General features: G+C 38.2%; 2 protein-coding genes across 19 annotated transcripts in view; both read left to right on the top strand.

Annotated features, from left to right (window-relative positions):
* LOC127155005 (basement membrane-specific heparan sulfate proteoglycan core protein) overlaps window positions 1-4,667 on the top strand; it is a 21,580-nt gene extending 16,913 nt beyond the window's left edge. For 4 of the 18 annotated variants that reach the window (XM_051096927.1, XM_051096925.1, XM_051096926.1 and 1 more), the window contains 9 exons: window positions 1,577-1,633; window positions 1,710-1,760; window positions 1,972-2,043; window positions 2,349-2,396; window positions 2,685-2,744; window positions 3,037-3,084; window positions 3,370-3,417; window positions 3,701-3,748; window positions 4,269-4,667. In XM_051096927.1, the coding sequence (XP_050952884.1) occupies window positions 1,577-1,633; window positions 1,710-1,760; window positions 1,972-2,043; window positions 2,349-2,396; window positions 2,685-2,744; window positions 3,037-3,084; window positions 3,370-3,417; window positions 3,701-3,748; window positions 4,269-4,276 (440 nt within the window). In that variant the 3' untranslated portion in view covers window positions 4,277-4,667. The remainder of the gene's footprint in view (window positions 1-1,576; window positions 1,634-1,709; window positions 1,761-1,971; window positions 2,044-2,348; window positions 2,397-2,684; window positions 2,745-3,036; window positions 3,085-3,369; window positions 3,418-3,700; window positions 3,749-4,268) is intronic. The other 14 variants (XM_051096910.1, XM_051096914.1, XM_051096915.1 and 11 more) reach the window with 14 other exon arrangements.
* Window positions 4,668-7,973: 3,306 nt separating this feature from the next.
* mybpha (myosin binding protein Ha) lies at window positions 7,974-36,067 on the top strand. Its single transcript, XM_051097032.1, is given in 15 exon segments — window positions 7,974-8,237; window positions 10,029-10,073; window positions 10,300-10,365; window positions 12,016-12,147; window positions 12,718-12,885; window positions 18,672-18,760; window positions 18,833-18,886; window positions 18,888-19,029; window positions 19,221-19,360; window positions 23,938-24,097; window positions 26,345-26,481; window positions 29,735-29,921; window positions 30,120-30,165; window positions 33,931-33,977; window positions 35,819-36,067. Coding segments are annotated over 13 exon segments (1,569 nt in total). The 5' UTR covers window positions 7,974-8,020; the 3' UTR covers window positions 30,152-30,165; window positions 33,931-33,977; window positions 35,819-36,067.
* Window positions 36,068-63,033: the final 26,966 nt, after the last annotated feature.

Below are 63,033 nucleotides of genomic sequence, written 5' to 3'. Positions count from 1 at the left end.
TTTTTTTTTCCAAACACATTTTAATAATTCCAAACCGCATCGATCTTATTAAAGGAGAAGTCCACTTCCAAAACAACAATTTACAAATAATTTACTCACCCCCTTGTCATCCAAGATGTTCATGTCTTTCTGTCTTCAGTCGTAAAGAAATTATGGTTTTTGAGGAAAACATTTCAGGATTGTTCTTCATATAATGGACTTCAGTTGTGCCCCTGATTTTGAGCCTGTGCTACACAAGCTTTTGTGCTTAAAAAATATACACATTTTTATTTTCTGAAAAAAATGACAGATTGTTTTGCTAGATAAGACCCTTCTTCCTCGGCGGGGATCGTTTAGAGTCCTTTGAAGCTGCATTTAAACTACATTTTGGAAGTTCAAAATCGGGGGCACAGTTAAAGTCCATTATATGAAGAAAAATCCTGAAGTGCTTTCCTCAAAAACCATATTTCTTTACGACTGAAGACAGAAAGACATGAACATCTTGGATGACAAGGGGGTGAGTAAATTATTTGTGAATTATTGTTCTGGAAGTGGACTTCTGCTTTAACTACTATTAATTTTGTATTTAATAAATTTAATAAAGTAATATTTAATTGTCCATGAAGGCTGGAAGTGAAAAACTCCTTATATTTAGGTGTGCATAATTATTAGGCATGGACTTTAGAGATGGACTAAATGAACCGCCAGATTCTAGAAGATAATTTATTCAAACAATGGTACAAGAATCACTCTATACTTTAGGATTTTTTTACCTAAGCAAAGTCTCTAAAAACCTGACACATTGCATTTCTAGAGACTCCAGATAGGTTGAAGTTCTGGAAAATGGTGGCGCTGGAGACTAAATGGTTCCTGATGGCTTTGCACATAATTCATAACCTTAATTCTTAATTCTTTTGCAGTTAACATGTCTTTTCTTCTCCGCCTGTTTTGTCTGACCGTACTGACCCAATGAGCATTTTGCTGTCCAACAGTCATGCATTAACTTTGCTAATTATAGTATTGTATCCTTCTCATGGGCATTTAATGATTTTAGACTTTCAGTCTGAGTTAAATCTCTTTTTGGCTGATTATGTCTGTGCCTAATAATTATGCACACCTGAATATAAGACATTTTCCACTTCCAGCCTTTATGGACAGTTATATCTGACTTGTAAATGATTAAATACAAAATTAATAGTAGTTATTAAGACTGATGTGGTTTGAATTGATAAAATGTGCTTGGAAAAAAATATGAGCAGAATATCAACACACTGTATTTGGGACGGAAATCTTTTGTAACATTGTAAAAATCTTTATTGTCACTATTGATGTATTTTATGCAAATCTTACTGTCCCCAAACTTTGAAACGCTAGTGTAACTTAAACCACAATTACACATAAACAAGACAGTAATATAAAGTTATGGGCAAGGGTCAAGCGTAACCAAAAGAAATCTGTCCACTGTACTGGATATTATGCATTAGGGTTGATTTATTGTTGTGATTGATGAACATGATTACATTTTACACTTAGCTTGTGTGTTACAATGGCTTTTTAAATGTAAATATTTTTTACAAAAACGTTTTCTTATTATTAGGGGTGAAAGATACAGCACCAGAGGACTTGGTTTTATCAGTGACAGACTCCAAAAACCGTAAGTTTTGCGGTGTTGTGTGTGTGCATGAAATTTCTTGCATTTACATTTATATGCATCATTGATTACTCTGTAGAAGCTGTTTCACCCATTAAGGATATAGACAACAGTCCAACAGAGCTGGAGGGTATGTGTCTTTTACTGACATTACAATCAAACCAGTTTGCTATTTTGCAAAACTTATACTTTGTGATAATATTGAGAGAAACTATTAGTGACTCAAATTAGTGAACAATTTGTTTTTCATAAATTAGTTTGTATTACAAGCAAAAAAAATATGATGTTATATTTTTAAACTACTGTAAAAGTAATCGTCACACTCTCTCTGTATCATTCAGAATGTCAGGAAAAAGAAGAACTGATCACTGATTGCGCTTCAGCCGTTCATGAGGATGGTGTGGTAATTAAAGGTTAGATGCCTGATAAATGTATATCTACTTACTAATTGTATCATTAATATTGTAACAGAAAGCAGTCATTTTGATGTACAGAAAGCTGTTAAAAATGTCATAATGTACTGTATTAATAGGAAGGAATTTTAATTTATTGTATTTTGAATTTTGTATTACATTGCGTTGATAGAAATGTATTTTTCTTGTTTTTTTTGTACATCAAATACAGGTTTATGATCATGTTTCTGAGCTATAAGTCTATTACACAATCTAATTTTGAAAAAATAATCACAAGTGACTCTTTAAAAATGTTTCTCTTAAAGGTGAAGAAACACCAGCATCAGAATCCAATGGCCTGACATCATTTAAAAGTATATCTACTGATCATATTATTAATATTGCAACAGAAAGCAGTCATTTTGCTGTACAGTAAGCTGTTAAAAATGTCACAATGTACTGCATTAATAGGAAGGAATTTTAATTTATTGTATTTTGAATTTTGTATTACATTGCCTTAATAGAAATGTATTTTTCCCGTTTTTTTTTTTTTTTTTTTTTTTTTTGTACATCAAATACAGGTTTTTGATCATGTTTCTTAGCTACAAGTCTATTACACAATCTAATTTTAAAAAATAATCAAAAAAGTCTCTTTAAAAAAGTTTCTCTTAAAGGTGAAGAAACACCAGCATCAGAGTCCAATGGCCTGACATCATTTAAAGGTATATCTACTGATCATATTATTAATATTGCAACAGAAAGCAGTCATTGTGCTGTACGGTAAGCTGTTAAAAATGTCACAATGTACTGTATTAATAGGAAGGAATTTTAATTTATTGTATTTTGAATTTTGTATTACATTGCGTTAATAGAAATTTATTTTTCTTTCTTTTTTTTTTTTTTTTTTTTTGTACATCAAATACAGGATTATGATCATGTTTCTGAACTATAAGTCTATTACACAATCTAATTTTAAAAAATAATCACAAATGACTAACAGTTTTTCTCTTAAAGATGAAGAAACACCAGCATCAGAGTCCAATGGCCTGACATCATTTAAAGGTATATCTACTGATCATATTATTAATATTGTAACAGAAAGCAGTCATTTTGCTGTACAGTAAACTGTTAAAAATTACTGTATTAATAGGAAGGAATTTTAATTTTCTGTATTTTGAATTTTGTATTACATTGCCTTAATTGAAATTTATTATTTTTTTTAATTTATTTATTTTTTTTGTACATCAAATACAGGATTATGCTCATGTTTCTGAGCTATAAGTCTATTACACAATCTAATTTTAAAAAATAATTAAAAACGACTCTCTTAAAATGTTTCTCTTAAAGATGAAGAAACACCAACATCAGAATCCAATGGCCTGACATCATTTAAAGGTATATCTACTAATCATATTATTAATACTGTAACAGAAAGAATGCTGTACAGTAAACTGTTAAAAATTGCTGTATTAATAGGAAGGAATTTTAATTTTCTGTATTTTGAATTTTGTATTACATTGCCTTAATAGAATTTTTTTTTAGTATTTAGTAAGTATTTTAGTAAGTATTTTTTTTTACTTTTTTATACATCAAATACAGGATTATGATAATGTTTTTGAGCTATATCACACAATCTAATTTTAAAAAATAATCATACATGACAATTTTTCTCTTAAAGATAAAGAAAAACCAGCATCAGAAGCCAATGGCCTGACATCATTTAAAGGTAAAATTAAATTCAGTGTTGTCATTGAGAAACTTATTTTATTTAATTTTATTTTATTTTCAGTGTAAAGGTTTTTGTTAAGGTTGTAACAAATTGTTATGGTTTTAGTTAACTATAATAACCCTGGTTAAATTACACTATTTTATGTCATGCACAATTTCTGTAGTAGTGATACATGAAAGTCATCTTTGGTCTTAAAAAGTATTTTGAAGCCCTGTGCAATAGCAGGTTGTTTATAAACAGACAGTCAATCTTAATCTCCCTCAATGATTTTATTAAATATTATGGATAATATTTATACCTTTTACACTCATAAAAACATAATCTCATAAACTATCCCTGACAATGCAAATAAAAAATCCAATCCAGGGTTTATAAATGTACAGTGTGAAATCTCAAAACATGACTACTCACTACTTATTACAAAACTATGAGCTTAAAGTATGAAATAAACAATTTTAAGTGTGATAAACCCATGAAACCATATTTTGAGCTTACTGTCATATTTGTGCCCTTCCAGAACTCTGAAGCATTTTGCCAGCGATCAGCCTCACAATGGAATTTCTGTATGTGTACCGAGGCACAGCTAAATGACGTGCTTATTTTAAAACAACTGTATTAGCATGGCACTCTGTCTGCTTGTGTATAATTGAACTGCAGTGTTGTGGAGACAGAGTGCTGTAAATGAAGACAGTGTTTGTAAGGGGAGATTAATTAATGGATAACAGGAAAATTAGTTATCAGAAAAAAAGGAAAAAAAATCTGTACATATCTGTACATACCCATACCGTCTGTTTCATATTGCAAATATTACAGCACCACAGAAAACAAGAAGTATTGATTGTAATACACCATACAATGATGGATGATTTGTTAATGTAATGTGTTTGAATATTGAACAAGCTTTTATTTTTTGCTCTGTGTGAGTAGTATATGCTTACTTTCTATTTATTGAAGATCTTTTTTTTTAAGAATTGTTTTGTTTTCTTCCTATTTAGATTGTTTTAAGTGTTTTGGTTGTAGATTATTTCCATTTAAATAAACAAGTATGTTTAGCTCAATGCTATAAATCCTTGACTTATAATTGTTAATAACAGTGTGTTCTAGTGCTTAAATGAGAAGTCCACTTCCAGAACAACAATTACAATTTACAGATAATGTACTCACCCCCTTGTCATCCAAGATGTTCATGTCTTTCTTCCTTTAGTCATAAAGAAATTGTGTTTTTTGAGGAAAGCATTTCAGGATTTGTCTCCATATAATGGACTGATATGGTGCCCCGATTTTGAACTTCCAAAATGCAGTTTAAATGCGGCTTCAAACGATCCCAATTGCGGTTGTAAACAATCACAGCTGAGAATGAAGGGTCCTTTGTAGCGAAACGACCGGCTATTTTCATTAAAAATAATACAATTTATATACTTTTTAATGTCAATCGCTAGTCTTGTCTTGCTCTTCCCAACCTCTGTTTTTTTTTTCTGGTTCATGACAGTTAGTGTATGTCAAAAAACTCCCATCTCATGTTCTCCCTCAGCTTCAAAATTGTCCTATACCTTTTTTGTTAAGGGTGTTTGATCTCCTTTGCATGTTCACTTTGCAAAAACTGGGTCGGTACTTCTGCAATGATGTAGGATGATTTTGAAATGATTTTTGAAGTTGAGGGAGAAAATACGTTTGGATTTTTTTGACATACCCTAACTGTCTTGAGCCAGAATGATAGAAGCCAAAAGTCTAGAGCTAAAGGTACATTTTAATTAGTCGTTGTGTTTCTATAGACCTGGTCTTTTGTCAGTATATCAGGTTATAGATCAGGCCATCTGATGCCCAGATTCAGACTAGAGAAGTGAAATTGAAACCAGAAAAAGCTGCCATGTTTATGTGGTTTCTGGAAGTCTGAAGACCACAGGAACAAAAAGCTGCCCACATGCACTACTTACAGGAATGAAAAAATGAAACCCAAAAATGAAAGTCTGCAGAAAATGTACTTACCCTCAGGCTGTCCAAGATGTAGATGCAGTTTGTTTCTACATCAGAACAGGTTTGAAGAAACGTAGCATTACAACACTTGTTCATCAGTGGATCCGGGTGCCGACAGAATGAGAGTCCAAACAGCTGATAAAAACATCACAATAATCCACAAGTAAAACACACCACTCCAGGCCATCAATTAACATCTTGTGAAACAATGAGCTGTGTGTTTGTAAGAAATAAATCCATCATTATGTAGTTTTAACTTCTAAACTGTCGCTTCCAACCAGTTTTTATTTTTGAGTGAACTCTTCCTTTAAGCAATTCCCATCACAGTCTTTTAATCTCTTTCACAAGCATTTAATTAATCCATAATCATACAGTCTCTACCGACTGACACACACACAAATGCAGTTACACTTCTGCTCTAGCTTTTGTACTTCTCTGTTTACTCTTGAAATTAATTATAGTGCTTCTGCTAATATTATTACAGCAGTTCCTGAATAATTGCTTGTGCTGTTCCTAAACTGTGTTGCTCTAAATCAAAGCTTTTACAAGTTACAGTAAATGTGTTACATGTGTGTTCTCTCACCCAGTGTTCATCTCCTGTCTTACATATTCTACCTTGTTTCATTTGTGTCCCTCTTTGGGACACTCAACATATATGGTATAGTCGTCATTTTAAATTATGCTGCTTACATAAAATATCCAGTTCTGTATTTACTTTTCTATATGTTTATTTTGCTATTTTACTAAATGCTCAGAAATCTGTTCTTAAGGTATATTACAAGATTTGCATGGGTAATTTGGTATTGGGACAGTACAGGCTGGACCCAGAATTTAGCATTAGAACATAAAGTATATTCCTGTATTTCTATAGCATACTGAAGACAAACACAACAATGATTTGTGTGATTAATATGATGAATAACTATTGTCATAGTTTTATATCTAACTAACCGGCAGTTGTTTTGAACTGCAGAAGTGTTTAAATAATCTAGGTGAGCAGAAGTATGTATGTATGTATATATAGTTATGATACATATAATTATTGTTCTTTAAATTAATATGAACATACAGAACATACATATATATATATATATATTAATATATATATATAATGTCTGTGGTAATATATATGGTAGGTTCTCAAAAGTTTATTTTTTTTATTAAAAGTAATCAATTCACTTTTCCTGAAAGTCACATTAATGTTTTTAAATAATGTTTTACAGGTAAACATTTTTCCACATCTTTTACCACATTTATTTTGTTACTTTTCGAATGTCATTTATGCATACTGTAATTTTTTTCTTCTACTCTTTACTCTTCAAACTTTCAATGAACTATAAAATGTTATAACAATTAAATAAACATAAAATAGGATACAATAAACATTTTCTGTATTTAATATTATAATGTTTTTCCCCTCCAAATTATTAGGTGGCTGGAGCACTACAAATAATGAATAGACTTTAAAACATTAAATATTATTTCCAAGTATTTATCAATAAAACAGCTTATGAATAGTAATGTAATGTGATTTACCTCAGAAAAGACGAGTAAAATGAACCGCAAATCTTACATCTCTATACATTTGTAATTATAATACTCTTAAAATGCTGATAACATTTTCTCTTCCTTGCATTTTTATTTACTTTAAAGCTGAAATGTATGATTGTACTTTTCGATTGTTTTTTTTTTTATATATATATAAATTTTCAACAGTCCCCCAACGATTTGAGAGAATTTCTTACATCAAATATTCACTCACGTTTCCAATAAACTCTTGCCATCCTTAGACTGATTTTGTGCTTTATTTCAATTTTAAAAATTAATGTAACAGAACATGGCAGCTGTTTGTATATTTTATCACTCAAATATTCTTCTAAAATTCTTTTTGAAGTTTGTCTCCCTCTGGTGTCTTAATGTTGTAACTGCAGTATGCACAGCACTTTGCATTTGCAATTTCAGACAAAAGAGGGCGCCAAAGTTCAAAATCTAGAATTTAATGAAAGACAAGAAGTGATGTTAAAAATGAGAGAGGTCAAGTAAAATTAGAGTCAGAAATATTTAAACTCTAGACACGAAATAAGCTACATGATACTGAGTTAAGCAATAATATTAGTTTGAGTAATGAGGTGAGACCTGTTAGAAGGTTATTCCTGAGTTGATATGAACAGTTTTATCAAGGCTATTTAAAGAAGAGGAGGAGTTCCGAAGGTCCACACTCAGAGGCGGTATAAATTGAACGTCCCAAAAGACATTTCAGAGACCGGCCGTCCTGCTGAGTTTTCCCCAAGCATCATGCCAGCCAAACCAGCGCCTATCAAAAAGGCAGCCAAGAAGGCTGCTCCAAAAGAGGAGAAGCCAAAACAGGAGAAGCCAGCAGAGCCGGCGCCCGCGCCCGTGCCCGAGCCCGAGCCCGAGCCTGCCCCCGCTGAGGCGCCTCCTGCGGTAGAAGCACCCGCTGAAGCGGCAGTGGCGGAAACCGCTCCTCCTGCGGAGGCACCTGCTCCTGAAGGTACTCAACTCATCTACACGTTGCGCTTTATTATTTAAACAACACATATATACCTCAAAGTGAGCCTAACCCCAACAACATCTCATGTAAACTGTAAAACTGCTATTCACGTTAATTGTCAAATTATTAATGACAGGTCTCATGAAATATTTTAACGAAAGAAGACACATCATCACTTCTGTCGATGACTCACACACGCCCTCTGTTGAACAACAAGCGCTGCTTCTACTCGCTTCACTAGGAGTCTGACGTTGTTTAGCTTTAATTTACCACGGTAATCTGCCAAAACATCAAAGTTACTTCACTCACTGCGACTAGCAGTTTTATTTTATAGTGTTATTTATTAATATTGTTTATTGAGATACTAATAAAGTTTAAATTAATATTCAACTATTTTATTTATTGTTTCCCCCCCAACATTTTATTCTAGTTTTTGTTTTTCTAGTTGTTGTTTCAGTTAACATTTATTTTATTTCAGGTAAGGATTTTTTATGGTTTTAGTTTCAGCTTTGCTTAACTATTTAGCTGCTGTAAAAAGAAAACGAATAATATAATGAATAAACTATTGACATTTTTAATTTATTTACCCACTGACAGTGACTAATAGTATATCAAAATACTAAAGTTTTATTAAAGTAGCAAATACTGTATTAAAGCTATCATTTTTGGCAGAGACTAAGGTCACAGTGATTAAATTATGTCATTTTGTGCAACTTTTATTTTTTGGGGAAAATTTTTTCTGAACATCCACACAATGCTATAAGATAACTTCTTTTAAAAGATGACTTAGGTGTTGGCATTACAATAATTAATTATACAAAACAGAAACTTAAACTTGAATCTCTCAAGCTACAGGAAGGCTGAACTGTCACTAAACATACAAATTAATATGTACATGTATCAGTGTAGAAGTTTCCCTAATATATGTCTGAGTTTCCTCAGAAGCAAATTAATTAAACAGAAAGCACCTGTTGATGCTTGAGCCTTGTCTTACAGCAGCATTGTAATTTATACCTATCCTGTAACGTGTACCTAACATCTTCTAACATTTATTTAACATGTAACATTAGCCTCTGCCCCTGCTGCTCAGGGTTAAACTGCTGCCACCTATGATGAGACCCCAACATAGGCTAAAGCCATGTGACCCTGTTGAAATTATTTAGGTTTCGCATAACAGTACAAATAGCATTTTATCGTCTCACTTGTACAATATTCATGTTTAAATCATGTTTTATTTTCTGTTTTCATTTTTTAATGTTACATTAACCCACATCTCACGATCAAACCAGCTCTCTTCCCCTTTTGCATTTTGTTTGGCGCCTTTACCAATTTTGACACGTTGTTCAGATTCCATCAGTTTACAAAGACTGAGCCAGCGGTCATCTATCACAGCAAATGTTACTTCTTGGCCTGCTGATTGCAAAACCTACTGATCACCAACAATGTGTGCTGTCAGCCAGTACTAGAACAGGCTGTGGTTCAAGAGTGCATCTTACTGCATGCTGAAATGAAATGGCATGACTTTTCACTTGACTTTTCATTAACACCTTCAGTTGCTACCAGGGAAACCAATGTGACCACTGCATGAGGGGGAGTTTATGTTAGGTTAAGGTAAGTATATATCACTGCTGAAGTTTCTGCTGTGAAAGAAGGTGCTATTCCTGCAGCTGTTGCTCCATGACACTAAACTACTATTACTAAAAAAAAAGACTGCTTATTCTAAACAGTACTAATCAAGCGATCTCTCCAGAGTGGCACTGCGCTAATGGAAGTCTAATGATTTGCTATCAGGCCCTGCTGAGGAAGCTGCTCCCTCTACTGATGCTCCAGCTGAGGGTAAATCATTTTGGTTTGGTCATGATTTTTAATTATTCCATTTCAGTTTGGATCCAGATGCTTTGTGATATGAGATGCACCCTTCAGAAAATGATGATTCATAAGCCTAGAGTTTATTCTTAAATATTTTAATTGTGTTTTTGGTTTTCTACATATTGAAAAATCGTTGATGCATGTGAATGAACTGAACTCTGAATCCTAATATTCCTGCATATTTGATCATCAGCTGCTCCTGCTGAAGCTGCACCTGTAGAAGAGCCACCTAAAGCACCAACACCACCTCCTCCAGCAGGTAAACCAACCATCCATCCAATCAATCAATCCATTCACCAAATCTGTCCATTCACCCAACTATCCATCCAATCCACCCACCTAAGCATGCATCTATCCCTCCATCCTATTCAGCCATACACCCATAAATCCACCGACCCACCATATTCACTAACCTAATCAATCATCCACCCAAAGCATCCATCCATTTAATCCACCCACCCAAGCTTCCATCCATCCCTCCATCCTATTCAGCCATCCATCTATCAATCCATGTACCCAATTAATTAATCATCCACCCAATCCTGCCATCACCCAATCACTTAGTCATCCACCCAATCTACCCATCTATCCATCCATAGCAAATCACCCAATTAATCGTTCATCCACCCAGTCACCCATCCATCCCCATCTATCCACCCAATCTACCCACCCATTCATCCATCCATCTATCCAATCAATCCATCCACTCACAAATCCACCCAATCATCCATCCATGCACCCATTCACCAAATCAAACCATCATCCATCCATCCATCCCCATCAATCCATATATCCACCCAGTCTGCTCACCTACCCATCCATCCATCCACCCACCCAATTCATCCATCCATCCACCCAACCAATTCATCCATCCATGCACCCATCCATCAAAACTGCCCAATCATCCATCCATCCACTGAATCTGTCCAATCATCCATCCATCCATGCACCCATCCACCTAATCAATACATCTACCTAATCCATCCATCTGCATCCATCTATCCAGTCTCAACTACCCATCCATTCACCCAATTAATCCATACATCAAACCAAACAATCAGTCCATCCATCCACCCATCTGTCCCCAAGTAGGCATATATCCACCCAATCTATTCACCTACCCATCCATGTATCCATGCACCGAATCTGATCAATCAATCCATTCATCCATCCATCCAATCAATGAATTAATCAATTCATCCACCCAATAAATGAATCTATCCATCCACCCAATCAATGAATTAATCAATCTGTCCATCCACCAAATCTGCACAATCATCCATGCACACACCCATCCACTGAATCTGTTTATTCGTTCATCCGCCCCCCCAATCCATCCACCTTCCATCCCCAAGTAGGCATGTATCCACCCAATCTATCTAATCTATTCACCTACCCATTCATCCACCCACTCATCCAATCCATTTATTCATTCATCCATCCATCCATCCATCTACTCCCAACTAGTCATATATCCACCAAATCTACTTATCCATCCATGCACCCATCCACTGAATTTGTCCATCCATCCACCGACCCAATCCATCCACCATCCATCCCCAAGTAGGCATAATCCACCCAATCTATTCACCTACCCATCCATCTACCCGCTCACCCAATCCATTAATTCATCCATCCATCCATCCACCCCCAACTAGCCATATATCCACCCAATCTACTTACCTACTCATCTATCAATCCATTCATCTACTCAATCCATCCATCCATCCCCAAATCCACCTAATCGTCCATCTTTCTATCCTTGCATTCACCCAGTCGATCAATCCATCCATCCACCCAATCTTTTCACCTACGCATACATCCATTCACCCAGTCAATCGATACTATAGAAATTAATGTGTTTTTCTGCCATGAATTGATTGTATATATTTCTCTATTAAATGTGCAGTGCCCACAAGTGCCCCTCAGAACCTCAGTGTGGAAGATGTCAACGATACCTCAGTTACTCTTAAGTGGAGATCCCCAGAGAATATTGGCTCTGGACTGGATGGATATACCGTGGAATACTGCAAGGAAGGATGTGCGTATATCCTCTTAGTATTGCTGATAAGCTTTTTAGAAGTAGGGATAGTGTTTCAATCATCATGCCTTGTTCTTGAAATTGAACCATGTTGAACTATCAAATGTCATCAGAAAAGTGGGTTATATGACAGTCTGTTATAGCACCTGTCTTTGAAATGTCACCACAGAGTGATTTATAGCTAGCTCCTGTAGGTCTCCCTATTAGGAAGGGATGCTTTCAACCAACTGTCACCGTATCTGCACACCCCACATTTAGATTTGTGGATGTATACTGACATCACCACTAGCGTTTTTGGAAATTCATATTTGATATCAGTTAACATTGTGACAATTTTTTAAAAGTGCAATCATAAAATAATTATTTTGCTAAAACTATTAAAATCCCTGCTAAAATGTTTTGGAATATAGCATTTTCTAATAATATTTCATGTCAAACTTCATGTTAAACCAGTTATATATATACTTGTTTATAAATATATTTAGAATTATAAGTGTGTTTTTGTTCAAGTCTCTAGGAGGATTTAAAACTCATCGGTTCTCGTCATCTGTCCATTTTTACACTATACAGCTTCTGAATGGGTGGTTGCCAATAAAGAGCTCATCACGTCCAACCGGATTGTCATCAGTGGCCTGACAACCGGAGACCTACTTAACATTCGTGTGGTGGCGGTAAATGCCGGAGGACGCAGCGAGCCCGTCTCCCTGGCTCAGCCCGTCACCGTCCGGGAAGTTGTGGGTGAGTGTCTGTGCACTGTTGGTGCAAGGTTAGACCTGCAAGTGTAGGGGACAGATGAAAGTGACAGGACGTCTCCGGTTACTTCACAGGGCCTGATTACTTCAAACACTGATTTCTTTATAGTGTTATACATTTTGAGTGTATTCTCTGAGCCACGGCTCATGTGGCTTACTGCCGGAGCTCAGATGACAGTATGTGTTTCCCCACAGTGAGGCCTACAGCCTGTAGCTACCTCTCCTGCCCTCAATGGGTTCAACAGCTGTGGGTATATAAATCCCATTGGCTTGTGCTGACAAGAGCTTTCATTAGCATTTAAATTACAAACATAAAGACCTAAGGTTGTCAGTGCAATCTGAGCTCAGGCCTCAGAAGAACCGTAAACACATTCTGTACATTATTTGCCTAAATAGAGCAAAGGTAATTATATAAATGTTTATGTTTATAGAATTTTTTTTTAGTTAAAGGATTGTATGAAGAGCCGCTGGTGTGAGTTTGGTGACAGGTGCAGGGTCAAGAAGTGTTTATATTCAGGGCTTGGTTCTTTGCCCTTGCATTTCAACACTTTCATTGGGGGAACTTGACCTTGACTCATTTATTACTATAGTTATTAGTCCTTGATTAATTTTACTCCTTGAGTAATAACTGTATTATTATTTGGCTGGATCAAGACTGATGTTTTACAATTAGGTTACCCAATATTCTCAAGGGTGATTCTGCGTTAACTATTATAATAAAAAACGTATCATTATTTTGAGGAGACTTGATCTAACACTATTATATCCTTATCCTTTTTTTTTTTAGGATATAATCTTATATAGTGTATATTTTATAATATACAAGGATATACATATATATATGCTGCTAAGTCTGTATTTTCAATATATTTTTTATTTGATGTTATTGGAATTCTTAATATATTTAGGTGAAATTTATATTTTCAAATGATTATGTAAGGAAAGCCATACAATTTTATACATAATATCTAATAATGTAACAATGTAACTAAAATCACCATCACGAACACACTCCTTTTGCACATCTTAATAAATAAGCTTCCCACTGATGTATGGTTTGTTAAGATAGGACAATATTAGGCAGAGATACAACTATTTGAAAAGCTGGAATTTCAGGGTGCAAAAAAATCACCTTTAAAATTGTCCAAATGAAGTTCTTAGCAATGCATATTACTAAAATTAAGTTTTGAAATATTTACAGTAGGAAATTTACAAAATATCTTCATGGAACATGATCTTTACTTAATATCTGAATGATTTTTGGCGTAACAGAAAAATCTATATTTTTGATCTATACATTGTATTTTTGGCTATTGTTACAAATATACCCATGCTACTTAAAACTGGTTTTGTGGTCCAGGGTCAGATTTATTAAATAATAATATTTAAAGGGGTCATATGATGTTGCTAAAAAAAACATTATTTTGTGTATTTGGTGTAATGCAATGTGTTTATGCATTTGAGGTTCAAAAAACGCATTATTTTTCACATACTGTACATTATTGTTGCTCCTCTTTGCCCCGCATTTCTGAAACACATAGATTTTTACAAAGCATATTGTTATGAAAACTGAGGAGTTCTCTGACATAACTACTGATTCTAATGACTCATACTGTCTTTTTACGCGTTGCGTAAACATAACACCATGGGCCCTATTTTAGTGATCTAAGCGCATAGTATAAAGTGTACGGCGCAGGTGCACTTGGGGCGTGTTCACTTTTGCTATTTTAAGGACGGGAAAAACGGTCAGCGCGCCTGGCGCATGGTCTAAAAGGGTTGTCCCTATTCTCTTAATGAGGCGTGGGTGTGTTTTGGGCATAACCTGCATTACACCAATCAGAGTCTCATCTCCCATTCCCTTTAAGTGCCAGTTGTGCTTGTGCCATGGCGGATTCGCTATTTACACGGCGGAATTTGCGAGAACAAAGGCTGAACGCTTCTCCAGAGAGCAGGGCCGGCGCAAAGGGGGCCATTCACGGGCCGAGCCCACTCAAATGAGTTACTGTGCACCCTCCTTGCTGAAAGTGATTGTTTTCTAAAGTGAAAATGAAACCAAAAAACAACTCGCATAAGAAAGCGATCGACTATCCGTTATGGCATGTAGGCTTTTTTTAATGTACACAATAATAATCTTTTACATTGTCATCCTTTCATTTTTAATATTTGGCATGCTTGCGAAACGGTTGATCTTGATTATTTGTGTGTTACAGTTATACATGGTTTTTCAGGTCAACACGCCCCCATAGTGGCTGTTGTGTTGTGCACCTATAGGCCATTTTAATCCTAGGACCATTTTAACCAAGCATCTTTTTTTAATAATAACCCAAATATCCCAGGATCTTGGAGTCAACTCATTCTTGTTATGTAATGTTGTTATGAGGTCAAACAAGCCTGACTGAAAAGGGATATGCTGGCATGTTGGCCTAGAATCAAAGAATATGAACCGTTCATCCATTTGGGTTTAGCAGGTGGATGTTGTGGTGGATGGCAGTGATTCAAGACATCACACAGGATTACATATGAGGACACTGACTGTAAAAAGGATTTGAAGAACAAAGATTAGGTTTTTTCACATGTAAAAGCACAGGCTTTGGGGTAATTAGGTCAGGCATTGTAATGGAAGCTGAAGGTGAGTTGAATGTGAACCTTTAAAGCCAACTGAGCACTTACAGTCCCATTAAGCAGTGTGTCAGCATGTCAACAGTTGCTCTGGATCAGCAATGTGTGTCACTCCACAGGTGTCAATTGTTTCCTGTCATAATTAATGAACTTGTTGATTTGGAGTCCTGGGAAGTAAGGATTAGAGGACGGCTAGATTTGGGAAGCTGTACCCTGATAGTAACAGATGTGCTTTGAGAAGACAGCCAATAGAGATTTGGATCAGAGATCAATGGCACAGTGCTGGCTCTGTCAGTATATGGTGTGATCACCATTTGCCTCACGCAGTGCAACACATCTCCTTCGCATAGAGTTGATCAGGTTGTTGATTGTGGCCTGTGGAATGTTGTTCCACTCCTCTTCAATGGCTGTGCGAAGTTGCTGGATATTGGCAGGAACTGGAACACGCTGTCGTATACGCCGATCCAGAGCATCCCAAACATGCTCAGTGGGTGACATGTCCAGTGAGTATGCTGGCCATGCAAGAACTGGGATGTTTTCAGCTTCCAGGAATTGTGTACAGATCCTTGCAACATGGGGCCAATCCACAACGTTTACATCAGCAAACCGCTCACCCACACAACACCATACACGCTGTCTTCCATCTGCTCAAGTCAGTTACGACGACGAACTGCTGTCAGGTTGAGACCCCGATGAGGATGACGAACATGCAGATGAGTTTCCCTGAGACGGTTTCTGACAGTTTGTGCAGAAATTCTTTTGGTTATGCAAACTGATTGTTGCAGCAGCTGTCCGGGTGGCTGGTCTCAGACGATCTTGGAGGTGAAGATGCTGGATGTAGAGGTCCTTGGCTGGTGTGGTTACACATGGTCTGCGGTTGTGAGGCCAGTTGGATGTACTGCCAAATTCTCTGAAACGCCTTTAGAGATGACTTATGGTAGAGAAATGAACATTCAATTCACGGGCAACAGCTCTGGTGGATATTCCTGCAGTCAGCATGCCAATTCCACGCTCCCTCAAAACTTGTGGCATCTCATCTGTGGCATTGTGCTGTGTGATAAAACTGCACATTTTAGAGTGGCCTTTTATTGTGGCCAGCCTGAGGTACACCAGTCCAATAATCATGCTGTCTAATCAGCATCTTGATATGTAACACCTGAGGTGGATGGATTATCTCGGCAAAGAAGAAGTGCTCACTAACAGATTTAGGCAGATTTGTGAACAGTATTTGAGAGAAATAGGCCTTTTGTGTACATAGAAAAAGTCTTTGATCTTTTGAGTTCAGCTCATGAAAAATGGGGGCAAAAACAAAAGTGTTTGTGTAACTATTATTATATTATGAAGGATTTGATTTATGTCAGTGTTTCTGTTCTTAAACTTTTAAAATACCAATCTTTTAGCAGTATTGGGGTAACACATTGCAAGTAATGTGAGTTACATAATCAGATTACTTATTTTTAAGTAACTAGTAAAGTAACACATTCCTTTTTAATTTACAAGAAAATATTTGACTTTCTTTTTCAAATTTCCGATTTTTGACAGCTCTTCTCTCCCCATGTTGAGAGAAATCAGGAGTAAGTTGTAAGGGAAACAGGTCAATTTAGCTCAAAGGGAATTATTTAAGATTTTGTAGGGAATTTAAAAAAGAATCTCCGTTCTATGGCCGATCACTGAATCGGCCAGCGATTCATGGAATGAGCCATATAACATAAACTCTGCAGTGGATATTACTATCCAAAATATAGTGAAAACACTATTTATTAGCATGGTAACAAGATCGGTAGTTTAAGACATTAACTTGTAAGCACAAAACACAAGATACTTCTCTTTTCAATATAAATCAGGCTTTATTGGATAAATCTAAGACACATAAACTAACTTAACGCATAGACACACGTATTCACACATTCACACAGGTTGCAGAAAGAGAGAAAGTGAGGAAAGATTTGAGTATAGTGAAAATGAGAGAAGAGTGAAAATGTAAAATTGCTTAGACCTGAACAACCATCAATTATCTAATTAACCCTCGCATTGAGTTTCTCAATGAGGCTATTAAACTTTATATTATATATAGGTTGTTCTTGCGTTGCCTTTGTGTTAAGGGATTCCCTTTGATGACGTCATTGCAGAAAGGGGTTCCCTGAGGTTGCTGATTGACTGGAAGCTTGTGGTCATTCCACATAATGTCTTGGGTGTTGACTGGAGATGATGCAGAGTTGTGTATGCTAGTTGAAGTTTTGAGGTGGGCACAGACATCTGAGACATGGATTAGCAGCAAAACTTAACTTAGAACACGAAACTCTCAACAGAAAGAAGAGAAACTAAAGGAATTCCAAGATATGCCTGTCTTTCTTTCTTCAGGTGAAGAGAAATTAAGGTTTTTAAGGAAAACATTCCAGAATTTTTCTCCATATAGTAGACTTCAATGGGGATCAGTGGGTTGAAGGTCCAAACTGCAGTTTCAATCCAGCTTCAAAGGCCTCTACACGATCCCAGACGAAGAATAAGGGTCTTACGTAGTGAAACAATCAGTCATTTTCTAAAATGAAAAAAGAAATGCTCGTCTTCCACAAGCTTGATGCATTACATAATCAAAAATTCTTCATGAAACTATTAAAAAAACTCCCGCCAGTAGTTCTAGGAACTATGAAAAGGTTCCTCTGGTGCAACAGACCCCAAATATGTCAATAAAGAAGCTTTATTTTTAAGAATGTTGATAGCATGCTCAAACAGTTTCACAGTTCTGTCCAGTGTGTTGACTATTTCTATCCGGAGGGCACTAACAATAAAAATGTCTTCGCACTTTAAAAAAGACTTGTGAGTATCTCCGAACCGTCTCACACAAGCACTCTTCAACACAGGCGTATTTTGTGGTTGCATCTCCAACAGTTTGCTGTTGGTGTTTTTCCGTTGCATCTGTTTCTCTTTAGACTGTGAAACCATAAGATCTGCCAAATAATGCAAGACAACTCAAATATAATGCTGATAATTACTTTTACAACACGCAAATGTACACATAAAAATGAAGTAAACTTTGAGCCTAACATTGTGTGCATTTCAAAATGAGATCATTTTAATCTTAAATCTAGATGCCTAATTAAATAAACATGGAATTTGCAAATAAAATTTTTAAAATTTGTCTGTTTTTTCCAGATCGGCCCAAGATCCGCCTGCCCCGTGCCCTGAGATCAAGATACGTCAAGCATGTTGGAGAACAGATCAATGTTGTCATCCCATTTGTTGTAAGTTCAGTTTTTAAATGTATGGCAAACAGAGATGTGCTTCCATATGTTTCATAATTTTCTGTTTTGTAGGGCAAACCCAAACCTGTGATATCATGGACCAAGGATGGCCAGCCTTTGGATACGAAAAAAGGTCAACATCCGCAACAGCGACAAGGACAGCATTCTGTTCATCCGCAAGTCTGAGAGAGAAGACTCAGGCAACTATGAGATGACCGTGAAAGTCGACAGCTTCGAGGACAAGGCTAGCCTCATTATTCAGATTGTCGGTGAGATGCGCTATGATCTAGTGGCCATTTGTTCAGTGCTCTTCTTGAACCATGTCTATTTCTGTCCCACTTGCATTTTCATTCTTAGTTTATTCCTTCACACTTCTGTTTACCGAGTAAGACCCCACAGTGTAAAATGATCCATACTAAGAAAGCTAAATCATTTTTAATGCTCTGCCGTCTGTATGTAGACCTGCCCGGTCCTCCTGCCTCAGTCAAGCTAGTGGACTCTTGGGGATTCAATGCAGCTCTGGAATGGACCCCTCCCAAAGACAACGGCAACACTGAGATCACTGGATACACCATTCAGAAGGCCGACAAGAAAACTGGAGTAAGTAACTCATTGCGGGTACACTAACGCGGTCATTACCACACATCAGCACTTCTTCTACAGTATTAGTTCCTCAATCAGAAAACGAACAGTACTTCCTTTTTTATCTAAAGAACAGTGTTATTTGAGGGTGAGAAAAATTGCAAGTGTGACACACTGGTATCTGAAATGAAATGAACAAAGTGAAATATGACCAGGTTTAAAACATATATGTTCTTTCTGTTAATATTGAACAAAAACGTAATATTTGAAAGTGTCCTACATTTTCTATAAAACTTCTAGCATATTGTTATTAAAAAAGGAGAGTTTTTAAATAAATAAAAAAATAAATAAAATTACATAAAATAAACAAAATATTTGTATTATTTAAAATTATAAATAACATAAAATGTTTGAAATTTTGTTTAAATTTATTTAAATTTTATTTTATTAGTTATTTGACTAACTAATATAATTAACTATCCTAAGGGTTAGTCACATTCATTAAAACTTTTTTGGGCAAAATTCAGTAATTTTAATAGGAATCCACACATTCGGGTATTTCAAGTGAGTATTCCCCACACATATTTCACAAATTTAACAGTGTAACAGTATCCCACACTGAAAAAAGTCTGGTGTAGAAACAATTCAGGGCTCAAAATTGCGACCGTTTTGGTTGCATATGCTCCCGGAATGTAATCTGCGCGACCTCAAAATATATTTGGGAGCATTTGTACGAGTAATTGTTGTAGTATGACTTGTTTTCATTTCTTTGCAAAACTTTCGCTAAGTACTGCACAGTATATGACTGCTGTGAGCTGATACAGTGAGCCGTTCTATCCAACATTAGCTTACATAACCAATTAAACTTTATCTTTACATTTTTAGCTTTAATGCAGATCTCTGTACTGCATTGCAATTAGGGGTGTGCAATAGGAACATGTTTGATTCTTGACAATTAAAATATCCCTTCGATCTGCTGTTACTGAAGAAATAAAGCAGGCCTATCGTGCTACACCACACAGTCTATCAGTTGCAGTTCTGGCGCCTCTGTCTCACGCAACACGTTCACACCAAATGTTTACTCAGCTGCAGAATTCCACTCACTAAACACTGCACTTATTTGCAATCACACAAGTGCATTATTTGCATGTGCTTTAAACCTTGCCGCTTAAACATTTAATTTGCGTGCTGTTCTGACATGCGCTTACATTTGAAGCGTGCACACTCAAAAAATAAAAATAAATAAATAAAAAGCCTGTCAAACACCGTCTGATTACTGGAGAAAGTTATCTTTCATGTGTGGTTTGGCCTAGGTGTGTTATGTAGCATAATTTCACAAAGCTAAAGTCTGTCAGACCATTCCTGTTTTTGCTTTAGATATTCTAATTATAATCTAATTTCATTCAGAAACGGCTCATACACGCAGCATCTTTATGTGGATTAAGTTTAAAAATGCAGTGGTTGCCTCTAATTTAAATGGCTACAGAGAGTTTGACCTGTAATAGAGAAAATAAACATCTTGTTCATGTACTTATATTTTCATTTTTCTTGTCCCTTTCTTAAGGCAGTAAATAATTATTTTACAAAAAAAGGCTTTCAAAATCAGCCCATTTGTTTGTAAAGCATCGGCAATCAGAATCAGCCATGAAGAATAAAGATCAGTGCATTACAAAACACAAAAAAGTGTGTGGTAAAGAATTCAGGATCAGGTTAACCCTGCTTGCATTATAGGCACCTACACCTTTCACCTTTTAAGACTAAACGATGGATTTGAATAAGATAAAGCATGACATACACCACATGCTATATGCTATATTAGCTTATACCGACTAATAAATTCTATAACGTTTAGCAAACACTGAGGAAAAAAAAAAAAAAATTTAAAATAAAGCCTCCATAACGTAACACGAGGTAAATGACAGCTTTTCAAATTGACAACAAAAAAGTTAAACTAATAAGGTGTTTATGTTTGTTTATTTTTCCCAAGAATACCTACATTTTCACCCTTTTTACTTTAGCTTAAAAACCAAATCTATAACCATTTCCTTAAAATTTGCGTCTATTTTGAATGCTGAATGCGCCTCTATTTACATAATCAGTGAATTCTTTGAGTAGACACTTTTTGAGCAGTGCAGACTATGCACTCGCACAAATGCGACCATGTTAAATTTTAGCTACATAAAACATATTTTGCAGAAGGAATGAAGTTTTGGTGGGCATACTAGACAAATAACAGTTTGATCTTGCATTGCTAGTATTGATCAGGCAGGCTTACCGTTGTTCATTGTTGTTTATCCATGATTTCAAATAAGAATCCCCCAATGGCTTTGCAGTGCAAACCATTAGCCAAAATTATGCAAAGTAACTACTTGAGCATTACTTAAAGCCCAAATTACGCAAAATAACTGAGTTGAAATCATTTGCTGACAGCTTGTTCCCCCCCCCAGTTAAAAAATCCCATCTGTGCCCCTGGCTCCGATATATTATAAATAATATAAATATAATATATAATATAAAATATAATGTAATATAATATAATATAATATAATATAAAATGGATATAAATATTGATTGGGTGCTCCTAAATTTTATTTGGTGCTCCTAGCTTTTTGAATTTGGCAGCACCAGTGCTACCAAGTAAAAAAGTTAATTTCAAGCCCTGCAATTTTCACTAGTTCATGATGCAGAAATGGCATGTAAAACCAGGGTTGCCAGGTTTTCACAACAAAACCTGCCCAATTCCTTCTCAAAACTAGCCCAATCACGTTTTGAGGGGGGTTTCCATAAAAAATCACGTTCTGGGATGTAAAATACACATTTCTTATGGGGGTTCCCCTGGAAAATTAGCATTCCAGGGGCTAAATATGACATTTTTGGGGTCACTTCAACACAAGGACATGAAAAACAACCCGCGGCAACAATGTGAAAGTAGCCCAATTTCGCACAAAAACTTGGCAACACTGTGTAAAACAGTGATTTTAATGTGACATTTTAAAGGGGTCATCGGATGCAGAGTTCACTTTTACATGTTGTTTGAACATTAATGTGTGTTGGCAATGTACAAATCTACCCTATAATGATAAAAAGGTTAAGCACTGACACTGGTCATTTCTTAAAAAAAGAAAACAAAAAACTGGCTAAATTTCACCAAATGGCCCTTTAAAGGAGCAGTTCACTTCCAGAACAAAAATTTACAGATAATGTAATCACCCCCTTGTCATCCATCCATGTTCATGTCTTTCTTTCTTCAGTCATAAAGAAATTATGTTTTTTTGAGGAAAACATTTCAGGATTTCTCTCCATATAATGGATATCTATGGTGCCCCCGAGTTTGAACTCCTAAAATGTAGTTTAAATGCAGCTTCAAAGGGCTGTAAACCATACCAGCCGAGGAAGAAGGGTCTTATCTAGCGAAACGATTGGTTATTTTCTAAAAAAAATTAAAATTTATATACATTTTAACTGCAAACGCTCACCTTGTCTAGCTCTCTGTGAACTCTGTGTATTCTGGTTCATGACAGTTAGGGTATGTTGAAAAACTCCCATCTCATTTTCTCCTCCAACTTCAAAATCATCCTACATCGCTGCAGAAGTACCGACCCAGTGTTTACAAAGTGAACATGCAAAGAAGATCAAATGGCCTTCACAAAAAAAGGTAGAACAGCGATGTAGGGCAATTTTGAAGTTTGAGGAGAAAATGAAATGTGAGTTTTTCAACATACCCTAACCGTCTGTGGTTAAAAGTATATAAATTTGTGATGTTTTTCACTAGATAAAGCCCTTTGAAGCTGCATTGAAAACTGCGTTTTGGAAGATCAAACTCGGGGCACCATATCCATTATATGGAGAGAAATCCTGAATTGTTTTACTCAAAAAAAACATAATTTATTGATGACTGAAGAAAGAAAGACATAAACATCTTCGATGACAAGGGGGTGAGTACATTATCTGTAAATTTTTGTTCTGGAAGTGAACTACTCCTTCAAACACATGTGTGCCTGCTCTAAGCCTAAACCACATTCTTATCACTTATCTAAGTGATAAGGCCTTTTTCTTTAAAGTAGCATGTATGATGTCATACTTAAGCGAGGCTTAAATTAGCCACCTGTCAGGCCTGTAAATCTAAATGACGAGTCTTGAAACACTGTATATGGACATGACATGTCTATCTATAAGCTTGTATCTGGGTGTTCGAGGCATGGGTCAAATGACTTCTTGGCGGGAAGTCATTAGGTTGAGAAGGTGTAAAGTGCTGACAGATAGAGAGAGAGTGGCATGATGACATCTCATAACTCACACTGTCATGATGCGAATCGCGATACTAAACAGCTAGCTTGATGTCAATACAAGATGTATAGAGAACATGAAGTACAGAAACACTTCATCTAAAAGCACTTTAGCCAAAACCACAACTGGTTCTTGTTGATATTTAACACTGTAATGAAAAACAGTTTGTTTACGATCTATGTATTGGATGAAATCCACAGGGCAATATTTTCAGTCTTGTTTACAATTTATTAATAGGTGACATTCTTGTCATTCTTTTAAATCCATGCAGTATTACTGCTAAAAGAAAATATTGCTGTTTTTGGCAGGAGTGGTTCACCGTTCTCGAGCACTTCCACAGGCTGAATGCTACAGTCTCGGACCTTGTGATGGGAAATACATACACCTTCAGAGTTTTTGCAGAAAACAAGGTTGGAAGGAGTGAGAGTGCTGCTGTAACAAAAGCTGCTGCTCATATTCAGAAAACAGGTAAGCTCACAACAGCCCATTGTTTTAACTCTGCTGCACTTCAGACTTCTCCTATTAAGTAAAGATAACCTAGTTAGCTGTAGTAAAATTGCTCATGTATGGCCTTGAGTGCTTTATTATTGGCAGCAAATGCAGCCAAATAAAATACACCCATCATTATTCTAATTGTAAGTTGTTTACAGTTGCCAAGTAATGTAACAAACTGGCACATAGGGGAGAATAGGGTAAGATGAGCCATTTTTTACTTACGTGGTCCTCAAGATAAGGGAAAATGAGGCAGAGGTACAATGAAAGCAACTAAAGTAATTTCAGGATGTTTCCTATCATTTTTAATGATCTGAATGTATCTATGAAAAAGTGTTCTAAAAATATGCCTTCTTATAAAATGGCTCAATTTGCCCCAGGTTAGGGGTAAGTTGATCCGAGTCAGTGGGTAAGATGAACCATCTGGGTTTAGACTGACTGAATATGATTCAAACCCATGAGACATTTTAAAAACAAATTTAATAATCAAATTTAATTTTACGAACAGTCATAGTTCTTTTCTTAAAGCGACCTGGATAAATTTGCGAAACGTCATTGCGAAATACCCAGTTTGACATAAATGCTGTTTTTTAGCTTTCTATTCATCAGAGAATCCAGAGTATCACAGGATACAAAGTATCCACAAATATCAAAGAATTACAGTTTCCATAAAAATATTTGGCAGCAAAACTGTTTTCAACATTGATAATAATGAATGTTTCTTGAGCAGCAAATCAGCATATTAGAATGATTTCTGAAGGATCAAGACTGGAGTAATAATGCTGAAAATTCAGCTTTGCATCACACAAATAAATTACATTTGAACTCATAGAAAACAGCTGTCTTAAATTGTAATCAAATTTCAGCCTGAATGAGCATAAGCAACTTCTTTCAAAAACCAAATATCTTAAAAATTTTGGTATGGTAGTGTAGTTCCAACTGCAGACACTGCATATGTGACCTCGCATTCTATATTAATTTAGCAAATTGTTATGTTTCTTGGCAACTCCAAACAACCTAAAAATAAACTAACCCATAATTAATATTAATAAATGATACTAAATGAACTGTTCTTTTAAAACACATGAGGCCATGTTGGCGTTGACAGCACATACTAAGTGTTCTCGCTTTGTGAAGATAAGACTTGGCTCTGCCTTGAGTGCTAATGACAGTTCTCATTTCTCACATCAGAGCTACATGGGATCTGCATAACAACATGGATTACGCTGCAGTGTTGGAAAACTGACAATAATTTAGCAACATGCATCAGTCGGCTCTAGACATGAGTTTATATAAGATCAATTAACTGTTACACCTAGAGACAGCTGACACTGAACTGGTTACATTTCTTAACTTCCAGCCTGTTCCAGCCAACTTCCTATCCCAAGCTGTCTATTGCAAGCACAGGGCCTTTTGCTATACATGGTCTTCGCTGCCTTTATTTTATAGAAATGCTAATTAGGCATGAGTCACAATAGTCACTATTAATCTAGTCACCCAACAAATTACAGTGAGGTTGACTAGTTTACCTAGAATTGTCTTTATTTTAGATTTAATATGTTTAGCTGTAATGCTATGCTTTGGGCCAGGGAAGTTGGCCCTTCAGAAGGAGCATGACTGGACACCCCAGATTTAAGGGAAAAAAAGAGCAGCGAAGGCCTGGGCAACTTTGGCCCTCGAGTTTAACATTAAGCCTAATTAATTACAGCTAATCAAAGGCAGTGTCTAAAATCACTCCTTTACTCCTATATAGGGAAACAGCTATACCCATGTATAAGCCACTATTTGGCCAAGAGGGAGTAGATAGATGAAGAATAGAAGTGGGCCCAGAACAGAACCCTGAGGGACTCCAGTGGTAACTGTAGATGGTCTTTTGGATTTTGGATACAACCAAGGTCTTTAGGATCACTAGAAACTTAAAGGCAACTGTGTTGGAGCTAAACTCTGCAGGATGATTGCCTTCCAGGAGCATGATTAGACACCCATGCCTTAAATTCATAGCTGCTACAGCTATGACCATTCAGACAGACATCTTTTGCTGTTTCATTGCACCCTCTTAATGTTCGATTGGGGTATTTACTGGGCTCCATTTTGCCACCTATGAACCCACCATCTGCTTTTTAAAACCAGTAGTAAAACCTGCACATCCCTAATGTCATGTAACAGCTATACCCTCTGCACAACTGTCAGTCCCGGCTGAGGTTGTTGTTTCCTTCCCTGTAGGTATTGTCTACAAACCACTAGAGTACAAAGAGCACGATTTCAGCGAGGCTCCCAAGTTCACAGCACCTCTCAGCGACAGAGCTGCCACTGTGGGCTACACCACTAAACTACTATGTGCGGTCCGAGGCAGTCCAAAGGTATGGATCATCTCTTTTCTGCTGATTGGTATAGTCCTCCTTGTCCTTCTTTCACAGTGTCTATCATGGACAGTGTACCAACCAGTAGCAACATGTTGGCAGCCAAGAATTAGCTGATGTGTTGCTACAAATATACTTCTGATTTCAACAACAGCTGTTAATAATCCAACGATGGTATCAACATATCCAAACGTCCTTGAGTTCAACCTCAATAAATAGCTTAATTATACCCATAGCTGTAGTCATAAGGTACAAAAAGCCCAGTGCTGTTGGCCGTTCCTGCTGACCAAGGAAGCCAGCTGGTAGACAGTCATGCGGGGACTGTGTTAGCTTGTCATTCCCAAGGAGGGGGATGGAGAATCGAGTTTCGAGAACAGCTGAGATGGTTGCAAAATCTGGGCTGAATGCAAATCCTGATGAAGTAGACACTTTAAAATTCTTGTTCATTAAAGCTTGCTGTGATGGGGCCCGCTGTCTATTTCATGCTAACAAAGTTCCAGAGATGTCCAAGCTGTCTTGGGCATGTTGGATGCAAATGGAAATGTAAAACCTTCAAAGCCACAATAAAACACGATATGTTTCACAGAACAACTCAATGGCTTCCTCAAGAGTAAGGGTACAGTATTTACAACATGCTTTAAGCAGTACAGTACACATGGGCACAGTTTGAGATGGCAGTCAGGGTAAATTGTACAGGAGGACTGTGACACTCAAAAGTCCTTGCTCTGGATTGTCATGCTGCGGCCTAATTTCCATTTGGCACCAACAGAGTTCCATGGTGTCTTGAGCTTTTTGGATGAAGCTGGAAACCTAAAACCTTCAAAGTCATAAGAGAACCCCATGATGTACTTCATAGAAAGATGTCGTAGATAATTTTTCACCTTCATTCCATTCCATGTTTATCTCGGTCAGTTAACACCGTTATGCTTTCTACGTTGGTGCTGCAAAATCAGGATAAGTCTGGGATAGGGTGACCAGACGTGCCACTTCCCGGGGACATGTTCAGCACAGGATTTCTAAACTGCTTAAAATAACCAGGTGTTGGCCGTTTGCGCTGTGCCTTTCAATCATCGTACGAAATCAAAGTACCGCAAGAGCGATTCGAAAGCATGGAGCCATATGCTCTGCTCTCTAGCTCTTGTGGTACTTTGATGTTGTACAACGTTCGATCAGCTCAGCGCAAACAACAAGCACCTGGTTATTTTAGGCCATTGGTCTCAAACTCAATTCCTGGAGAGCCACAGCTCCACACAGTTTAGCTCCAACCCTAATCAAACACACCTGATCCAGCTAATCAAGGTCTTCAGGATTAGTAGAAACTTCCAAGCAGGTGTGAGTTGGAGCTGGTTGGAGCTAAACTCTGCAGAGCTGCGGCCCTCCAGGAGTTGAGTTTTAGGCAATTTAGAAATCTTGTGCTGAACGTGTCCCCGGAAAGTGGCACGTCTGGTCACTCTAGTCTGGGAAGCAAGTGTTCAAGACAGTGAAGTGTACAGTAAACACTGGAGTAAGCAGGCTGCTGTACAACACTGCAAAACCATGAATGCATCATTACAAGCAAGTAGTGGAGCCTGGATATTCTCATAGGGGTAGCCAGGTAGGGTTCTGCAACTTTAGAGGTGGTTTAGCCACCACCTAGCTCAACCCCAGGATGGTTAAGAACTACGTCAACAGGATATTTATGTGGAGCAAACTTCTGCCTAGTGAAACATGTTTTCTACCTGGTCTCATGACCAGTATTGCCAAGTTTGTGGTTTTCCAGCAGAATTAGGCTATTTTAACACCATTGCCGTGGGTTGTTTTTCATGTCCACGGGTTGAAGCAACCCCAATAGCATTATATTTAGCCCCTGGAATGCAACCTGTACCAGGGGAACCCCTCCAAAAAATGTGTATTCGACCCCCTGGAATGCAAATTTTACTGGGGGACCCCCCTCGAAACGCGATTGGGCTAGTTTTGAGTAGCAATTGGGCGGGTTTTGTTGTAAAAACCTGACATACCAATAAGTACATATCACTTCGGCAGAAGGTCTGGGAACTTTGATGCTTTGAATGGCCAAGGCAGGTACAGCAAACACGTTTCGGGTGTGGAAATGTCCCCAAATAACAGACCGTGTGTAAAGCTCTATGACATATTTAAAATTTTTCACATTCTCAAAATCCCACGTTTAATTGATCCTGATAAGCGCTCGTTGTCACAGTTGTAAACACGACAGCTTTCTTCTTTCGTGAGGGGGTTTGGCGCCACAACATTTTTGTTTCCAGGCGTTTTAGAACGCCACACACACGTCTCCCAAAAATGATGACTTCGAAATTTCTGAAGTGTTTCCAGCTAAGTAAACTTAGATCTTAAAGCTGGCTTAAGCTGGTCCTTAGCTGGTTTATGCTGGTCCTTAGCTGCTGATGTGCTGGTCCTAAGCTGGTCTTAAGCAGGGGGGACCAGCATAAACCAGCTAAGGACCAGCATAAACCAGTCAAGGACCATCTTAAACCAACTCAAACCAGAATCCATGCTTCAAAAATTACCTAACCAGCATATGTTGTTAGCTGACCAGCTAAAGAAGTGGTCAAAACCTAAAACTTCTCAAAGGGGTTTTTTAAATGTCACTTAAGTTACTGTTTGTACTACGCATCACACAGCATGTTTAATTAACAGGGGAGTATTTTAAGACCTCATCTTTACTTTTCCTAAAAAGCACCTTTGCATTATCCATTTTGTGCTAGCATCTTGATGACTGAAGCAATTTAGCATCTGTGTGTGGAACTGAAGGCTTTAGATCAGCATGTTTTTCTTTTCTGGAAAGTTACCCATGGGACATCAGTTAGCATCATAAGGTTAAAGTGCTAACAAAATGCTAAAATGCTTCTGTAAACTTGACCCTTGAGGTGCAGTAACATGCTGTTCCAACTGATGAACCTCGAGTAGGCAGAAATTCAGCGAATGAGACGTGTGACATTTTATATAAGAACCATGACACCACTAAGTGTGTGTGAGGGATAAAATTAATGAGGCTACCGGAGAATTAGCACTGCAGTTGGGAGTAGCTTCAGTTACGGCAGTTGACAGCATTACTGTGGATTAATAAATGCCTCTCATTTTGTTGTCCATGTATTAATTACACCTTATTAAAATTGATTTTATTTAATTGAGGGAGTGCTTAAACCATAATGTGCTAAATGTGTGTGTGAAACAGTCCAGTTGTGAATGATTTGTTATTGTTGGTTGTCAGTTGAAATGACATGTATTTTGTTTGCAGCCTAAGATTGAGTGGCTGAAGAATCAGATGCTCATAGGAGATGATCCCAAATACAGGCAGATCAACAACCAGGGAGTGTGCTCACTCGAAATCCGCAAACCATCCAGCTTTGACGGTGGTGTCTACACTTGCAGGGCCAAGAATGCCCTTGGTGAGGCTACAGTTGCCTGTAAGCTAGAGGTCAAACGTAAGTACAGGATCGTTTGCACTTTGCTTGACATGCTAATACTACAAGGCACATTTTCAGCTGATTATAGCGTCATTGATCCTTTAACGCGTTTATCCAGGAGAGGAATGGCAAGGGAGCATTTTTTTGTGCTGACTATGATAAATTTGAGTGATGGGAGACATATGCTGATGACCATCTTCTTTTCTCTTTCACCAGAGGTGATCATCCCAGATGAAAAAGGAAAATAAAATGATGTGCACAGGTCAGTAAATTTAAAACATTTTCCATTTAAGTATATAAAAGCCTAATATATATATATATATATATATATATATATATATATACATACATACTGAGGTAACTCTGAACGGCTGATCCCACAATTCTCGATGTGCATCAAAAGCATGTTTGTTATGTAGACTTTTGGTTTTTAAAAGGTCTGTAAATCCTGTTGAATGCACACTAAGCTTCCAGGAAGGTTTCACAGTTTCACCACTCATATCTATGAAAGGCATAAGCATCATCGGGTTTAAATGACAGTAAATGGTTATGGTTTTAAACACCAAACAAAAGACAGAAACATTTAACCTCAGTGACATTTTTTTCCCTTATATAGATGTAGGCTTGGTTCACTTGCAGCGTGCAACTATACCAAAACCATATATATTTAATGTCACTTGTAATATTCTGACAACTGACAAAATACAACAAACAGAAGTGGGATCCCACATAAAACAACCTGACGAAATGTCATTGCAGACATCTGTTTGTATACTTTGTGCATCTGACATGCCTATCAGGGAGTCTCTGACATGTGATGGCAGCTGTTTCCCCCTGTGAGGCTCCCTTACATGGAGGATATTGCAAACTGTGAGAACGTGGCCACTCCCACTCAAAGAGGCCACAGCATCTGTTAGTGGCTGTGTGGGCTAAAAATGAAACTGTGCCCTTGCAGAAAACGCTAAACAGAAAACAGCACATCACTATGATTTCCGACAGACACACTGCTGGACAACGCCTTAAGTTAACTCTTCATGTTTGGTTTCCAAACACCAAAAGACTTGTTTTTGTTTAACATACATGCAACACCCAAACCTTAGGAACTGTAATAATTATTTAGAAAAAAATAAAATAAAATACAGGTTTATACCATCTTTTTAACTTGCCAATAACGTTTTAGCCCTCAAAAACCAACTATAGCAAAGTTTTACAAAATATCTTAAAACTACAAAGTAACAGGTTTTTATATTAATAATTTAATGTGTAAATAACTTACATACAAACCTCAAACATTAACTTTGAAGTAGTTAAAAGAGGAAGACAGTTTGTCGATCATGTAAAACCCACATCCTTGTGGTAGTTATGCTTACAGGAATAGCCCACCTAAAAATGAAAAGCTGTTGAATATTTACTTGCCCTCAGGCCATCCAAGATGTAGACGAGTTTGTTTCTTCATCAGATTTGGTGTAATGTAGCATTTCATCATTTGCTCACCAATGGATCCTCTGCAGTGAATGGGTGCCGTCAGAATGACAGTCCAAACAGCTGATAAAAACATCACAGTAATCCACAAGTAATAACACAACTCTCCAGTCCATCAACTGACGTCTTATGAAGTGAAATGCTGCATATTTGTAATAAACAAATCCATCATCAAGACATTCTGTATTTCAAAATGTTGCTTCTAGCTAAATTACAAGTCCATAATCATAATAACACTTCCTCCATCTCCTGTTGTCCTCTCACATCAAAATCACAAAAAAATAAGTAAATAAATAAAAAAGAAAAATACTCACATATTTGTTTATAACCGTTTTGGACTGTTTTCTCTTGTTTGATCTGTGCATATTTCTCTCCTGGTTCAGGCCAGACAACTTTTAACTGCAGAAAGCACTATATGGATAGAGGACTTGTATTTTAACTGGAAGCAACAGTTTAAAAATGTCTTGATGGTTTTGTTTGGATTTGTTTTTATTACCGGTTTGGACTACACTACAGAGGATCCATTGGTGAGCAAGTGATGTGATGCTACATTTCTCCAAATCTGTTCTGATGAAGAAACTCAAGTTTGCATAGTATGTGCATACTGTACATGTGCAGATAGATTTCTAACCTCATGTTCTTACATTCACTGCTCGTGAGTGTAACTTGAGTTTTTTACATTAAAGCCCTAAATATACTTCAGTTTTGATGTAAACACTTAACATAAGCAAACAGCTGAAGGCATAACTTTTCAATGTATACTCCATTTGATGCTCGATACATGCACACTACGAAGATTCATCTTTATCCAGTATCTGCGCTATTTCTCTCCAGAAATTATAAGCATTAAAATGTCTTTATACACTGACCAAAATTATAAATGCAACACTTTTGTTTTTGCCCCCATTTTTCATGAGCTGAAGCCAAAGGTCTAAGACTTTTTCTATGTACAAATAAATTGCCTATTTCTCTCAAATATTGTTCACAAATCTGTCTAAATCTGTGTTAGTGAGCACTTCTCCTTTGCTGAGATAATCCATCCACCTCACAGGTGTGGCATATCAAGATGCTGATTAGACAGCATGATTATTGCACAGGTGTGCCTTAGGCTGGCCACAATAAAAGGCCACTCTAAAATGTGCAGTTTTATCACACAGCACAATGTGTAACCACACCAGCCCAGGACCTCCACATCCAGCATCTTCACCTCCAAGATCGTCTGAGACCAGTTTCAGTGAAGCTCATCTGCATGATTGTCGTCCTCATCTTTGTCTCGACCTGACTGCAGTTCGTCGTCTTAACCGACTTGAGTGGGCAAATGCTCACATTCGATGGTGTCTGGCACAAGAGGTGTTCTCTTCATGGATGAATCCCGGTTTTCACTGTACAGGGCAGCTGGCAGACAGCGTGCATGGCGTCATGTGGGTGAGTGGTTTGCTGATGTCAACGTTGTGGTTCGAGTGGCCCGTGGTGGCAGTGGGGTTATGGTATGGGCAGGCGTATGTTATGGACAACGAACACAGGTGCATTTTATTGATGGCATTTTGAATGCACAGAGATACCGTGATGAGATCCTGAGGCCCATTGTTGTGCCATTCATCCACGACCATCATCTCATGTTGCAGTATGATAACGCATGGCCCCATGTTGCAAGGATCTGTACACACATCCTGAAAACATCCCTGAAAGTTCTTGCATGGCCAGCATACTCACCGGACACCCATTGAGCTATTTTGGGATGCTCTGGATCGGCGTATACGACAGCGTGTTCCAGTTCCTGCCAATATCCAGCAACTTCGCACAGCTATTGAAGAGGAGTGGACCAACACCTCCCCTCCCCACCCCACCCCATGCACATTTTAGAGTGGCCTTTTATTGTGGCCAGCCTAAGGCACACCTGTGAACAGATTTGTGAACAATATTTGAGAGAAACTGGCCTTTTGTGCACTCTTTTTTTTAAGTTTTAGAGCTTTGAGTTAAGCTCATGAAAAATGGGGGCAAAAACAAAAGTGTTGCATTTATAATTTTGGTCAGTGTATGTTGTCTTTGGCTGTCGTTTCATCACTTATTTTTACTTTGAAACAACACCCAGTGTTGTGGACAAACTAAAGTATACACAGTTAGAAAAACTAAGCTGTACACATAGATTTCACATACTATACAGAAGACAAAATTTATGTCACATGTGCTGTATAAATACCCTAGTGTACCCATAAAAATGAAGTATACTTTGAGCTTCATTAGTTTGTCCACCAGGAAACTGATGAGATGGAAAAAAGCATAAAGCTAACATAAAAAGACACTTTTCTGGGCCATTTTTTACTGAAGTCAAAGGAGCCATTTTAAGTTGGCTATAGGAAAACCATCACATCACAAAACACCAGCACTTCTTCCCTCTAGAAGTCACATGATTGCAGGTATCATTCACGCCCTATAGTTACTGTGGCTAGTAATTTGACTGTTGCTGTGCTTGTAATCTTGAAAATGAGAGAAATACTTGTAAAGACTGATGTGATGATCTTAAATCAGTCTTTGACTTTTGCAGTTCTCCTGTTGAGGAGCAGCAGGACACAATTCTGAAGAATGACAATGGTGAGAAGAGCGAGAGTTTACCTGATTTTCTCACTAAGCATCTTCATACGGATATCTAAATACTGTACTTGTGTGATTCCTGATGCTGAATACTATACAAGCATGTTTTATCTATGATTTATGTCAGTATGTGATATGTCTGTGTGAACGCCAGTGCTGTTTCATTGCCACACCTGTTCAATAGGGTCTGGCTGCAGACATGCACCTGCACTCTCAGACGCCTGCACTTCCGCAAGTGACGTCATTTGCAGTCTATTTTATTTTTTGCTTTATTTTATATATTTATTATTTTTTGATCAAATCTCTCAACATTTTACAACAGTAGCCAGATGGTGAAGACAAGAAAAAAGAAACTAAATTACAATGTCACTCGCAATCGCCACCTGCACTCTCAGCTACCTGCCACATCACTTGCAATCCACACAAATTGTGCGTGTTGCCAATGGAGACAAGATGCTGTGGTGGTTAAACGATTAAAACTAATTTAGCATAACATACAGGGTCCTGCAAGTCATTTGTAGGAGATAAAAACAAGATCGGCAAATCCGTGGCCACAGAACAGCAGAATATGAACGAATATGAATGTGAAGCAGAATATGAACGAGAGAATATGAAGTCTCTCGTTAAGCGTTTTCCTCCCGTAGACAACCATTAACACTTAATATGGCTTAATGTATTAAGATGCAATTAAAATATCAAATTCGATATACAGTTTATTAATATAATGTATGTAGGCTATATAGTGTTTTCCTTCGCAAAACGTGGCATAATGTGGCATAACGGATTAAGATGATAAAGACTAAACTCAATATGCTCCTATTCATTATTAAAACAACTACACACAAGCAGGTGAGCCCAGAATAAACGCAACGCCACTTACATTCGCCTTTTCCCATAAAGAATAATCTCTACAGCTGTTTTATATCATTGTCTTTTGTTTATATTGATTTTCTATGGGAGGAAAACATCTATTTAACGCATTACATTCTGGGCACGTCTGCTTGCCTATACAGAGTTGGTCCTTTTAATATCACTTAATGCCTTGCTTATGGCGCGTTCATATCTGCTGGTATATCGTTTGACAACAGTACGGTTTATATTGAATTTGGTCTTTATCATCTTAGTCCGTTTTGCCACATTAAATGTTTGCTGGGCAAGTATAAAAGTGAACGTTTGCACATTGTGTTCATAGCCATATGCTTGCCTTCAAGTACATTAAATTAATAAACTATATTATAAATTTGATCGTTTAATAGCACTTAATGTATCTTAATACATTAAGCCATATCAAGTGTTAATGGTTTTCTACGGGAGGAAAAAGCTTAAGAGAGACTTTGCGCATTGCGTTCATATTCTGCTGTTCTGTGGCCACGGATTTGCAGGTCTTGTTTTATCTCCTACAGATGACCCTGTACGTTGTGCTATTAAATTAGTTTTAATCGTTTAACGACCACAGCGTCTTTCTCTATTGGCAACACACACCATTCGTGTGGATTGCAAGTGACGTCGCAGGTAGCAGAGAGTGCAAGTGGCGATTGCGAGTGGCATTGTAATTTAGTTTATTTTTTCTTGTCTTCACCACCTGGCTACTGTTGTAAAATGTTGAGAGATTCAATTAAAAAAATAAATAACTAAAATAAAGTAAAAATAAAATCGACTGCAAGTGACGTCACTTCCGGAAGTGCAGTTGTCTGAGAGTGCAGGCGTCTGAGAGTGCAGGTGCATGTCTGCAGCCAGACCCTTCTCCACCTGTTCAGTGCATGTGGTGTAGTTTAACAGATGCATTCTGGGTAATGGAGTTCCTGGTATCTGACACAGTTTCATTTCTCTTTTTGTTGTAGATGTTTACAGTGGTGAGGGAGGATGTGTGCACAGTAATGAAGGCTCTGGTTTGCTTCTGTGATTAATTCTTTAAACAAAATACAAGAAACATCTGATAGTTTCCCATTTTGCTTCAAAGCAACAACACCATGTGAGCTAAAAAGAGAATTTTTAGTTTTATATCGTTGCATGTATTTCAAGTGTCACTGTAGTTTATTCCTAATGAAATCCCTTGTAATTGAGTGTTTCCAATAAAAGAATAAACCCACTATCTTTTTGCAGTGAAATATAATAAATGTCAAAGGATATTTTGCCATTTTTTGATGTATCTCATTGGATATAATGCTGCAGTGAACATGGATTTTATTCTATATCATATTTTATTTGAATGGAAGTTGTTTTAAGGTTTTCATCCTATGCTGTTGCAATTGGTCTGTTTCTGATAAACCAGCAGGACAGTTGAATTAATAGATGAAACTGGCATTGACAGTTTAAATATAGAGCATGTGAACAAAGGTTTTAAATAGATTTTTGAACAAGCCTTCACTGGTTTCTTAGCAAATATACCACAAATGAAACCACATACTAACAACACTGGTGAGAAGATTAGTCATAGACTACTAATAGTGTGCTATTCAACTGTTGCTGATATTATGGGATGTCAGATATGCTCTAAACTATTACTCAGTCCCTCAATTAAAAACAGTGAAGCATTAGATATGGTCAGTAAGGTTTAATACAGAATCAGTATATCTTTCACTGGAGAGTTATGAAATCACTTTCCCCATGATTCACATCTGTGAAAGATTAAATATTACTGAAAGATTAAAAATTAATTTGTTATATTGACATCAGAAAATTTGTTCACTTATAAATGGAGAGCCTTACTAAAATAAGTGTTTAGTTTTTTGTTTGTTGTAGTTTATTGTTCGATCTAAAATCCATATTTGTTATATATTAAGAGGGAAAAGGGTTTAAAATTGATGTGAACTTTAAAATGTGAAAAATTATGAAAAAAGTTACTGATTAACCAATGAGGTGTCTTTAAGATGACCCCTACAGGTGAAGGGGCGGGGCTATGAAGAGAGAATGGGGTGATGCAATCGGGGAAGAAAACTGATACCTGTTTTTATTTTTTTTTTTTGTCGTTGTTTTGTTTTTTCCCCCTATATAAGAGTTTAAAATGCTTGTGTTTTATTGTTTAAATTTAAGGACTGATAGCTTGTTTATTCCCGCATCTACGGATCGATGAACATTTGGTAGAGTTTAAAAGTTCAGTGAAGGCAAGTGAGCGACGCAGACGGAACGCATGAAGACGGGGCGATCGACTGGGAGAGACAGAGGCTGCTGATCGGGCCTGTTTGCATCACGATTCGCGAGGCCGAGTTATTCCATTTATCTTTGTGAGTGCTGTTTAACAAGAGGACGACAGTGACGATCAGATTTTATAATCCTGTCATCGTGGTTCCTGAATTGGTACTGTGTACTTGAACTTCTCTATTTTACTGGATTTCGTGAGTTCTTATAATTGTTGCAGATTCACTTGAGCTCCAACATTGCACGCCAAGGAGAGATTTAAATCCCGGCTGGGTAAAAGTATTTGTATAATTACAAAATTATACATTTTGTTAGCTGATGCTAACTGGCTAGCTAACTAGCTACCTGATGCTAACTTGAGGTAATTTTTAAATATAAAGTCCAAATATTTTTATTCAACCAACTAGTTAGAATTAATTTAATGAAAAAACAAAGGATTTGACGTTCAGAACAGAATAACTACTGTAATTGCTCATTGCCCCCTGGGGGCATTTTACCCCACTGACTATGTTTGAGAAAAAAAAAATATGTCATTCTGAAAATATAATTTTTAATTATATTTTTATTAAATAACACATACTCCCTATCTACAGGCCCTACTCCTCTCAAATCATATATAACTGTGATGTTCTACAAAACAACAAGCTTTAAGAGACTTTTTTACTTACTGCTGAAGGTTAAATCATTTACTGTGAAATTCTTTTTCTCTCTGGCGCATCACAAGTCTAAGCTTCATGGTGAAAACTTCTATTTTCATTTTACCCCACTCTACACTATTCAGATTGTGTTTTCAGCTGTGAAGTTCTGTGAAAAGAAAATTGGAAGGGATTTACTGTAATTCTTTGAGAACTGTCTTCCCCTGCACCTGACCTCGGCACTAAGCTTGTCGCTGCAATAAACTTCCTTGTCCAAACATGTCATGTGGCTTCATCTGAGGGGAGGGTTGCAAATAGAAAGCTGTGTCCTCCTTCTGGGGAAGATGAGTATGAGGTCTGGGTGGAGCAGACCATTCTGTTCTGATAATGTTCAAGCAAGACTAGTAGAGTGTCTCAGAGGTCCTGCAGCAGATATTGTAAGGTTTGATAAGACTGGTAACCCATTTGCTACTTTCAGTGACTATCTTAGTGTGCTAAAGTCAGCATTTGGCACTACTGAGAATGCTGCAGATGTGATGTTGAAGTTTCGGAGCACCTACCAGAATGAAGGAGTGAAGCTCTCAGCCTACATTCTGAGGTTGGACAGGATGCTGTACAGTATGTTGAGGAAAAAAGGCACTGAGTATTCTGCCCTGAATCATTTGAATAAAGCAAATAGTCAGAGGTGCTCTTTCAGTGACCTGTGACCTATGCATTTGAGGATGACCCATAAGCTGTGTGGTCCTCCATCTTTCAATGAGCTAATGAAGGAGGTAAGAGAAGAAGAAAATATGGTGAACAGTAGTTTATTACAGTCTAATGTAGCCATGTCTGTGTACTGTTTCTGGCAAGAAGGAGTCATCTGCTAACACAAATTTTGCAGTAATAGAAGTAGAAAAGCTGAAAAGGGAGGTTAGGGGGCTGAAAAATGAGGTGTCACGCTTGTCAGCTGCAGCAAAAGAACCTGTAACCCATGATCATCCTGCCATGCACAGTCTGGCTGCAACTGCAAGATAATAAAAAACCAACCAGACCAGTGAACAAAGCCAATGTCTTTTGTTACAGATGCGGAGAAGATAGGCATCCTGAAGTGTGACTTTACAAAGAAAGAAAATCTCAGGAGAGTAAACCAGCGACTTATCAGAATGAGACAGTCATCTGGAAACTTCTCCAGAGCTCAGTAGAGGAACGGCCTGAAGTAGGGCTGCACAATAAATCACGACAAAGTGCAAAAATATCAAAGGAAAGCTGCAATATTCTTCCGCATCTTGTCAGTGGGACCTAGTTCTGTGATCAGTAGTAAATCACCATCTGAAGGCCAGAGGGCACTCTCGTGCGGAAACTCCAAATATGCCCCGAAGAAGAATCCAGGAAATAACGATCGGTGCAGCTGAATAAACATAAGATTTAACTGCTTTTATTGATTTAGTGTGACTAATAAACACACAACTACGACAATATATGGTTTATCTGACTTCTTATTATAATTTTCATTATAATACAGTATATAATAATGCAGTGCTATTCAACATCGTTTTCATTACTGCTTAGAATGCTATAAAATATTTTGTGTGCCTTATTCTGTGTAAGAAGCCACATCATCTCACAGAAGGATTTATTTCAATCACTCGACTGAAGTTATGAAGTGAATTTTAAGTAAAAACATGTTAATAAATTGGGTATTTTTCAGATTTAGCAGCATTTATGCCGTAGTTCACTGAGAAGCTACGCAAGCAACTTTATTATCGCAGCGTGATTTGATAATATTGATGTATAATATCGATGATATCGTCTGTGTGGTTTTGCACAGTTTGTCGGTGAACTACGGCTCTGTATATTGACGCTGCTCTATCTGAAAGCACGCACGTGATGGAGATTTACTGCTGATTACAGAACCGGCTTTAATGACAAAATGCGCAAGGATATCGCATACGATATATCGTGCAGCCCTAGCCTGAAGCTCCAGGAAGGACACGTTCTGGTGGCAACAAATACATCTGTGGTGAAGCTGGTAGAAGTGTGCAAAGAGAAGGTAATAGATGGTTTTCCTTATAGACTGACTGTCAATCCTGAGATTAGAAATGCTTATGAATGGATCATTGCTGTTGAAAAGTGTGACGATGACGACAGAAGAGGAACGGTCTGGTATCTTCATCCTAAGCTGTTGAAATTGCCTCCAGGAGAGTGTTAGGGTTTATAGAATCCTGAAATACCCTGCTGCTCTTTCTGATAAGACCCTGTTAGTGGATAAGCAAAAGGAATTGTGGTTTCCTGAGGAACTGATCGTAGCAGCAGAAGTGCAGTCTACTACTGCTGTCCAGCCAAAAAGGATTGGAGTTACAATCAGTAATGTCTCCTTGTTCCCAGTGACGATTAAATAAGGAATACCCATTGCTCATGTGTTCCCAGTTGAGGTTGTGTCTTTAAACCCAGAGAGAGTAGTAGTCAGACTAAACTGAACAAGAATTCATTTAACTTTGTGTCAGAAGAATGGAAACAATGGCTGGTTAAAAAGATGTTGGAGAGAAAGGATGTCTTTTCTTCTGATGAATTCGATGTGGAATGTTCAAGGAGTACCCAGCATCACATTCGACTGACAGAGGATTAAGCCTTTTTGTGAGAGGTCACGACAGCTGACCTGGAAGATGTCAGGCACCATCTTGAGAAGTTAAAATGGGCAAGGATTATCACTGAGCCCAGAAGTCCCTATGCTTCTCCGATTGTCGTAGTACGGAAGAAGAATGGGTAAATCAGGATGTGTGTCGATTACAGGATGTCCCCGAGTAAAGCAGATTAAGAAAAGACAGCATTCATCTGCCCGGTGGAGTTTTACCAGTTCCAGAGGGTGCCAGAAGGGATTTGTGGAGCTCCATTGACTTTCCAAAGAGTTATGGAAAAGACGGTTGCGGACATGAATTTGTTGAAGGTGTTAGTCTACCTGGACGTCATCGTTTTCGAAAGGGCATTGGAAGAGCACGAAGAGAGGCTACTCAAGGTATTGGACCGGTTGCAGAGTGAAGGATTGCAGTTATCTTTGGACACGTGCACCTTCTGTCAGACCTCCGTCAGCTATGTTGAACGCATTGTGCTCAAGAAGGTGTTTCAACAGACCCCTCAAAAAATAATGCTGTGGAGTCTTGGCCTCGACCACAGAAGGTGTCAGAACTACGTTCTTTCTTAGGTTTCTGTGGATACTACAGAAGACGAACCCTATAATCCATTTGGGAGTGGATGGACTGACACTTGTGAAGCTGTTTTTAATGAGTTGAAGTTTGAGGTACAGACAGACAACCCGCTAACTTATGTTCTAACAACAGCCAAGCTGGATGCTGTAGGATATAGGTGGCTGGCGGCCCTCTTGGCCTATGATTTCAGTCTTAAGTACAGGCCTGGGAGACTGATGCTGCCGCCTTGTCTTGTCATCCTCATGAGAAAGTGAAGGACCAGAAATGGACAAATATCCCATCCTCTGGAGTGAGATCTCTGTGTAAGCTACCAGGCTAGGACAAGTCAGGTTGCCTTGCAAATGCCAGCAGGGTTATGACATCACTAGGAGGATTTCCTAAGTCAGTCCCCAAAGCGTACTGTAACTTAGCTACGTTGGAGATCTTCAAAATCCCAAAGTTGAGTTCTGTGGATCTGTCCTGTGCTCAGCAAGATAATCTGTGTCTTGGAGAGATATGGACAGCTTTGAAAGAGGTAGATCTGTCCACAGTCAAGAAAGAAGTTCATTAGGACCTTCCGTTAATCTTCAGAGAATGAGACAGATTAGTACTGGATAATGGAGTGATGTTGCGGTGCACTCAAGCCCCAGACAGGTCTCGTCTTAAACAGTTGTGTCTGCCCAAGAAGTTCCATGAAGTAGTTTTAAAATCACTTCATTATGACTCTGGTCACTTGGGGTTTGACACGACCTATGGGTTTGTGAAAGAGACATTTTACTGGCACAGAATGAAGGTTAATGTGGAAAAGTATTTCCAGACATGCCCAGGAGAGCTGCACCTTTGTCGCATTCATCCAGTAGTGGACCGATGGATCTTGTGTGTACAGATTTTCTATCCTTGAAGCCAGATACCAAGAACATCTGTAACATCCTTGTCATCACAGACCACACAACAAGGTATGCACAGGCGTTTCCAGCTAAGGACCAGTTTCCAACACAAAACAGTTGTGTATTTAGTTGCTCTAACCTAAGAATTATTCATCCTCTAGAACGTCCAATTCAGATTTCCAAGCCCAAGATAACTTCTTGTTGTTAGAACAGAACCAATGATCACCTGTTGTTGAGAAATGCTTTAAACTACATTTAATAAGACTTACTTGGACATACACCGTACAATTCACTATTTTGAGGTCAGTAAGATTTTTTTAATGTTTAATGTTTTTGAAAGAAATCTCTTATGCTTACAAGGCTACATTTATTTGATCAAAAACACAGTAAAAGCAGTAATATTGTTTTAAAATCTTTTTTTTAATTAAATATATTTTAAAACAATTCCACTTAAATATATTTAGAATGTTATTTATTTCTCTGATCAAAGCTGAATTTTCAGCATCAATATCCCAGTCTTCAGTGTCACATGATCCTTCAGAAATCAACTTAAAATGCTGATTTGATGATCAAGAAAAATGTATTATAATTTTATTAAAATTTAGTCAGTTTAATGTATCCTTCAAGTATAATTTTCCTTAATAAATAAATAATTTTTTTTTGACCCCAAACTTTTGAACAGTAGTGTACTTTAGGCTTTGTATTAGCATTAGGATCTGTATTATCTGTTTGAACACATTCACCTTACAGTTGACTTGATCTTACAACGAAAGCCTTTTCGCGAGGTGCGGAATACGTACCAATAAGTACATATCGCTGCAGTTTCCAACAGAAATGAACACTAGAGGCGGTAAAACAGTGAGCACTTATAATCATTTTCATGTCTATGTTCAAAAATGGGTGTGACGGTTAAAGGGTGTAAACAGATGTATTCTGGGTAATGGCGTTTCCTGATATCTGACACACTATCTTCTCTCATTCTGTTGGTGTTTACAGTGGTACAGGAGGATGAGCTGATGTGTGCACAGTAATGATGGCTCTGATTCACTTCTGTAATTTATTTAATTATTAATTTTCAGCAAAATATAAGAAACATTGTATGTTTACCAATATTTTGGTAAATGTTTTGCTTAAAAGCAACAACAATTTGTGTATCTCAAGTGTCACTCTAGTTATCTGTACCTGTTTAACTGCGATTATGGGTGTTCCCAATAAAATAATAAACCCATTATCTCAAAAGTTTGATTTTTCTGTCAAAGGATATTGTACCTTTCTTTATTTTCTTCTTGGACATAGTACTATTCTATATTCTATGTCAAATTTTACTGAAACAGAGGTGTTTTAAACAGGCGTAAGGTTTGCATATTGTCATCATTTTTGATAAACCTTGCAGATTGGTAAATTTTGCAGGAAAGTGGACCTCAAGGGCCAGAGTTAAGAACCCCTGGCTCAGAGCTTTTTAAGTTACCAGCAGGATTTTAAAATGTATGCAAAGCATTACAGTAATCTAGCACTGAGGTCATGAATACTTTAATAAACTTTTCTGCATTTGAGAGTATATGTCACAGTCCATTTAAGAGGGAAAAATGCTGTTTCACAAATGCTGGAGATATGGCTTTCAAATTAAAGTTGGCACAAAATAGCACACCCAGATTCCTAACTGGTGACGAACACTGACAGAGCAGCTATTGAGTGTGAGACCCAGATGGAAACCAGGTGACACCAAAGGATCTGGTGGAGTCATAGTGATGAGTGGCCAAGGTGGAGCCAGAGTGCAGGAGGACTGAGGCAAGGCCCGTACAACTGAGGCATCAAGGCAGAGCCGGATGGAAAGAGGAGCCCAACAGAGCCGAAGGGTTAGAGTTGGAGAGATGAGGGAGCCTGGTGTATTCAAAAGAACAATGGCCCCAGGTGGTGCTAAGGGAGAGAGGAGCCAAGGCAGTGCAGACTGGCTGAGGTGTAGTGACGGGTTTTGACTTTTGAGATGGAGCTAGACAGGAAATAGGAAGCCCAAGGCAGATCCAAGCTGCCAGGCATTGCCAACAAAGAACATGCTGAAGGTAGCCAGCGAAGACAGAGCTGAATTACTGGATGGCATGGGTGGAGGAGGTGGGAGTGAAAAGCTAGGTGGGAGAATCATCAATGAAATAGACTTGGTGTTGGGTGACAAAACAGACTGGAGGCTCGATGGAACCAGTGGAGAGAGAAGTAATTCAGAAAGGACCAGAACATCTAAACAATGGGATGGAACTGGCAGGGAAGGAGGTTGCTAGTTTAACCTTTGTTGAGGTGTTGTGTTTGACATAAAACATGCACAGGCAGCTGTGTCCAGGTAGTGCAACACTCAGGAAATACACAGGGGATAACAAGGAGGTGCAGGTAAACAAACTAGCAATGAAACAGGAACTACACAAGGGGAAGGAAGCACAAGAACAAAAGGAAACAGCAAAAGAGTCTACAAACAGAACATAAACAAACAGAACATAACCATTACAGATTGTGAGAAAGCCCTAACCACACCCCCGTGCGGCACGTAACGTACGCAGTTCAGTTAGGAGCGGACATTTTGACTCGACAGCGGCAGGTCACATATCAGGCTGGCTGGACTGTTTAATCACCTTTGTATATGTTTTTTCCCAGTGCGTAAATGATTACAGGTGAGTTTTTCATATATATTCTGCCTTTTGTAATTATTATGATTGCTCCGAATTGCCAATATTTGCTCGTGAATGTAACGCAATTTAAACTGCGTCACAAACGAAAGTGGAACAGAAAGTGAAACTATTCGTTTTTGTCGGACTTTGAGCTTGAAATAAGTGTATTTCTATTCAAATACGATGGTTTATGTTCACATACTAGTTACGTATCACCCGGTTTGTTCAATATTGTTTGAAAATGTCGCATTTGATTACTTTGCATGCTCCTCACTTGTAATAATTGAGCATATGCACTGATCGTGTAATCTGCTTTTCATGGTTTAATTAATTATTTAAAATCAGCACAGAGTTAAATCATTTATGTTAATATATATTATTTAATAATTGAATATTGTGTTTACATATATATTTACAATTGTTTTCTTTGTATTTCTTCTGTCTATTATAGACCACACGTTTGTGAAGTAACATATACAAACATCCTTTTGATTAAACCTGTTAAACTGGGATTCCCTCTCCTGTTTCTCTTACCGGAAACACACACCTCCATCTTGGGTGCACTACACCTGAACCCACTGAGCGTCACATACGCTCGTATATGGTCCTTCGAGCCGGAACGTGCCTGAAGATGGATCCTGAGACTCCTAGTGCAACAGAGCCCGCTGAGACTCCCAGTGCAACTGAGCCCATAGTTCGACCTCGTCCTCCAAGAGAGAGACCTTCCTGCCCATCTCACTGATTATGAAGTCCAGCTCCCACCTAACCTACATCCGGAGCCACCTCCTGCGGATTCGGTTTTGCAGAGACCATCCAGACCATCAAGGCATGCGTCTAGATCCATATCTTCTGGCACAGTTTCCAGTACTTCATCCAGATCCCATTGCAGTGATCTTCAAGCCGCCATGTTGGAGGAAAGGCTAAAGACCCTGGACTTGGAAGAACTTCAACAGCAGATTGAAGAGGACACATTGTCGATAAAGAGTGTGAGAGACTTGACGCTCAGGCTAGAGAAGCACAGTATAGACAGGAACAAGCCACTAAAGCTAGAGAGTTGCTAGCTAAGCAGGTAGAGAGTCGGTGGCATCTCAAAAAGGTTCAAAATGAGCTTGAGGTTGCTAAATATGTTTGTGTACTTCTTAAACAGGAATCTCGAGATGTTAATGTTCCTGCTTCACAGTCCAGCCTAGCTGTTGATGCTCTGTCTGAGGTAAGCACTCAACAACACAGAGTTGCTGCTACCGTTGATTTTAAGTCATCGGCCCAAATAAGACCATCCCCTACATTACCTGTTGTACACATTACTGCTCCAGTAGCTGAATCCCCGTTTAGCTCCGCTACCTTACCTGTCGAGGTAACCCAGCCCAATGTAGTCACAAGGTCATCGGCTTTGCTAGTTACTGCACCGCCCACTTTAATGTCTAGGCAAGACTATGCGGCTCCTTCGCCCTTTAACCCGGCTGCTGTAACTAGGCCGCACCATTATTCTGATACCTGCGTCACCTATAGTCTTGCACCCTCAGTCAGTGTCCCGCCTACAGTCCCATCGGCAGTTCCTGGAACATTAGGAGCTCAGACCTACCAGGCCACGAATCCTAGCCCTTATGGGACAGCAGTACCGTATCCTATTGCCCCCCTTGAAGCCTCCCATAGTCCGGCAGTATTGTTCCCCTCCCCAGCCCAACCACCTGGTCTGGAAATTTTAGCTGCCTCCGCTTATGGGGTCCCAAAGCCGGCCATCCCATACTTCGACACTGGCCGGGAAAGTGACTTTGCCCTACTTAAGATGGCCTTAGACAATGTAATGAATAACCAGCCTCATTTGAGTGAACATTACAAATATCAGGTCCTCTTAAGTCACTTAAAACTCCCTAGTGCTCTCCAGTTGGCCAAAGCGTATATGTATGACCCTAGGCCATACACGACCGCATTGCAAGCGCTGCAGGATAAGTACGGGCAACCACGTCAACTGGTTCAGTCCGAACTAGGTGTCATTCTGAATGCACCAGCAGTCAAATTCGGTGATGCAGAAGCTTTTGATTCCTTTTCCCTGTCTATCCAAACGCTAGTAGGGATGCTCAGAACTTTGGAGGGCCCAAACGGATACGAGCTGCGCTGTGGCTCTCATGTTGATCGGCTATTAAGCAAAATGCCACCGTCATATCGCGATGGGTTCGTTGAGTACTGTTTCAGCAGAGGTATTCTGCAAACTGGCACTGACCGCACTTATACATTACCTGATCTGTCTGCATGGTTGCAGATGAAGTCACAGGCGAAGTGCATTTCCACTAAAGCAGCTACAATGTATCAGACTGATATGGCTCGATCCACCAAGAAAGATCAGCAGAGGTCAGTACATTATCGTCCAAAGGAGAGATCCACATCCATCTTGTATACAGCAGATGCCAGTTCAGTCTTGCAGGGCCGGACGAAATCTAAGACCCCCTCTAAGATTCAACCCTTCTGCCCATACTGTAGTACCAAGGATCACTTCCTTAATGCGTGTCCCAAATTTAAGATCCTGACCACAGAGCAAATAGTGCAATGAATATCCAACGAGAAGCACTGTTGGAAATGTGGGCGAACTCATACTCCAGACCGATGTACTCTGAAAAGAACCTGTACAAACTGTAAAGAGTTACATCTGACCATCTTGCATGATGCAGCCTTACAGATCCAAAAGAGTGTGCTGTTGGTCAATGTCCCTAGCCCTCGGTTCTACTTGGACCGGTCCAACAGATCTCAGAAGGTAATGCTCAAGATAGTTAAGGTCTTACTGCACAATCGAGAGAAAGTCATAGAAGCTTATACAGTGCTGGACGATGGTTCGGAGCGTAGCATTGTTCTGTCACAGGCTGTAGATCAGTTGAATCTCCCTTCTGAACCTGAAACACTCACACTACACACGGTCCATCAAGATGTAGTTAATCTGCATGGAGCAACTGTTTCTCTTCATGTGTCACCCTTGCACAGACCATGCAGGAAATACCTGATTCCTCATGCTTTCACCGCAGATAACCTGAGACTTTCAGAGCATTCCTACCCTGTGTCCGCTCTTCAGCACAAGTATGAGCATCTTAGGTCCTTGCCATTACCCTTGATTGACCGAGCCAAACCTCTTTTGCTCATCGGGTCTGACATGCCTCACCTGCTTATTCCTGTACAGCCAGTGTGCATGGGACCACCAAATGGACCGATTGCCGTTTGTACCAGGCTTGGTTGGACCCTCCAAGGTCCCACTGGGTTCAGTCAAACCACCCTTTCCACCCCATAGTGCCTTCACCTAACACCTACCACATTGAATACAGAGTTATTCAAGAATGTGGAACGCCTCTGGCAAATTGATACTCTGCCTTATGTAAATGAGAAGACAGCCACTCGTTCCAAACAAGACCAGTATGCCCTCACTCTTCTCCAGACACATACCACAAAGGTAGAAGTCAGTGGAGTTATGCGTTATGCTACTCCCTTGCTCAGACGGCCCAATGCTGAACTTCTTAAAGCACCAAAAGAAGCAGTGATGGCAAACCTTCGAAGCACTGAGCGTAAACTTACTAAAGACCTTAGGCGAACTGAGTCTTACTGCTCTGAAATGAGGAAAATGCAAGAAGCTGGCTATGTGGCAGAGATATCATCACAAGAAGCTGATCAATCCCTGGAGTCGTGGTACATCCCTCACCATATGGTGACACATAACAACAAGGACAGAATTGTTTTTAAATGTTCTTATTCATTCCAAGGCCACGCTTTAAATGACATCCTCCTGCCTGGGCCCATCCTTGGTCCATCGTTACTTGGTGTCATGCTGAGGTTCCGTGAACATCCTATAACCACCAGTGGAAATGTGAAGGGGATGTTCCACCAGGTTCGACTCTTGCCAAGTGATAAGCCGATTGTACGCTTTCTGTGGAGAGACATGCAGAGGACTGAAGAGCCTAAGATCTACGAATGGCAGGTGTTGCCATTCGGCACAACGTGCAGCCCGTGCTGCGCCATATATGCACTTCAGGAAATTGCTCAGAACCACCCGCAAGCGGACCCAGTTCTGGTGAGAACGGTCAAAAGTTCATTTTATGTAGACAATTGTCTCCATAGCCTTCAAACTGTCGCTGAAGCTAGAAAATTGGTAGACGACCTACGGCAGCTTTTGCTCACTGGTGGGTTCGAGCTCCGTCAGTGGGCCAGCAACAGACCTGAGGTTATCTAGCATCTCCCCTCTGAAGCAAGATCACAGAATAGTGAAATCTGGCTATCACAGAAGAGTACTGACCTCCTGGAAGGTACACTTGGGCTACTGTGGAACTGCCTCACAGATTCATTTAGCTACAAACCCAGCCAATCCGGATGTCTTGAACCCACTCTGCGTAATGTCTACAGTGTTTTGGCATCTCAGTATGATCCACTGGGTTATCTAATCCCATTCACTATTCGAGTCAAAGTGATGGTTCAGGATTTGTGGAAGAACAATCTGGGATGGGATGACCCAATCACATCTGACAGCCTGTTAACCAGATGGCAAGACTGGCAACAAGAGCTCCAAAATTTGAATCGTATCGCAATACCAAGGTGTTACACTCCATTTGAGGGGCATGTGGAAATCCTCAATCGGGATTTACACATATTCTGCGACGCCTCTGAGAGGGCCTATGGCTCAGTGGCCTACATGCGTACAGAAACCAGTGAAGGACATGTACATGTCTCATTTGTGTTAGCCCGTTCCCGAGTGGCACCACGGAAGCACGGAGGCTTAAATCTGATTCATGCAGATACAAAGTCTTTGTGGGAACGCGGGTGGCCGAAATTCAGTCACTCACCAATATTGATTCCTGGAGATATGTTGATTCAGTGAGCAACCCTGCCGATATCGTAACAAGAGGACAACCGTTAAAGGATTTAATCCCACCATGCCGCTGGAGTAACGGCCCAAATTTCCTGCATCAGCCAGAGTCATGTTGGCCCACTTTGCCAGCAGATGAACCTGAACCAGAGGCAGAGTTGAATGTGCTTGCAATGTGCTTGCATGTGAGCACTGGCCCAGACATTCCCCTTCCTGATGTCAACCAATTTAGTACCTGGACTGAGTTACTAAAGGCTACAGTGACATCCCTTCACAGGGCGGCTCCATCTACCACCCAGTCAATAGATGATTCAGAGAGGTACATCTCAGCAGAGAAGCTCCTCCTACAAAGAGTGCAGAAAGATTCCTTTCCTCAGGAGTTTAAGGCTCTCGCCACTGAGCGACCGTTACCATCCAACAGCAGATTAGCATCATTATCACCGGACTATGATAAAGCCAGTGGACTTATCAGGGTCGGAGGGCGACTAAGACATGCTAAGCATATGGAATTGGATGCAATACATCCCATTGTGCTTGATCCACAACACAACCTAACCAAGCTTCTAATCAAGGACTGTGATTCCTCCCTTTTACATCCTGGGCCAGAAAGAGACTTTGCTGAGCTGAGAAGACGATACTGGATTCTGCGAGGAAGGGAAGCTATCAAGAAGCATCAATATCAGTGTATGGACTGCCAGAAATGGTGTGCTAAGCCTGGTGTACCTAAAATGGCTGACCTCCTACCAACACGCCTACGTCTGTACAAACCCCCCTTCTATTCCACTGGAATGGATTGTTTCGGTCCATTCACAGTGAAGATCGGCCGACGTACAGAGAAAAGATGGGGAATAGTTTTTAAATGTCTGACAACTTGTTGTCTCCATCTTGATCTCTTAGAGAGTCTAGACACAGATGCATTCTTAATGTCTCCCCGCAGATTCATAGCGCGAAGAGGGAAACCATTCGAGCACCTTTGTGACAATGGTACAAACTTCGTTGGAGGAGATGAAATCAGCATATGATGCCATGATACCTCAACTAAGGGACCAACTTGCAGAACAACAGATTTCATTCAGATTTATTCCACCGGGTGCCCCTCATTTCGGGGGAGCCTGGGAACGGGAGGTTAAGTCAGTAAAGCAAGCCCTAAAGGTAGTTCTGAAAGATCAAACAGTCACTGAAACTGTACTGCGCACAGTACTCATTGAGGTAGAGGGCAGACAGACTGGATTGAATGATGCAGAGATCAGATCTCTGTTTGCACAAGGAGTCTGACAACAGCCTGTGCTCTGTACAAAAATCTCACTGGATTATTATAATTAATGGCAAAATGAATGTTTAGAAATGTAAACTGATATTTCCTACTGACACACTACAGCAAAAGACCGACTTTAACTGACTTTAAACCATTTTTTAGCTGATAAAGACTTTTGCAGAGTACTGTATATATATATATATATATTATAAATATATATATATAAAGCTCTGATTGCATTCATCTGAAAGAAGGAAGTCATATACATCTAGGATGCATGGAGGGTGAGTAAATAATACACTACAGTAGTGTTGGGTCCCATCATCAGCCTGTGAGATCGTCAATACATGATATTATCGTGCTAATGTATTTAATTATTTACATACTTAGTTACATTGCCAGCTCCAGCATAAGGCTAAAAGCAGCCTAGCATTATCAAAGAATATCATCACTGATCAGCCTAGCCTATTCTAGTGCAAGTTTATGCATTTTAAAAAACCCTCACGTTATAAGTGAAGCTATCTACACTGTATGATCAATAAATCTCTTACCACACACTGCACAAAGGATTTTTAAGTTGTTAGAGTAGAACCAATGATCAGCTGCTGTTGTTGTTGAGAAATGCTTTAAACCATATTTAACAAAACCAATTTGGATATATGCAATGATGGGAATAACGGCGTTATAAATAAACGGCGTTACTAACAGCGTTATTTTTTCAGTAACGAGTAATCAAACGAATTACTGTTTCCTACGTTACAACGCCGTTACCATTACTGCCAATAAAATACGGCGTTACTATGATTTATTATAATATTATTATAATTTTATTTTTCAGTTCATCTGAATGGATGCGCAGCGCACCTGTATTTGACGAGCTGTAAACTCTAGTGTGAAGGCACACGACTAGCGGTCGCTTTGTCTCACACACCCAAAGAAAGATACAGAGCGACAGAGTCTTATACCATGCAGAATTGACGCGCTACGTGTAAACGATATTCTTTGTTGTATTTTCCTCTCAAAACAACGGAGCTCCTTTGGAATACTTCAGCTTTTAAGAACTGCTGGTTTCTCCGGTAGTAGGCGGAACTAATGTGCAAACAGCAATCTCATTGGCTGGCGCTCACCTATTATCGTCCCTGTTTTGATTACAGCAAATCAGTTAGAGCGAACGCAGACAACGTGATTAATATTCATGAACCCAGCAGCTCATTAAACCTTAGTGTGTTTAATACAGTCTATGGTTTAATATTGTTATTAATAGTAGAATTCGTGGTAGTAACAAGACGTTCATAGAAACACTAAATTACAAACAATATCACCACCAGTCCAGTCAACATGACAAACATGCATTCATATATGGTTATTCTAATTACTAAAGTTCTAATGGCTAAAATTGAATGCTAATTATAATTATAACATTATATCAGATATTTAATATTAGTCTGGTGAGTAAACTAAAAATGTAATTAATTTAATTAAAATTTCATTCATTTAACATATTTAATATTGGGGTCATCCAAGTTATTTAATATATTTTTTTTTTTTTTTTTTTTTTTTTTTTTTTTTTTTTTTAAAGCAACACAATAGTTACTTTCCCTGTTAATTAGTTACTTTTATAATGATGTAACTGTTACAAACTCAGTTACTATTTGTGAGAAGTTACTAGAAAACAAAGTAACATTCCCAACACTGCCCACAACAACATTAAAATAGTGTAGATTAGTGTACAATGTTTTATATTTATTTTATAGTTATATTAAATTAGATTTTTTTTTTAAAGTAACGCAATAGTTACTTTGCCTGGTAATTAGTTACTTTTATAATGATGTAACTCAGTTACTAACTCAGTTACTATTTGTGAGAAGTAACTAGTAACTATAACTAATTACTTTTTTAAAGGTACGTGCCCAACACTGGATATATGCTATGAGATTCAAAAGTTTGAGGTCAGAAGGAAATCTCTAATGCCACGTTTATTTTTCTATTTGAATATATTTTAAAATGTACTTTATTCCTGTGGTGCAATCTGATTGGACAGAAGCATTTCCTGGTGAAAAAAATGTCTTTGCAGTGTGTCATTCAAGGTGTTTCAGAAAATTGGAATTATTTGTGGTTCAAGGGCTCACACAAAATTGTCTCTAGTAGTAAAATAAACATAAAAGGAACACTCTCACTCTGTCAGTTGAGTCCAGTCATAACGGGGCATATGAGTGTCAAGCTGAGCTGCAGGACAGAAAGGTGACAACTGCAAGAAGTACAACGCATTCGTTAAGAGTTCATGGTAACAATTAAATACAGCCATTTTTAAAGTTTATTATTTCAGAAGATTGTTTGTTGAATTAATACATAATGCATGACTTTCATTATTTAAATAATAATAATTAATAATCAGTTTTGGTGCTGTTTATTTCTGGCCTCAATTTAAACTAAAGTTTCTTGGTGTTTTCATTTAAATCATAAATCAAACCTGCAGAAATATAACAGTATTCATTTTCAAATGATTTTTATAATTATAAAGGATCAAAGCAAACACTCATTCTGAAGCAAGATCTATCAGACTCTGAGATCTACACTGGAGAAAAAGTCACATTTACTTGTGGCATCGCAAGAGCACACGATGGTAATATCTGTGGAAAAAAGACTTTAACATTGTCCGTCATTTTGACGAACAGGGTCATACAAATTCCGCCATAATCTATTATTACCCATCATATTTTTATTATAATAACACATTTAATTGCTTTTATTTTTGTTTATCCATTTTCACTTATGAACTTACAGGATAATAAAGGCTTATGCATTTATTTTGAAGAGAACAGATGAACATGAGACTGCATAACTTTTCATGTTCAACGCCACACCCTGCAGTGACAGTGATTTTACTAGTCTGTGCACAATCAAATGCATAGGAAAACATTCGTGACAGTTTCGTTTTTGTTCTGGATCCAGTGCTCTGCCACTACAGTGGAGCGCACTCACAACCAACTGGACAGGGGTGGGAATTACAGTTACAAATTACAATAGATCACTCTCAGTATAATCTGTCAAAGTGACGGACGGCCTTCAGATTTTTCCGTCACTGATGAAAAAATAAATAAATAAATCTGTCATCCATAATACAATGTATCAATACAATGTATCAAAATATATTCACCACTTCTTCTTCTTCTTTTTTTTTTTTTTTTTTTTTTTTTTTGTTTGTGCAGAACTGCCTCAGCCGATATTGTCATTAGAGTCTCAGTGGAATATATTTTACCCAACTGAGAAAGTGACTCTGAAGTGGTTTAAAATGGTTTAAAAACAAAGTTCAGCTTCACAAGGACGAGGACATTTCCTTATCTAGAAACACACTCTCCATCAGCTCAGCTAAACTCAGTCATTCAGGACAGTACACCTGCAGAGGAAAACATCTGACAAGACCGACAGTGACTACAAGACAAACTGGAGCTGTGCAACTTCAAATTAATGGTAAAAATACTTATGATATTGTTTGATTAACAGAATTAAAAGTAACAGGAATGCTAAAGTTCAATGTGAAGAAACTTTTGAATATTTTGAACTGCTTTTGGAAATATGGTGTTTTAAGATTCATACAAAAGAAAGAGTAACAGGCACCTTAAAATGCAGTTCAGGTTCATGTTAGCATTTACAGTTTCCTGTTTTCTCTTCCTGACAGTTGTCAGAGACTATTAGCAGCATGAGTCCATTCATTTAGTCTTGGATAATAGAGGCGTCCACCTTTTGAAGGTGGTCCACTGTTTCTAATTTTACATCTGTGACTTTTAGATAACACACCAAGACCAATCATTACAAAACATCAGTGGTTTGAATTCTTCTACACTGAGGAGCGAGTCCAGCTTAATTGTAACATGCCAGGAGTAGGTTGGGAATACTACTGGTATAAAGACTCAAAGCTTCGGATCACGAATCCAGAATTGACCATTGACTCAGCATCTGTCACTGACACTGGTGACTATCACTGCAAAGCGCAGAGAGGAGACTTCTCAGTAGACAGTGAGACTGTACAAGTGCGAGTTCAAAGTGAGTCCATAATTTACTTCTTTATAATCATTTAAGTTATGTAATATTATTCCCATTGTGCATTCACTGAGTTTACAATGCCTCAGTAAAATTTCCAGGAAATGCATGAATAACATTAGGCTCTATAAGACCTCGTTCACTCCCATTTTCCTCTCTTCCTTTAGAACCACCTGAACTACAAATCCAGTCTGATTGGACAGAAGCATTTCCTGGTGAAAAAGTGTCTTTGCAGTGTGTCATTCAAGATGCATCAAAAAACTGGAATTATTTGTGGTTCAATTTCACTCTACAGTAGTTATCTGTACATATTTACCTGTTATTGTGAGTGTTGCCAATAAAATAATAAACCCAATATCTCAAAGTTTTGATTATCTGTCAAAGAATATTGTGCTTTTTTTAAATTTCTCATTGGACATAGTACTATGTCATATTCTATGTCAAATTTTACTGAAACAGAGGTGTTTTAAACAGGCATAAGGTTTGCATATTGTTGTCATTTCTGATAAACCTTGCAGACTGGTAAACTTTGCAGGAAAGTGGACCTTGAGGGCAGGGGCGTGTCTACGTGGTGGTCAGGGGTGGCACTGGCCCCCTGAAATCTGGCTGGCCGCCCCAGGGTAAGTTAAGTTCTTGTTGTAAATATGCATTTATTTAATTATTTTATTTATTTGTATTTTGTTGTTTTTGTGTGTAGTTATACAATAAAAGTGCATTAACCAGACTGGTTCCAGAAATTGGTCACTGAGGGTGCTTCTGAAATTAGTGAAGGTGCTCTAGCCTTAATGCGCTATTTCGATAGTGAATCCTGCATAAATATGAGGATGCCATTCCCGAAAAATTAAAGTTCTACATTTTAAATTGATTATTGCCTATAAAGCTCGCAAAGATCGCTCCCATTAAAATCACTAACAAGCTGTCACTCTTTGTTTATCACGATCTCACAAAGTTCTGTTATGACCAATGAATCTCTCTACACTGCGCAATCAATGTTATAGTGAAAGGATATAACTCGGGCAGGCTAAAACAGGTAGAAATAACTCACTAAGAATGCCGCCATGCCTCGCTCCCCCGCTCATTTTGTGGCAACCCTCTTTTGAGGCTGTGCCCCAGCCTGGCCCCCCATTTAAAATGCTCTAGACACGCCCCTGCTTGAGGGATTTTAAAATGTATGCAAAGGATTATAGTAATCTAGACACTAAGGTCATGAATGCATTAATAAACTTTTCTGCATCTTGAGAGCATATGTCACAGTCTAGTTAATATAGAAAAATGCTGTTTCACAAATGCTGGAGATGTGGCTTTCAAATGAAAGATGGCACAAAACAGCACACTCAGATTCCTAACTGATTATGAACATTAACAGAGCAGCCATTGAGTGTTGGACCAAGGTAGAGCCATAGTGAGTCGCCGAGGTGGAGCCAGGGTGCAGGAGGACTGAGGCAAGGCCGATGCAATTGAGGATCGAGGCAGAGCCGGATGGAAAGAGGAGCCCAATGGAGCCGAAGGGTTGGAGGGACGAGACACAGACATAGGCCCAGAAGACCGTGGAGAAGGCAGAGCAATGACTGACCAAGGCAAAGTCGGAGAGACGAGAAAGCCTGGTGGAGTCAAAAGGACAATGGCCCCAGGTGGTGCTGAGGAAGAGAGGAGCCAAGGCAGTGCAGACTGGCTGAGGTGGAGTGACAGGTTTGCATTGGAATAACAAAAAAAAATAGAGAAGAAAAGTCAAATTAGATACAATTCCACACAAGACCCAAAAAATGCACTGGACAAAATAAATATTAATAAACCTAATATTATATTAATATAGGTACCTCCTTTGGAAAAAATAACTAAACTCAATCGCTTCCTGTAACCATGAATGAATTTCTTACACCTCTCTACTGGAATTTTGGACCACTCTTCTTTTGCAAACTGTTCTAGGCCATTTGGACTTGAAGGATGTCTTCTCACAGCTGCTGTTCTGAGATCTCTCCACAGGTGTTCTATGGGATTTAGATCTGGACTCATTGCTGGCCATTTCAGAACTCTCCAGCACTTGGTTTGTAACCATTTCTGAGTGTTTTTGGTGTGTGTCGGGCCATTGTCCTGCTGGAAGACCCATGACCTCTGGTGGAGATGCAGCTTTCTGACACTGACCACTATGTTGCACACCAAAATTCTTTGTTTACCATCAGATTTCATGACACCGTTCACACAGTCAAGGCATCCAGTGCCAGAAGCAGCAAAGTAACCCCAAAACATCTTTGAACCTCCACCATGTTTGACTGTAGGGACTGTGTTCTTTTCTTTGAAGGCCTCATTTCTTTTTCTGTCAACAGTGCCATGATGTCCTTTACCAAAAAGCTCTACTTTTGTCTCATCTGTCCACTGTACGTTCTCCCAGGAGGACTGTGGATTTGCCACATAATGTTTCATTAATTTTGCTCTTCCATCCACGTCCAGGGAGGTTAACTACAGTGCCATGCGCAATATCACCTCTTGATGATACTGCGCACAGTGGACGCAGGAACATTAAGATCTTTAGAGATGGATTTGTAGCCTTGAGATTGTCAATGTTTTTCCACACTTTTTTCTCTCAAATTCACAGACAACTCTTTACAATTCTTTTCTCCATGCTCAGTGTGACACAAAACACAAAGGTTGAATCAACTTTTCTCCATTTTAACTGGTTGCAAGTGTGATTACTATATTGCCCACATCTGTTACATCTAGTGTGTCTAAATACAAATTACAGGAGCATCACATGCTTGAAAAGCAATTATTTCTTACAATTTTTGAGTTCTGTGTGAAATTGACTTTCCTTCAATGCACTTTGAAATACCTTTAGATTCATTTTCTTTCAGCTGCACTCCATTTTCCCAGCTGCTTTCTTTAATAAATGAGTGTGCTCAGCATCAGTCTGTTTAAGTGCTTAATATTCTTAATCTTGAAAAGGAACAACCATATTTAAAGTGATAAAAAAAGAGAGAGTTGATAGAGAGAGTCAGTAGTTCCTGTTGCAGCTATGGGTTTTTCTAAGATATCTGGTATGTCGAGAAATTAAAAGCGAATTTTTTGTATTTGCTTGATCAAGGAACACAGTCTTGATATTACAATATCTAGGTGAAAAAGTCTCAGTGTGCTAATAATTAAAGGAGAAGTCCACTTCTAGAACAACAATTCACCAATAATTTACTCACCCCCTTGTCATCCAAGATGTTCATGTCTTTCTGTCTTCAGTCGTGAAGGAATTATGATTTTGAGGAAAGCATTTCAGGATTTTTCTCCATATAATGGACTTCATTGGTGCCCTGATTTTGAACTTCCAAAATGCAGTTTAAATGCAGCTTCAAAGGGTTCTAAACGATCCCAGCCAAGGAAGAAGTGTCTTATCTAGTGAAACGATCTGCCTTTTTTTCGGGAAAATAAAAAATTGTATACTTTTTAAGCACAAAAGCTTGTGCAGCACAGGCTCTGGGATGCATGTGCAGGCGGAACTATAGACCCAGTGTTTACAAAGCGAATGTGCAAAGACTAAGAAAGTGCAAGTAAGTCAAATGCTGTTTACAAACAAAAAGGTACAACGATGTCGGACGATTCTGTCATTTCATTCTTTTTAGCAAAATATAATTAAAATGTTACATGTTACTTCCCTAACACATCTACTGCTTACACAAATGTTGCTCACACTACAAACAAGACAAAACTATAATGCTATAAAAAACAGAAAAGATTAATTCATTGTTTACCTGGGTCTTTAGTCTATGATTAGCTCACCTCACCTCTTATCTGACAAGTTTTCAGGTTTGAGTCGTTCGTTCATCACGTGACAGCCCCATTAGCTCAACCAATGCAGTGTGAGCCGGAAAAAGAATTGATTCGTTCATCTCTCCTGGCTTCGGGTTCGAGCCGTTCGTTCGTCACGTGACAGCCCCATAAGATGAACGAACGACTCGAAAAACCCAAAGACTCGAAACAGGTGAACTAATTCTAGTGCAGAACCTAATAGGGCATTGCGCATGCGTGACTGAGCGAATCACTCCCCGAGACAACTCGTTCTTCCCGAGTCACATTAAAGATTCGTTCAAAATGAACGAATCGTTCAAGAACAACCCACCACTAATTCGTAGCATCGTGGACGTGCATCCCAGAGCCTGTGCTACATGAGCATTTGTGCTTAAAAAGTATACAAATTTTTATTTTTCAGAAAAAATGACGATCGTTTCACTAGAAAAGACCCTTCTTCCTCAGCTGGGATCATTTAGAGTCCTTTGAAACCGCATTTAAACTGCATTTTGGAAGTTCAAAATTGGGGCACCATTGAAGTCCATTATATGGAGAAAAATCCTGAAATGTTTTCCTCAAAATCATAATTCCTTCACGACTGAAGACAGAAAAACATGAGCATCTTGGATGACAAGGGGGTGAGTAAATTATTTGTAAATTGTTGTTCTGGAAGCGGACTTCTCCTTTAACTGCCATCTGTGACGTGAGGTGGCCAACAGTCCTGATCTGGGCCCAACCATCTTTTTTCAACAGGTCAGGTCTGCCCTAAAAACTTGTCCAATTGTCCATGAAACCTATGTTATTCTGCACCACTAAGACATCCAGCCACTGAGTGAAAACAGTCTGCTACTGACTTGTCACCACGGTAAGCAGGGAGGGTACCGTGAGAGCATATTACAGTGTCTGACATTGTACTTGCAAGTTCATACACCGGCAACAGAAATAACATTCTCAGAGTATTTACGTTTAGCATTAGCCAGCTTTTTAAAATCTGCTTTGATGTCAGATGCTCTGGCTCACAGTAACCATAAGACTATGGTGGCTGGTGGCTCTATTTTCATGTTCTGTACAATAGAATCATTAATAATAATAATAATAATAATAATAATAATAATAATAATAATAATTATAATTATAATTATAAATTAGTTTAAGTGCTATTCATTGTAATGTAACAACTAGGTGTTGCAGGTTGACATTTCATTAACCACTAGGCTACAACCACCAAAAAACTCCAAAGAGTTAAAAATATGTCAGTGTGCTGACACAATTAAAAAAAAAAAAGCAAAATGTTTCAGAGAACAACAGCAAACTGCAAAGTACTGTTGTTCTTGGCAGCAGGGGGCTTTTTCAAACATCAGCCTTATAAATATGCAGCTAATCTTGACATCACCTCTGTACTGTTTTTTTTTTTTTTTTTTTTTTTTTTGAGAAAATGGCTTGCATTTGTTGCAGCCCCACCTGTAGCATAATTGTTAGAGCCTGCTCACAGGATGTTGGTTCACCACATGTCAGATCGGGAGGCTGGTCTCAATGTGACTTAAGAAGATAAATGACTTTCCACCTACAACAGTTTAAAAACTGTGAAATATAACAACTTCAGTCAGATTTATTTTTGTTTTTATATTCCATCAGCCCACATGTTATTTTATTTTATTTTTGTACAAATGTGATTAAAGTACAATTCTTCAGCTGCAGTACACTTCAGTCCATTGTTAATGTTTTAAAAACATTTGACAAAATATGAATATCTCTGTAAGCACAAGTTTCATATTTAATAATCTCTCCTCAAGGCATTGCCTTCTATCTGTTGTTGATGAGCACATATTTTAGGTTCCTCTGGTTCAAACTGAAAGTGAGTATTTCATAATTTCACAGCTAGAAATGTGTGTTGAGGTTTTTCTTGAATTCTTTTGCTGGAGTTTTTATTGTCTGTTATAGTCCAACAGGGCTACTGACACAAAAAGTTGTAGGAACAAGGAAGTTCACATAAAACTTTGCATCCATCAACATTTTTGAAACAATGATGCATTTAACCACACCCACAACACTTAAACAGAACTTAGAACAATAACAGAACTTAAGAACTGGCAAGTACGCATGCATGTCCATAAAAACAAAACTTAAAAAGTATCTCTAGCTCATTTTGGTTACATAATGTTGCATTATTTTGTTACATAATAATTGACCCATTTTCTGTTTCTCACAAATGCACAGTGCTTGGATAAGCACATGCTTGGTTTACTGAACACCCTTTTATTGCAATTAAAAACAGAAAAAAGTTATTCAAAATATCATTCAAGCTGTATTTTATTATGTATTATTATTATTTTTTTTTTTATTTTTTTTTTTTCAGTTTTGTTGGTTAAACGGTATCATGATTTCCTGTCAGGCTGACATTATAAGTGGTTGTAACAGGAAGCTTTTCTTACTCATGCAAGATCTTTGTTCACTGCTGATTCTGCTTTGACTGCATCTGCAAATGGAAAGGTTTAAAATCTTCCTTTTGACAGGTAAGATGCCATATGTGGTATATTAATTGTTATTAATACAACGGCAACCAATAAAACTAAAACTACCGCTATTCTGTAATGCGTTTTCACACTGAGATTTCTAAATCTTTGTGTTAATTTGTAGTGGCAGTGAGTGCGCAAGTAACATCTCAAGACAGCACTGTTGGTGAGATTCATATTTTAATACTGGGTTCTGGTTTGTATGTGAACTTGTAATAACTATTTTAAATGTTTTGTTTTCATGTTATCAAAAATTGTGTACTTAGATCCACTAAGCTATGATTCAACCCCTAGAAACTACAATTCAGATTTCCAATATGCAAATTTGCATGTTTAAGTTTCTCTTATTACTACTGTATATATATCAACCCCAACACCAATGTAGATTCTGGTATGTAAGTGGGCTGAAAAGTCAACGTGCAATTATAGAGAGAAAATAATATTGGTGTGACTTTTGTGTTATCTTTTCTGTGCAGATCCTCCTAAAGCAAAGCTGACTGTAGATTCTAAATGGACAGAGTTTTTCCCAAATGAAGTAGTCACTCTGCAGTGTGAAATTGAAGGTGGTTCTTCAGGCTGGACCTTCCAGTGGAAAAGAGATGCATGGATTTACAAAGAAACCGAAAACACAAGAGTTCTACCAATCACTGTAAAACACTCTGAGTCTGGAGAATATTCTTGTGCAGGAAAACTCAATGACACAGTAACTTCTCAACAAAGTAATACGTTCATGCTGAATGTCAGAGGTAATTTCACTCATACAAATGATTTTGATTAAGTTGTTAGAGCAGAACCAATGATTAGCTGCTGCTGAGAAATGCTTTACACCACATTTAACAAAACCAATTTGGATATACACTATGAGATTTGAAAGTTTAGAAGGAAATCTTTAATGCTCACAGAGGCCACGTTTATTTTTCTATTTGAATATATTTTAAAATGTACTTTATTCCTGTGATGCAAAGCTGATTTTGGATTATTATTCCAGTCTTCAGTGTCACATGATCCTTTAGAAATTATTATAAAATGCCGATTTCGCTCAATAATTTACTATTAATTAATTATTATTATTAATTTGGAGTCATTTTTGTTCAGTTGAATGCATCCTTCACGTACCATTTCTAATTTCGTATTAGGATCTATCTATCTATCTATCTATATATATATATATATATATATATATATATATATATATATATATATATATATATTTAACACATTCACTTTACATTTCGGTTTATTTTCTCTCTTCCTTTAGAACTGCCTCAACCACAAATCCAATCTGATTGGACAGAAGCATTTCCTGGTGAAAAAGTGTTGTTGCAGTGTGTCATTCAAGATGTATCAAAAAACTGGAATTATTTGTGGTTCAAGGGCTCACACAAAATTGTCTCCAATAGTAAAATAAACATAAAAGGAAACACTCTCACACTCACAGTTGAGCCCAGTCATGATGGGGCATATGAGTGTCAAACTGAGCTGCAGGACAGAAAGATGACAACTGCAAGAAGTACAACGCGTTCGTTAAGTGTTCATGGTAAGCCGTTATGAAATACAGCCATTTTTATAGTTAATTATTTCAGAAGATTGTTTGTTGAATTTTGCATAATGCATGATTTTCATTATTTAAATAATAATAATAATAATTAATAATCAGTTTTGGTGCTGTTTAGTTCCAGCCTCAATTTAAACGAAAGTTTCTTGGTGTTTGCATTTAAATCATAAATCAAACCTGCAGAAATCTAACAGCATTCATTTTCAAATGATTTTTATAATTATAAAGGATCAAAGCCAACACTCGTTCTGAAGCAAGATCCGTCAGACTCTGAGATCTACACTGGGGAAAAAGTCACATTCACTTGTGGCATTAAAGAGCAGACGTCACAATGGGAATATCTGTGGAAAAAAGGTTCAACACAAGGAAAGGGTGACACTTATATTATCTCCAGTGCTGCACCCTCTAATAATGGGTTATACACTTGTCAAATAGAAAGGAGAGGGACCACATTTTCAGAGTCTACAGAACTGATTGTAAGAGGTAAGATGAATATTTTTATGAAACTTTTTTTTATATATCCAGACCAGAGGTTGCGTTAGACTTTAACATTGTCTGTCATTTTGATGGACAGGGTCGTAAAAATTATAATAACACATTTAATTG

Source organism: Labeo rohita, chromosome 23, assembly GCF_022985175.1.
Source record: "Labeo rohita strain BAU-BD-2019 chromosome 23, IGBB_LRoh.1.0, whole genome shotgun sequence".
Classification (NCBI taxonomy): domain Eukaryota; kingdom Metazoa; phylum Chordata; class Actinopteri; order Cypriniformes; family Cyprinidae; genus Labeo; species Labeo rohita.
The sequence above is the reverse complement of the archived record's forward strand: the minus strand, read 5'-3'. Positions and strand labels throughout refer to the sequence as shown.